The following is a 72,089-nucleotide window of genomic DNA, read 5'->3' on the forward strand; positions in this document are numbered from 1 at the left end:
TAGAGAGAAGTAATTTGCTTCCTCCTTTATTTTATTTGTTCATTCCTTGATTGGAACAGGACATTGGAAAACTGAGTTATCTACTAAAGCATCATTTTTAAAAAGACAAGTAGTTGTAGGATATAAAACAAAATGACTATTTTCCAATTTACCAGATGAAAATAACTTAGGAAAGCAAATTATTTAATTGATAAATTTATTTGCAATTAAACAGTTTAAACAGTTTAATTGACAAATATAAAAAAGCTTAAAGGTCTCTATTAAAGGACAAAGACTCTTAGATTGGGTCAAAATATTCAACTACATACAATCTGTAAGAGACACACGTAAAACAGAGTGATTCAGAAATGTTATAACAATGGCCAGGCAAATGCAAACAAAAGGGAAGCATGAGTGATGGCATTTATTTAAGGCACAATAGAACCCAAGGCAAAAGGCATTGATGAGTAGAGTCATTATGTTGATACAAAGTAAAATCCACAATGAAGATGTAAGTATCATAGATTTGTATGTGACTAATTACATATAATCACAATATATGAAAAAATTGTTTTAAAATATTTTTTTAATTGCCAGTTCAGCTAAACAGATGACTACTTGCCTCAATAATTCTATAAGAGTAATGTTATTACATCATTCCAATGAAATATTTTTTAAATAAAAATATCAGTTTACAAAAGAATTAATTCATTGTATGGCAGAGACTGATGAATGATTCAGCATACTCCTTTTCTTTCTTCCTGGAAAGAAAAGGATAAACTATATTTCCCAGCCTCCCCTGCACTTGGATGGGGACATGTAGATTGAGTTCTAGCCAATGGAATGTAAATGGAAGAAATCCATGCCACCTCTAGGCCTGTCCCTTAAACCCTTCCACATGCAATCACTCATGCTCTTTGTTCTTCTGTGGGAACATAGACACCTTGGAAACTGCTAGGAAGATTGCAGAGCCACAAGATGGAAGTAGTCTGGGCCCCTCATCTTGCAGATCATGAACACCTATTTTAGACATTATACAAATGAGACCTAAATATCTATGGTGTTTAAGCCATTTTACCCTTTTCAGCTGGATTTTACCGCAGCTTTCATTACCTAATTGATATAAATAATGACCATAATCTGTGTGCATGTGTGTGTGCATGTGTGAGAGAGAGAGAGAGAATATTAGTATGTGGTTATCTGTGTTTTCATACATATAATCTTTGTCACAGTTGTTTGCTTCCATGACCATATGGATGTATTTTTAATTTCATGCAAATAAAAGTTGTATTTATCTTTGGGTGATGGGATTAAAGATGAATTCTGTTTAGATATTTATTCTTATTTTCCAGATTTTTTTATAAGGAACTTGCATAATTTTATTATAAGAAAATATTAAGCTTATTAAATTTTTAAACAAGAGAAAAAGTAATCTCCTTCCTCAAAGATCTTATAAGGGCAGAGACAGGCTTCTTGCACATTAATGACTTGTGAGTAAACATACATGTCTTAAGAGCTTTTAAGAGCTTACTAATCACAGGAAGGACTAGTCATTCTTTCATTTATTCATCAAACATTTATTGAACACCAATTATTTGTCCAGTGCTAGGCCAGACACAAGAGATATGATGACACAGTAGATATGCTTTTACCTTCACAGAGAAAGCAAAGTTTCTACACTCTGCACAGTCTATTATGAGAGATGGTTATATAAACAAATAATAGTACAGTGAGATGAGTACAATAGTGGAGGCTAGTGATAGCCCAGATAAAAGAATAATTAACTCTATTTTAGTAGTCAGGGGGATTCCCATGAGAGGAGACAGTTGAGCTTGATTTTGAAGAATACATGTGTTTGCCAAGTGGGTGAGCAGGGAGAACATTCTAGAAAAGATACTAACACATGCAAAAAGCATGACATTTTTGCAGACACCATGAAAATAGCTTAGAATGACAGACATGCAGCTCCATGGAGGGAGGACGTAGGGGGATATGAAGCACGAGGTGGAGTTAGTGGGGACAGATCATGAAGACTTCAAATGGCCAGACTGTTGTTTCTGTCAGATTTTAGGTAGAAGGAAACTGTGATCAGACTGGTATGGTGGAAAGATGTCTTCATCAGAGTGAGGGATGGTTGGAAGAGGGCATGCTGGAGGTGGGGCTAATTCAAGGTGGATCACGTCTTGGGTCCCATCCAGAGCAAGAGCTGGACGAGTGGAGAGGAGGGGGTCATTCATCCCTCTGAGCATCTCCCAAAGCATCCATCATAGCACAGCTACTATATGTCTCTGCCTGACTTGATGGTGTTGTGTCACCACCAGCCCTGTGCCTTGGGCAGCCAGTCTCATTAGCGCACGGCACATACCGACATTTATTCCTTTCTCCGTTGCTACCTACATAGAGAACACCTGCAAAGTCAGGATGACCCGCAAGTGACTGAAGCTGACCTTGAGTTCCTTTTCCTGCAACTAAAATTTGAGACAGTTTTAGATATATTTAGCACACATGGCACATATTTTACAAAATTTTAACACATTTTTTAGGACAATTAAACATTAGCTTGTTGCAGCTGTGTGCTTTGAGTGCCCATTACTGATGTGCAGAATTATCACCGGGTCTCCTCCCCACCCACCAAGGCCAGTGCTGTAAAGACTTGCCATCTTGCTTCTTTCCCTCTCACCATTCAAAAAATTACAGGGAAAATCCCTTCTTCCACTTCACAGCCCTCCTAAATCCCTTACATACAAATTTGAGGGGAAACAAATTAGTAGTGAGCAATAAAGGTGCATTTTGTTATTACAGGATAGTAACTGTTCGCAGATATCATAGTCTTGGCTTGCATTGTGTATTCTCATAAAGTCAAGTATGTGGGAGGCAAGGTTAAAGCTATTCCAAGTCAGAGGAGGTATTGGTTTCCTAGGTCGGCTGTAACAAATTACCACCAGTTCGGTGGCTTCAAACAACAGAAATGTACTCCTTCACAGTCTGGAAGCCAAAGCCCAAAATCAAGGTGCTGGCAGAGCAGCATACCCCTTGGAGGCTCTGGGTCGGGGTGGGGGGAGGATTTTTTCCATGTCTCCTAGCTTCTGGTGGCTGCCGGCAATGCTTGGTGTTCCTTGGCTTGTGGCTTCATCCCTCCAATCTCTGCCTCTGTCTTCACATTACCTTCTTCTCCCTGTGGGTCTCTTACAGGGAAACTTGTCATTGGATTTAGGGCCCACCCAGGAAATCCAAGATGATCTCATCTGAATATTCTTAGTTACATCTGCAAAGACCCTTTTTCAAAATAAGGTCACATTCACAAGTTTGGAGAGTAGGGTATAGACATTTCTCAAGGGGACCACCATTCAACTCACCACAGAAGTCAAAGAGTTAGAGCCTCAGAGCCAGAAACAATGTGCAAATCCATGACTGCTTAGGGGACTTATAAACTCTTTGAGGGCAGGTGTTAAACGCCTTATGTGGCATGTAGTAACCAGGACCTTGCAGATCACATAGTGGAGGCTCATCAAAGCCAAGGCTGAAAGCTTTGTCTTGGGATCCAGCAGTATTAGAGACTGGATTCATTGAAGTAGATGGTGCAGATAAACATCCCAACTCCTGATCCTTCTGAGAATTTCATTCCAGTGCATTTATCTTCTCTCAAAAAGCAGTTCTCCACATCTTAGTGGGCAGTTTTATGTGAATTCAAGAAAATGACTTCCACAACCCTCAGATTAATTATGTTATGTAGAAAAACACCCTGGTTCATATTGTTCTTTGCTCACATTTGTCTTGTGAAATGTGATTACCTCATCCTAGGTCACTACCCTGCTGATGTGAAGGTTTCAAACATTGCAGGCACCTAAAAGAAACCTTTTCTTGAAAACTGGTTCCAGTAGAAATGTACAACTTGATGCAAGGGCCTCTGTTTCTCTCCCTCTCTCTCTCTCCCCCTCCCTCCCTCTCCCTCCGTCCCTCCCTCCCTCCCTCTCCCTCTCTCTCTCTCTCTCTCTCTCTCAAACACACACACACACACACACACACACACACACACACTTCTCTGTGTTAATAACACTCCTGGCTGATTTATTGATTGCCTGTAACACTGCTGGCTTTTCTTGAAGCACTTGTGATCTTCCCAGTTGTAAGTGCCACCCCCAGTGGAAAGTTGCCCCAAACTGGGATGTTTTTATTGCTGTTTGACTTCCCCAATTTGACTGGTCAGGTCTGAACCTTCTTGGCTTCCCCAGAATAAGCTCCTTAAGCCTTTTCCCTCCAAAGCATCTGTAAACAGTTGAAGGTCATGATTGTTCACTCTGCAGGATCGATATGCCATTAAATTGTGACAAAAAGAACTGCCAGCCCATTAAGGGCTCCCTCATACCCTCAGTAATCCTGATAAAGTGATGAGCTGTTTTAACCTCTCTGGCTCCCATTGCGAACTACGTAGCAAACTCCTAACTGCTGAGATAACCCCTTCCGCAAAGTCAGGACGACCCACAAATGACTGACACTGGTTTTGAGCTCCTTCTCCTGTACTTTTTTTTCCGGCTGTTGTAGTCACTTTTTTATTTAATCTTCTGGGTTTTTTTTGTTTTTTTTAACCACAGAGTCTAAAGTCTAGTGTTATTCTCAAAACTATTTTGTTCTGGAATGAACCCTCCCCAACAGCCTCATCCATCCTGTACATGAATAGGCCCATTGTCTACTGGTTGAGAGACAAAAGTAGAAGTATCCATGGGGACTGAAAATGACGCAGGGCTAGTTCACCCCAAACACATGGGATTTCCCTAAATTGATTGTCTTAGACATGTGGTAAGTTCACAGTAGTTAAATCTGTTGAATTTCTGCCTATTCTATTTTCTTAGCAATAAAAGGTGAGGAGAGAGGCAGAAGGTTTTAATAAAATGGAAGAAAGGCAACTTTTGTGAACTGAAAATATTTTTAATGGATCTAAGCATCCTCAAAACTATTTTTAAACTAAATCTAGACCAATCTAGTCTTGCTCAACATTACATGGTGAGCTCATTTATTATTTGAAGAATGTTGCTTTCACTCAGCTAATGCTAAAATCAACGGCTACTATGAACTGATGTCCAGTGTGTTTGAAAAATCCATGACTGTTTAGCCAGATAAAGCTGATCTCACGCTCTTCACTTATGTTGAAGTTATCCAATATCCAAAATATATTTTTACATTTTTGTTTCCAGTTTCCAAATTCTTCACCAGCCCTGCTGGCTTGTGTAAGCTAATGTAATCGTAACTCAGGGTTTAGATTTTATATCTGGTGTGTACATGCACAACTTGCACACCCACATACACATAAAGCTCTTTTCTGAACTATTCTAAAAAGAAATACATCATCTGGGTGGCAAAATCGTGTTTGAAAAGTTATATCTCCAGCGTCTCACTTCATTCAAATTTTTTTCTTACACTCTTTAGAAGATTACCAAATCTAGAAAAATCTGAAGGTCACTACACCAAATGTGCTTAGTAAAAATGCACCTTGATTTAAGTTCCTGAGGCTTTGTTACAGGTTCATCAGCTCATTGCACACAGGACTTTCTGGGCACAAATACCTGTTCATTTATTCCACTTTCTATTTTGCTGATTTGCAAGCATGAATTTTCAGGGAAACCTTCACCTCAATTCAGGTCTGGCCCTTAATAGCTTATTATGTCAACAAAACATACCTTCAAATGAAAAACCAAACACTTGAAACCAGCAGGAGTTGCAGGTAGTAAACAGAAAGAAAACAGGCTTAATATCTGCTGAGACCATTAGCTCTCATCTGCTCGTCTTTCTTCAGCATATCAGTGGAATAATCTAAGAGGACACAAGAATAAGAACAAAGCTTCAGGTCATTCACTGATCCACCAGCAAAGCTCGATAAGTGGTATATTAGCTTAAAATCTCTTACATGCTGCTTAGACATCGTTGCATAGGTTCTGAAAAGGAGCAAACAGACCCTTATTAAATGGTACCAGACACTAGAGGGTTTTTTTCTGCCCTGTCTTGTTTGTACCCCCATATTAATCCTGAATTTAGATTTTATGGCTTTGAATTTGCTCTGCACTTCCTGTGACATAAGTTAAATGGATAATGATGACTTAATGAAATAGATGTCTCTTCCCTCCTGTAAAGCTTAATCATGCCAAGCCCCATTTACGGATTTCTAGCTTATGTTACTCATTAACATATTAAATGTGTATTGTGTGCCTACTAGGTGTCCTACAGTGTGCTCAATTTCTGGGGACACAATAATGAGCAATATCAAGCAGCTTCTATGCTTCTTGGGTAAGTGTTTCCGTCACTAAGAGCTCCCATTATATTATAGCAGAGAAATTAGAGCAATAAGACTTGCAGTAGTATTGTCTTTTCCAGCAACTTTAATCCTTTGTACTGGATATTTGCATTCTGACTCAAATGGGTAACTGCTGATAACAGAAGAAGGGTGGCTCCCGATTACAAAACAGAACAGACAGAGGTCCCTGAAACCACTCTGTAGAGCACCTCACTGGCCGATGGTAAACTTTTTCTCTTTCTCCTGCTTACCTTGAGTCTGATTTCATCATCAGCTACCTACACTTTGGCCCAAACCACAGCTGATGTATATCAGCTGCACTTCGTGCATTTCATAGGAAGGCCGGTTGCCAAACACATGTTAAGAAGCAAATTTATCTATCATGCTCACTTGCAAGGTGTCACGGAGTCCTGGCCCATTCATTCAGAGGAGCTTCCAAGTAACAGACATCCTTTAGCAGAAAAACACTCTTTGAATCAATCACCCCACATTCAGATGTATTACCTGAAGCTAAAGTTTACTACAAAATTTGCCATAAAATTTACTACTATTAGAAGGAAAGATGGGAGAAAGGAAGGGAGGAAAATGTGGACAGAACAGAGAAAAGGTCTTGGCACAGATAGAGCCAGCATAGCCACTAAATCATTCCAGGGAATGCAGTGGTGCAGATTATTTATCTTACCATGCTCTCCCCTCCAGTGTTTGGAATGGAAAAACTTGAAAATTAAAAACTCTGTATTTACATTCTCCTTGGGAGGTATGGAGGACTTTAATAAATCTGTTTGGCTGACTCCAGGAAATCTGCCTCTTTAAGTTGCATCACACCCAGCTGTTTGCATTAAAGTTCATCCAATTTGATTTTCATTTGTCAAGCTGATGCCTTTGATGTCAAAATTACTCTCCCCGTTGCATTTAGCCCTTAAGGGTTTCCAGCTGCCATTGGCTCTGTAATTGCGTTGAGGTCTTCAGCCAGTCTTGGGTCATATTGTTCTGCTTTGCAGTTGTCTAAACTCTATCTAGGTGACCTCATTCAGCTTGATGACCTAACTTGAGACACTCATCCAAGATGTCTTGGGAGCTGCTGTTGCATTGTGCTCACCCTCTGGTAACCAGCTTCAGCTGTATCTACTTCTCAGGGAGAGTTCACATCTCATACCAACATCTTCTGTTCATTTGGACAAAGAATATGTTCTGTTCCCTTCGGAATCACTGATTGCCACCTGATTTACAATGTCTCTCTTTCTCCTTCAGAACAGATGACCTCTTAGTGTTGAATGAGTCACAAATTGGTTTGGGGATCGTAAGTAGACCACAGAGTGTTGAATCAACGTTTAAAGAGCTCTTCAGTGTCACAGTATTCAGTTCTATTCCTTGGGATTCTTTATGAGAGAGATGTCTATTGTTATCTTTCCTTTATAGAGGAGAAAACCAGGAGGTTAGGTGGAGTGTCCAAAAGGTTTTTTTTTTCTTTTCCTAATAACTATCTAGGCCAAACTTTGCTTTGCAAACTTTTGGCCACACTAAACTCTTACTTGTAAAATTCTGTGTGATTTGATCCACTACTCTTTTATCGGCCTGTCTATCTTTCTCTCTATTTATCTAATCTGTCCCTTGTATATTTCCTCTCTAAAGGGAATACAAATTACCAGCATTCTGATCTCTGTCCCATTAGTGAATTTTTCTGTCACCAACTTGAAATGTGTCTAGTTGTTTATTTTCTCTGAGAATCAGTTACTTCATTTGTAAATAGGACTCTATACTTCCATTTTAGAGTTTTTGTGAGGATTAATTGAAATAATAAGAAAAATATCATCACTCTGACTGGTGTGGTACGAGAAAGGATAGTTCTTTTCCTCTTTTTCTTAGTATGAAGGTGGCACTGGGCCAAAAAACTATTAGAAAAAATTAATAAAATTACTGATTCATGTGGCATAACCCTTCCCAAACTGAGAAATCATCTATTTGGAGAATCGAGTCTGATGCAGTGTGAATTTTCTTTAAAAAGTAACGCCCTCCACACCCAGATCCAACATATCAGTTTCCTATTGCTTCTGTAGCAAAGTGTCACATATTTAGGGCTTAAAACAACACAGATTTATTACCTTATAATTCTGGAGGTCAGAAGCCCAAAATGTGCTGGTGGGGCTGCATTTCTCCTGGAGGCTCTGGGGGCGGGGCGGGGGGGGATCTGCTTCCTTATCTTTTCCAGTTTCCAGAGGCTGCCCACAGTCCTCAGCTCGTGGCATTGTCACTCCCACCTCTGTTCCAGTTGTCACATCTCCTTCTCAGACTCTCCTGCCTCCCTTTTTTTTCTTGTAAGGACTCTTGTGATTACGCTGCACCCATGGAGATAACACAGTATAATTTCCCCATGTCTAGATCCTTAAACTTTATTACAGCAAAGTCCCCTTTGCCACGTAAAGTAGCATACACAGGTTCTGGGGATTAGGACATGGACATCTTTGGGAGGCCATTATTCTCCCTACCCCAGCTAATAGTTTGATTTTGAAGTTTTCCTCTTTGAGTGGAAATCCAATTTTTTTTTTTTTTTTTTTTTGGCGTTACACGGGCCTCTCACTGTTGTGGTCTCTCCCGTTGTGGAGCACAGGTTCCGGACGCACAGGCTCAGCGGCCATGGCTCACGGGCCCAGCCGCTCCGCGGCATGGGGGATCTTCCCGGACCAGGGCACGAACCCGTGTCCCCTGCATCGGCAGGTGGACTCTCAACCACTGCGCCACCAGGGAAGCCCTGAAATCCATTTTTCGTTCATTATTTCTATATCCTTTAATTGCCTTGTTGATATTTTCAGTTGAGCCTCATATTAAAATATGATTAAAGATAGGCTGTAATTCTGGAGGGAATTTTATCCTTGAGGGCGGTGCTTTTTAACGGGTACATTCTGCACCATGGTACATTTTTTGAGGACAAGCAGGATACTGAGTTAATAAAGACACTGACATTCCATTTCTGGTCAGGGTGCATCATCTCTAAGGACCTTGGATTCTAGAAACGTTGTTCAGCTAACTTTATCTGGAATGCATGAGCTTCCCTTTTTTTGCAGCCTTGGGTATATAGGTTAACTACACTAATGGATTTTATCAACCTAAACTGGTTTTCAAAAGTTGCTCTCTGGAACCTATGTGAAGGGAGTGTCTAATGGGTATCTGTGTGTATCTCATCATTTCCAATTAAATCTCACTCTACTGTAATTGGAGTTCCAGCTTATTGAAAAGATTACAGAAGCGTACCATTATCCTTAAAAGTTTGAAAACCATCAGCCTGCACTAAGTTTAACTCTAGCTTCATAAATTATTTTTAAGTAGTGTTAACATTACTCTTGATAAACTACTTTACAGGTATGTTGGGATAGCACTCTGCCTTCCTACTTTTCTTCCTTCCTCCAATTTCTTTATTTCTTTACTTCCTTCAACTTCTCTCCTTCCTTCCCTTCCTCCCCCTCTCTTTCTTTTCTTTCTTCACTTCTCTCTTTTCTTCCCCTTTCTTCTTCTCTCCCTTCTTTCTTTTTCTTTCTTTTTCTTTCTTTTCTTTCTTTGTAATAGGACAGAATATAGGAAATGATAACATCTAGCTTTCTCCTATATACACATATGATGGTAGATTCTGATTCCTTGTGCTCCACCTTTAAGTGCTGGTGTGCATGAAAGTCTAAAAACATCTATGAAGTCAAGGGGCTTATTTTTTGGCAGCCACACCAGAACTCAAGCAGTAAAGTGATTATTTTTCTTCAAAGTAGCCACATACAACAGTAAGTGTTTATTTAGTGAGTGCTTCCATTACTCAAAATATTTTGAAACTGCTCTTTTGAACCTGCCTTCTGTGACAGTTTCAGAGTGTCTTACTACATTTTAACCACCCTCTATTTGTCTCAAAATGCATTCCTTGGATTAATTATCTACCTTATGTGCCAGACTTAAGTCCAATACCTTTTACTTATTTTCAACTGACACCTCCAAGGATGAATGTTTACCAGCACAAAAGACGATCAAAAGAATGCATCCACTTAAAGATCAAAAGTCTTTAATCTTTTATCCAGTGATTTGTAATAGCTGGAATATTGAACAGAAATCTAGGTATGCTGCCCAATGCAATATGATAGCTAAAATTACGAAATTAAGTTTATAGGAAAATATACATAATAAAACTTTAAATGCAAAATCATTTATACAGCATTACATGACACACACAAAAACATACCTACATACATTTATATAAAAGGAATTACTTTACAATGTTTAGGATGGTTACCTCTGAGTGATCAAATTATGGGTGGTTTTAATTTTCTTCTTCTTTCTCTAATTTCCAGAGTATATACAATTACTTTTGTAATCAAAGAGGAAAAATACTAATTTGAGCTCTTAAAGATAATTCTAAATGCAAATTTTAAAAATGCTATGAGTAATGACACCATCACTAGAATAAATGTATAACCTTTAAGGGTTCATAAGCATTTGAATGCATTTGGGTTATTTTTGTTTAGAAATAGTCATATTGATTTAAGGCAGATTGTACAAATATATAATACATATTTGTAAATGCACTACTGACTTTCCCCTGTTACAACTGAAACAAATCGGAGGCATAGGTGATGGCTTTAAAATCACATCTGTTGAGCCATGGTCTGAGTGTCATAGAGCATTCGATCCAATAGGTGCTTAACTACTATGGTCAGGAGCTCTAGCTTCTGGAGCCAGCGGTATTATACTCTGAAAGGCAAGCACTTACATTAGCTGGGCCCACTATAAAATAAGCTTAAGATCTCTTCCATCTCTAAAATTCAGTGAATCCTTTTACTCACTGGTTTGGTAGTAATTACTAGATAGTTGACTGTTCCATTAGTAATGGTACCCACAGCAAACAAAATTCATTGGAGGCAACAAAAAAAGGATTTGATGGATTGTCTCTTAAATCATGCTGGAATTTCCCCAGATTAGTTTGGCAGTGGGTGTAGGACCTCAGAAACGATGAAGTTTAATCATGCCATCGCTTAAAGCTAAGCGACTGCATTTTCACCTTTTCCAAAAACAAAAGTGGCCCTTGTTTTTACTCTAAGTAAAATTCTCTTCAAAGTCTCCTACTTGAATGTTTCTAGACCTAATGCTGCTCTGTATGACTTGATGATTCTGGAAAATATACACTGCCAGAAAAGTAATATGCAGTGAATTTTAAGTAATCACAACTTTCTTTTCAGTTTTTTTCCTTAGTTTTCTGACTACTGCTCTTCCAGCTTTCATTTCTATATTATTCAGAGTAGTGGTAGATGCTATTATAAATAATCATAAATTTTATATGGACACACAACACACATTTTTTTGTTTTGTTTTGTTCCTGTTCTCCTCACAGTCTGACAAGTAGCTTTCTTCCTCATTCTGACTCAGGGCTCTAGGATCTCTATCTGTGGCTATGCTGAGCCTTAATAGCTTGAAGTTCTTGACTTCCAGCTGGCAGGGGAAAAGGGCTGATGGAGAGGTCCCACCCACTTCATAAAAGGAGAAGCAAGAGTGAAACACACAACACTCCCCACACTGATTGGCAGGAATTAGTCACATGGCCATGTGGATGCGGGGAGTGCTGGGAAATGTAGTTCGTGCTTGGGCAGCTGCTTCCCAGTGATAACTCCCCACTATGGAAGGGGGATCATAAATTTTAGTATAGAACCCCACATCTCTGCTCCATTTCCTTGGCCTTCTTGTTGAAAAAGTTATTTTAAAATATATAATATAAATAAATATATGAGAAATTTACCAAGATATAGCATTTATTCCTACATGCACTGATTTTCTCATTCAGTAATGTTTATTTGATAGTCTATCCTGTGTATGGCCCTATGTATTCTAACACTGGGGCTACAATCATGAAAAAGACAATTCTGGTATTTCTACCCTCAAGAGCTAACTGTCTTGTTATACTTATAGATAATAAATAAGTAGCCAGGCAAATAATCACACCTTAAGGAAACAAACAGGTCACTATGATACTGGTGGCTGGTGAGAGGCCTGCTTCGATTGGATAATCAGAGAAATACTCTCTGACAGTAGACATTTGATCCTAGACACAAAGAATGGGAAGGAGCTAACTCTACAATTAGCACAGCAGGAAAAACAATACATGCAAAGGCCTTTAGGTGGAAAAGAGTTTGAAGGGCTTGTATGCTTTTTTCTAAAGATTAGATTTATGTCTTTAAAATAATTAGATTTATCACCTTGCAGATTGAAATGGAAATATTACAAGGTATTTGGGCAATATGTCGACCAAATGATCAAACTTCACATCACCTTCAGTGGAATAAATTAGCAGTCTATATCCGTGCCATGAGGTTCTGAAGGCACACTATCACCTCCATAGTGTTCTTACAAAAATAAACATGAAAAGTTTTAACCTGAAACTAATCATGAGAAAACAATCAGCTAGCTCCAATTTGCAAGATATTCAGCAACACCGTAGACCTGGACTCTTCAAATTGAGAGTAAAGAGTTAAGACAGATAAACGCAATGCATGATCTTAGATGAAATCATGGATGAGACATACACACGGATGCCAACAGCAGAAGAAAACAACAGCTATGAAGGACTTTATTGAGACAGTTGTGGAAGTGTGACTACGCTTATATATTAGATAACAGTATTGTATCAGTGTTAAATTTCCTGAGTGTGATAAAGGTATTATGGTTACATAGGCTGCCCTTACATTAGGAAATATACGATGAAGAGTTCAGGGATAAAATGTGAACCTAGGTGACAGGTATATGGATGTTTGTTGTATTTTTCTCACAAACTTTCTTTGTGTTTCAAAATTAAAAGTTGGGGAATAATTAGATTCCTGTTTTTAAAGAATTATTCAAAGTGCTCTGTGGAGAAGAACTTGAGGAGGGGGTGAGCGGGAATGCAAAAAACAGAGGGTTATGTCAGTCGTCCGGGAGAGAAATGCTGGTGTTTTACCTTGGTTATTGCAGTGGGCATTAAGGGTAAAGTTGGAGGTGGAATAGATGGATTTAAATACATTTGGGAAGTAGAACCAACAGCTTTTTCCTAGATTGAATGTGAGAAAATGAAAGTGAAAAAAATAAAATAATGATGGGAGTGATGTAATACACAAAATACATGCTGGGGTGAATCTCAAATTTCACTGAGATATTTAACTGCTGAAACTAAGAGAAAAGCATGATTCACATACACAAGATTCACAATATCCAGAGGATACAATATAACAGCTGTGTCAGGAGAAGCTGTGACAGTCTTAGTACTGAGAGATACAAAGTTTTTCCTCTGGGTTCTCATAACAAGGGTGACCCTGGTGTAAATATCATTCCTTCTTACATCCATACACTTCCAGTGACCACAGGAACAATCGTTTAAATGACACAACTGGGCTTTGGCAAGTAGACATATGATCAGCAACAGGCATCTTCAAAATTCCTACAGAAAGAAAACCTGCTGGGCCTGAAACTCTAAGCTTAATGCAATTCGAAGAGAGTAAGCAGTTTTGTTCAGTTCAGGCCAACGTGTTACTTGGTATTTTATGCCAGAGCTGTTATTGCAATCACATGGAGGAGAAGATTCAATGTGAATGGTAAATTATAAGAAATGCCCACACTTCCTATTTCCTACATCTATTTTAGTTGGTGGCAATTACGATTTACTACGCAACACTCAAAATACAAATGGTGCTATGTTAAAGGAGATGGAAGAGACAGATTTGCAACCTCAAAGCGTGACTTCAAAATATTGGTGCCGGAAAGATTTCCAGTTCCGGAAGGCGGTAGAGACGCAGCACGCGGGGCCTCCACAGGTGAGGGTGACGGTGGGAGAGAAGAGCTCGGAACCCACTGGATGTGGAAGTGAAGCTGTGCAAGCAGGTGGGAGACGCCAGAGTGGGCAGATGGAGGAGGCCTTCGGTGCCAATCACACGAGAGGATGGCACAGACAGTGAGCAGAGAGTGAGGAAATACTGCTAAGCAGGGAAACTGAGAGCATAAGGACGGGAGGAGAAAATCCAGAAGGAAAGCCAAGAACTTGAGCAGAATGAAGAAGCAGGGTTATGTGAGGAGAATGCGTGGGCATCCTCCATGCACCCCCAGCCCGGCTCCAGGCTCCTCTGCCCTGATCTTGGCCAGGAGGCTGGATTCTGAGGACTGCACTGCACGGCGCTCCTGTGCCCTCTGCAGCCAGTTGGTTTCATCTGATGGGAGCCACTCTGAGGAAATCAGAGGACCAGCAGAAGGAGAGGTTTGTTTCTTCCCGGACTCCTGCCTACCTGGTCTCAGTACTCTCTCCATCCCCACTGACAGCCACAGCTGTCACCGGCTCCCACTGTTCTTACCCTCCAGAATGTGCTTGGTCACGGCATCCCACCTGTGCTAGCACAGAGGGAGGGCATCATTCCTCATATTTTCCCCTCAACTCATGCTCACACCTTTGTAAGCAGTCACTTGATTAATGCTCAGGAAAATGCCATCTAGTTTTGCCTGGGATCCTGACTCGCATGCGGTGTTGCAAGTACCCACGTCCAACTTCAGGGAGATTGATTAAGGACATAATGGGAACCACACTGAGTTACATGGCGAATAGTCTGGCTCTGAAGTAGGACACGTAAATGATGTCTCCACTTTCCTAAAACAAGAAGATGATGGATTCGTTAATCTTTCTGCGCTTGCATCATTCTTCAGCCCTTACGACACTCATATTCTTTCTAACCAGTGTCTCTTGTGTTCCTGTCTTGAACCTAATCCCTGTCCACATTCAGGTCTTTATAACTGGATGCATAAGAACCTAGAGCTCTAAGACAATTCAGAACAATAAGGAAATTAGCTTAAGAAGACTTCCTTTCAGGAGAGTTGCCTTTATCTGGGTGAGCATCACAACCTCAGAGGTATGCATACTTCAGAATTAAACTTCAAAGCTTCCTAATTTATGCACCCACGCTGACTGCTCTTCAGTTCATCTGCCCTGTTTTTGCATTAATAGCAGAGAGGAAAATTTGTTGAGAGTCATGTGCACATTTAACATAGCCGGGAGGATGCAGTTTGTGTTATAGGTATCACGAGGACGGTAAGAATGCAAACTGAGATTCATACACAAAAGAAAACAAAGAGATGTTACACCTTATTCTAAATCATTAGAAGAGCTTCAGCCTGTATTCTAGTCGCTAAGATTATAATAATTACGTTTTGAAAAGTTGCTTATGTGTAAAAATGGCCATGTGAAATTAAACACTCAGACACAAACATACAAAAAGATACCTACCTTGCTCTCTGCCCTCATTCACCTCCACCCACACAAGCTTTCTGCTTCGTCTACGAAGTGCCTGTGATTGTCGCATTCAGTGTGACGCTGATACACAGAGAACATCAGTGGAGTGCAGAGAATGAGAAGGATCTCAGCTACAATACCTCAAATTAGAAGTTGCTCTTGAAAGTCTGTCCCCGAAATAAAAGTAATCTGAGGACTATACTTGATTGAATTCAAGTGACACTGTTTTAAACACAAACGGCAGAAGTGGGGACGACATTGGTACACAATAGCAATGGCCAAGAATGGTTTGTTATTAAAACTACTCAAACTTCCTTTAAAAGGAAAGAAGCGCCTTTTGTTCTCTCTGCCCCTCTACTAGGAGCAATCTTTTTCCATCTGATATAAATTATGGTTCAAGTTTCATGAAACAAGGCTCTAGAAAGATATCTTTTACACTGCCGGCACTGACATTATAAGTTTGCATCAAACTACGTACAGTGAGGATGGTTGTTATAGAACATTAGAGTCACATCTTACAAAGGAAAGTTTGGAAGAAATAAATGGAAGAACAGAACTACAGAATAATATGGGGCTAATTCATGTCACTTATACATAGAGAAATATTGTTGGTGCAGTTAGAACAAGATCACAGAGAAATAAACCAGGACAAGGAAGAGAACCCTAAAGGTTAGGAAGAAAAGGTATGTCAGATGAATGATGATATTACAGAGAAGATCAGGCTTAATCATACTATCTATAAAAGCTAAGTGACTAAAATTTAACCTTAACCAAAGTCATGGTTAGCTCCTCTTTTTCCTTTGCAAAACTCTCTTCAACATCTCCCATTTGAGTGTTTCTATGCCTAATTCTACTCTGACAAATAAGCTTTGGAACATTAAAAAAAAATGATGTACAGAAAATTAAATAATTTCTGAGACAAATATACCAAAAATTGGAGGCCAAGGCATCTTCCGTTGGAAAGAAAAAATTCCCTCATGACAAAGAAGATATTATGGAATCTTGTTTTAGTGATTCTTAGAAATTACAACTGTATATGATAGAGCAAAATCTGGAAACCACAACATTTGAAGACAAAAAATTCAAAACTTTCAGGCAGAAGCGTGGGCCAGACACTTTGGTAGACAAAACGTAGCCTAATATAAATAGTCCAGTCTAACTGGGGGAGTGGGGGTGAGAATGAGAACAATCAGAGAAACACAGACTTTTAGAATTGCTTTTATGGGGAAAGATGCTGGAAGAATTCATCCTGAAAAAAAATATACATAAAATACTAAGAAATGCTTCACTTATTACCACGAATAAGGAAGGTCTAATTCACAAAAATAATCACGTTCTACCACCCTTGAAAAAAACAATTTGATTAAATATCTAAATGAGTTGACTCTAGAAACACCATGGGCGTACTTTACCTGGACTTTATAAGAAAGCTTTTGATACTGTGCTATACACAGGGGTAATCTGTCAAATAGTTATTAAACTTGGGAGGCATGCACGGGCCTTGGCCAAATAAGTACAGCCCTATAAGCTGCATCAGATAAGGCAGCCAGCAAAGTGGCACAGAGCAATCCATTTGAGGAACAATTTGGTTCTCTCAATATTTTAATGAGGTAGGGAGAAAAAAAAGAAAAGGAAGAAAAAGAACAGGCAGTCAGGTCATTCCATTTGCAGATGATGAAATCCGGGAGGCCATGTTGCAGAGGGAAAGCCACATCATTTATCTCAGCGGGAAGAACTCCGTCTTGGGAAGCATTTTTCAGTCCTGTTGCACCGTACTTGGGCTTTCCAAGTCCTCCTTGATAGATTTGCTTTTTCTTTAATAATACATCGGATCTGTGTAATACTTTTCTTCCTAAAAGCACCAAGTACTTTTCATGGATTTTATTTCATATATCCTCATGAAAACCTGTGAGTTTAAAAAGGCCAGCTGAAAGTTGCTTATTTCACATGGAAAAAGAGAGGTTCGCAAAGGCCAACTGATAGGCCCATGGTCGCAGGGAACATGCTGTATGGAGTTAACCATTCATCTTCATCAGTGGACCCACTGAATGGCCTCAGAGGGGGCTAGAGACCCTGTCATTAGGTATGCTCTTCATCCTTCTTTAAGACTTCTAACTGGCCAGGAATTAGCAACCTATGACCCAAGGGCCAAATCTGGGCTGTGGCCTTTTTATGTATGGCCCACAAGTTAAAAATGATTTTTACATTTGCATGTGGTTGGAAAAATTCAAAACGAGAGTAATATTCATGACATATGAAAACCATATGCAATTCACATTTTAGTGTTCCATAGGTAAAGTTTTATTGGAACACAGAAGTGTCCATTCATTTACTTTTGTGTCTGGCTGCTTTTGTGCTACAGAGCAGATCAGGGTAGTTGTCATAGATACCATATGGCCCATAAAGCCATACGTTTTTTTGTTTGTTTTTTTATTTTTAAAAATTTATTTATTTATTGGCTGTGTTGAGTCTTTATTGCTGCGCGTGGGCTTTCTCTAGTTGTGGCCAGCGGGGGCTACTCTTTGTTGCGGTGCGCGGGCTTCTCCTTGCGGTGGCTTCTCTTGTTGCAGATCACGGGCTCTGGGTGCACGGGCTTCAGTAGTTGTGGCACGTGGGCTCAGTAGTTGTGGATCGTGGGCTCTAGAGCTCAGGCTCAGTAGTTGTGGCACACGGGCTTTGTTGCTCCACGGCATGTGGGATCTTCCCAGACCAGGGCTCGAACCCGTGTCCCCTGCGTTGGCAGGTGTATTCTTAGCCACTGTGCCACCAGGGAAGTCCCAAGCCATATGTCTTTATCTGGCCCTTTCCAGAAAATGTTTGTGGACTCACTGAGTTTCTTTCCTTCCTTCCTTCCTTCCTCCCTCTCTTCTTCCCTGCCTCCCTCCCTTCTTTCTTCCTTCCTTCTTTCTTTTAACAATAAACATTTCCTTCAAAAAGCAGTGGAGGGTTTCCCTGGTGGTGCAGTGGTTGAGAGTCCGCCTGCCGATGCAGGGGACACGGGTTCATGCCCCGGTCTGGGAAGATCCCACATGCCGCGGAGCGGCTGGGCCCGTGAGCCATGGCCGCTGAGCCCGCGTGTCCGGAGCCTGTGCTCCGCAGTGGGAGAGGCCACAGCAGTGAGAGGCCCGCGGACCGCAAAAAAAAAAAGCAGTGGAGCCAGAATCTTGCCCTAGAGCTCATTTTCAAAACAGTGAAACCAGGGAGTCAGAACTTATCTGTCTCTCTCTTTAACCAAAATAAACAGATGTGTGAGAACGCATGGCATTTGGTGTCATCTCCCTAAAAGTGAAGAATAGTTACTTCCCCAGGTATCTCCTTCCCTATTAGATTGTGAGCCCTTGTGACATAAGCATGCCTTATCTATCTTTCCCCCCCCAGCCCCTGGCACTTAATAGGGCTTAGTTCCTATTAATTTAATAAATGTTAATGGACTGAAAGAATGAATGACTTAAGTCCAACCAACATCTAGGACAGACATAGAAGTCCCATACTGTCTGCCTCTTGTCCCATTTCCTGTCTATTGAAATGGCATCTTTGTCCTTTGCAGAGCTCCTTGAACTCACAGAGATTAATGGAAAAGAGTAAGCACACAGCATCCTCGCCCTAAAAATACAAAACAAAGCAGGTATATAATTTTTTCTACTGGCAGAAATGAGACACAAAGCCTAAAAGCGGTTGATGATATTTAGAAGCATTAGTAAATGAATTCTCATTAGTCAACATTGGATAATTCCACAGAGACTGAGGAAAGAGAAAAAAAAGTTTAAAACAAGCCAATCAATAACTCTGTTCTGGAGGAAAGTTGGGGCTGGTTTCAAACCTACCAAGTAATCATGCCCTTTTATAAATAAAGTTGGTGAGGTTTTTTATTACGAGGTATAGTTGCTCACCCTGCAATAGTTGAACAAAACCAGGCATGTTTTTGTCCACTGAATGTTACCAGGTCTATATAAAAGCACAAAGTTCTGGAGACATGCCTCATTCTGCCTATGGCATGTGTATCTCTGCTTTTACTTTACTCTGGCTTGCTCTTGAATTCTTTCCTGCAGGAAACCAAGGACCCTCACTTGGTGGCCTGTACCAGGAACTTGCCCGAGACCTGGGACATGACCATCCTCTCGTGTCCCATTTTCCTGCAACCTCTTTTACTTCTGGCCTATCCAAAAAAAAAAAAAAGGCAAAGTTCTTACATCAGTCTCCATAATTCAGGAGAAAGTGTTAGGATACATTGACATAAACCAGATATAACCTTTGCTCTAGTATCCTCCTGTCTGCTAAGGATCTTTTTCACATTTAGTGTCAACCAAACCCCAAAGGCAAAAATGCCAGTGGAGATGAGAGTCAGTCCTCTGCTCAGCTCAGGTGCATTTCTCATGGATTAGCGGATCCGTGAGATATAAAAGGAACAAGAATTGATCCTATCCTTTATGGTGATGGCTTTGCTGCTGCAGCAAATAAGATAAATTGTGACTTCAGACTATGATTAACCTCAGATGACCTGTTTCAGTCAGTGCCTGGGCAAGCAAAGAAAGCCTGCCCAGATGAAAGTGTGAGGAGACGATTTATAGAGTGTGAAGGCACTCTACAGAGCAGCAGTAAGGGAACCTCCAGGGGACATTGAGGCACCCAGAGACGAGCAACAAGCAGAAGACCTGAGGACGGAGGGGAGGGAATAGTCCTAGAGGATTCTAGTAAGCGCTGGAGCCATAGAGAAGAGTCACCTCACAGAAGCTGTCGTGGAGGGATGGAGGCATTGTCAGAACCACAGAATAAAGCAGAGAGAAAAGCAGCGGGGGAAATGCTCTCTCCTCTCTCTTCTCCTGCCCTTTGATCTCCTGCCAGAGCTTCCCATTGGCTGATTCCAACCAGAAGCCAGAGGTCAAGGGAGTCTGGCCAGTGCCATTAGTACAGGTCATAGAAGTCTTCCCTCTCTCCCCAGCCTGGGCAAATATCAATGCAGGTAAACGGGTGGACCAGGGTGGGCTTATGGAAAATGACCAGCAGATGAGCCACAGTATGAACCCGTTGTCCATATCCTCCCTGTCTCCTATACCCAACCAACCACATACCTCTCTCTAACTGTCTTCTGCAGGCTTCTGTGCTTTCCAAGTAAAAGAGAACAAATTAATAAGCAACTGAATTTGCTAAGCCATCAGACAAGTACAGGAGAATAATTAGCCAACCATCAGAAACCAACTTGCCTGAAATGTTGGAAACAACATTAATTCCCTACCTTCTCCCAAGGGTGCCACAAGAATGTCTCTTGGGTGATAGAAATAATATTTTAAATCTTTTAAGATTTCACTAGCATTTAGACATTTTAAATAACTTATTTTCCTCTAATATATAACATTCTTTTCTCGATTGCCTCTTTAGTATGCTTTGTCACAGCCAAGCCCATAGGGTGACAGGTTCACTTCATTAGGAGGCCTCAGGGTTCTGGAAGATAAACACTGCGTGAGGTAGTGAAGTACATGCTGGACTTGCAAACAGAACCCAGAGGTTTGGGTCCTTGATCCTTCACTTTTAGTGCTTGAGTAATCTTGATCTTACGCCAGGCTCTTAACCTCTCTAGGCTTCAGTTTTATCATTTGTAAAATGGTGGAGTTGAACTGCATGAAGTGTAAGGTTCCTTTTATCTCTGAGATTCTGTGACTCTGCTTCTCCTTACACTCAACCAACTGAAAGTGTTGCACTGCAGAAAGAATATATTCCAGACTTAATAGTGCCCAGTATGGGACGTGGAGGGAGAGAATCAATACCACTAACATAGGACAGGAGATGAAAAGTGCAGAGGGCGGTCCATCAAGGGCTAATGCGTGCCAGACTTGTTGGCCAAGGCCAAAGACCAAAAGAAAAATGAGGAATGTGGAGGGGAGGGCTAGGCGTCGGTATCAAGATTAGGCTCCCTTTAGGAATAGCTGCTGGTGGAATAATTTATAAATCATGGCATCTTTTAGTTTTTATTGTTTGGAAGATGACAGGTTTGTCTGTTACCGCTAGCTGTTAACTAGACATTGGCTTATTGTTCCCTAGGCCCTGAGTGTGCTTCTGATACTATCTAAGTAAAACAGGTTTGGCCCATCACACAGCCCAGCCACAGCCAAGAATTCTGAACTGTGGAGTGTGAACATAGTTATGTGGTTTGTTCGGTTCTGGTTTCTCCTGCATCCCCCTGCAGCAGCTATGAGGACTGTTAACAGGAATTATGTACTAGGGAAGGCCTAGTGAATTTACTAACAGGGAAACCACCTCTGTGTGACTCAGGAATGATACTGTCTACTGCTGATGCCGTTATGTATTGCATACATGCCGAGCTGGTACTGGACAATGTATTAGAAAAGAATTATTATCCTGATTGCCCTAGTAATTTATTCTTTCTCCTTCTGTGATTGGGTACTACACAGATATTTGAATGCAATGATAAGGAGCCTCTCCAACCATTTGAAATAGAATAAAAATAAAGATATCAATTGTTCATACTATCTGAATGCCATCTGTCCCTGTGGATACAGGTAAAAGATTTTTCCTCTCTCTGTTAAGTGGCACAATTCAGGGGGACATCCTGGTACCCAGGCAGGTGACTGAGTTCTCTGGCTTGATGTGTAGAGAGCAGTGGGCAGCTAGGAGTTAGTGGGTTAACAGCAGACTTGGATAGTAAGCTCTGACAGTCTCTACTCCTAGACATTATTCTCTTAACAAACCTCTGCACTAGGGACAACATTGCTATATATTCTGTTTCTTTACCTGCATTGTAAATGAAGATACTACTCAGTAAAGAATCCAGTAGCAATCCTCGAAAGAGGGAAAAGTAAGTAGCTAGTATTTTTCACGGCTGCAGAAAAGAACAGAGAACATTTCCCAGATCACAGAACGCAGTTTAACCCCAAGCACTTGGCCTTCTGCAGGCCATCCCCCAAGAGTGTGGCCTTGAGTTTTTATCAACAACAGATACATCAATGCCTGATTTTCTTCTGAGGCTTCCCCCATGCTTCATGAAGGGCCATTCAAATTTCTTTGAAGATGCATAAGGAAACATTGCTTAGTTCTAGCCCCTTTTCCTCAGTGGTGATTTTTCCTCCCTTTGAATTTGTTCACTGAGAAATCAGGTCAGAAACAGCACACAAACCTCATAATACTCTTTGTTATAAGATGTACGTGATATTGTTTTATTTAGTTCTGAAATCTTTGCCCAGGGCTGAAAGTACCTTCTTGATAATTTAGTCTTCCAGATGACTCAGATTCATTATAACACCAGCTTGGCCTTAAACCTGAGCTGGTTGTGCTTTGAACTTAGAATTGTGGCTTTTCAATTCATAACCTTGGGAACAGACATCATTTACAAAAGCCCACAGCAAGGTATTATTTTGTTTTGTTTCAAAGGCTAAGCATCAGCTTTTACCTACCAGACTTTCAGATTTTTCTAGAGATCCCAAATAATAAAACAATCTCTACAGCCGAATGAGTTCAGAGAAGTTTTGTTTTTTAAAAATTGGAATAAAATATCTCTTCTCTCTTTGGGGAGCGTAAGAGAAGTCTTCTGATAGCAACAGTCTTGAGCGATCAGCTGTGTGCCTGTATTCAAAGTATTTGTCATCTGATAATGAAAGCCAGTCGTATTCATTTATGTTTATACTTTATACATATTTCTCTGGTGCTTTTGTTCTGAATTTATGGAAGGCCTTTACATATTTTAGCTAATCCTAACACTATCCATATGAGATATGTGGATAAAGGTTAAGATGATGGGGAAGCGGCCTCTCTGCTTGTAACCACATAACCATAGGCAAAACCAGGAGGAAGGCATGAGAGAGAGAGAGAGGGAGAGAGAGAGAGACAGACAGAGAGAGAGACACAGAGAGAGAGAGAGAGAGAGAGAGAGAGAAGGGGAAGGGAGGGGAGGGGAGGGGAGGGGAGGGGAGGGAGTTTCCTACCAGTCTAAATCCTTACTGAAATTTTTCCCGGTCTCTATCTCCTTATTTTCCTTTCCTTTTGCTACTTATTACAATACTTAGTCTGTCAAAATTGTTTTCTTCTTTCCTGGCTTTGTCCAAAGACCCCTTCCTTCCCAAGTTTGTTCTCAATACTGCCCTCCCACTTAAGAAATGATCCCTTCTCTCCATAAAGTCCCATAGAACTTGACTTTTACCTTTGTAACAAAACCTATCGTATTCTATTTTGTGCAATGCTTATTTGTGTTTTGTTTTATCTTTACTACAGGCTGTAAGTTCCTGGGGGGCAAACTTAAATAATTCAGAGCACTTAGCGTAGGGTCTGGTCCATAACAGAAACTAAATATCTCTGTGTTAAGTGAATCAAAGGAAATTTTGATTCCCAAGTTTATGTTTCCCTGTAGGAGAATCTGCAAACCGAACCTTTCCTAATCTTCCCTTCCCTTATCCAATCAGTTGTCAATTTTCAGTCTTCTTTTCTAATACTTCTTGAATCTATCATCCATTCTTTGCCATTGACCACGTCAGTTTGGTTCACCCGGGGTAGCTTTCCACCTCTCTTTCTACCCCTCACCCTTCCCTCCACCCCTTCCTTTCTACTCACTGCTTCAGCTCTTCTTCACATACAGTCTTCTGTGTAAAATAAAAAACAAACAAGCAAGTACACTCAAAGTCAATATCCAGTGTCCATCATCACCCACTGTATTACAAAGTCCTCTGACAAATGGCAGCCTTATTTCCCAGTATTGGCTAACATAAAACCTATACACTAGCCTAAGTGAACTTTTTGCTGGTTCTGGAAGTTTCCTAATCCCTTATATCCATGTCCTTTTACTCGTGCTGTTCAGTCTACCTAGACTGACCACACCTCTAGACTGCCATCTGCCGCTATTGTAATTTCACTTGTCTTTTTAGCCTTAGCTCAAAGATATAAGCTTCCATTAAATCTTTCCTTATTTTTCTCTGTATCCCTAAATGAGATGAACTCTCCTTTGTTGGGATTTTCTCTGTCTTGACATGATTTGAATTGTTTTCTAATCAGGAATTATGTTTGATTCATTTTGGTATAACCTACAGTACCTGGCAGAATGCCTTGCACATAATAGGTTTCAATACATATTTGAATTGAGTCTCTTAAAAGTCATTCACACTTATCCATAAAGGGCAAAAGACTCTATTTGGGACTTCTCTAATTCTCAACATCATCTTTCAATTCCACTTCGTTTCTCACTCTCAGTATTTAAATGTCATTTTGCAATTCCCCAAAGAAAATGAACTTCTTCTGCTTTTGTTCCTTTGCTCTATATCATCACCTTCTTTTGCAGCCATTTAAAAATTTTCTTGCCCTTCTCTTCTACTCTTTCCTTCAGTTTTCCCCACAGCTCTGAGGAAATCAGTGTATCACTCTAGAACTTTGGGCATTGGTTCAGGTGATCTCAAAGATTTCTTTCATTTCCATTAGTCAATGATTTAACAAGTTACATAAGTTGAGAATCCAAGTTATTACAAACTTAACACTTGTGTTCCCATTAGTCTTTCTTATTTTTAACTCCATTGTACTAAAGGGGTCTAGAGGTCTTTGTAACCCTGGGAAGGGAGAATTCAGGATTCACTAGTCAGTGAAGCCTCCAACCTGGAAGGGATCCAAGCCAAGAGTGGAGATCAGGATGTGTTTCTAGCTGACAGCAGAATTGCAGACTGGGAAACTCCATTGTCTGGATGTTCAAGGGAAGGCATGCTACCCTGTCTCCTTGTTTCCAGCATGCCTTCGGGGCATGTTTCATATTTTTATCAATTTTGCAATAGCAATGTTGCCAGTTCCCAAGACACCTTGGGGGATTGTATATCAATGTAATGTCCCAGGAATATGATTAAATGAAACTTAATTTTGAAAAACTGTGTATTGCAAAATTTAACTTTTGCCTAGTCTTCAGTTCTGGAAGATGACAGAAGAATAAGCAAAGTGTGTGGCAGGGGCAAAAAAGTTAATGCTGATTCCCAAGGAAATCTTTTGAAATGAGTAAGGAAATGAGAGGAGCAACAGTGATTTGAGCCCCATTCATCCAGAGAAAATACATGGCAGAAACTAGGATAACAAAACGAAAATAAAAACAACAAAATAAAAATAGAACATGCAAGTAGAATATTTACCAGATGATAAAAATAGATAGTTGAAGAAAGAATAGGAGATGTCTCCATTGCTGTCAGTCATTATGTCTTATAAATATTTATTTTATATAATAAAATACATAGTTATATTATAGCATTATTATTAATCAAATTAACCTGCTCTCAGGAATCCCTTATGAGTCCTGAATAGTAACACTGGTAAGTAAGTCGCGTAGCAGTAATGTAGGTGACAAGCAATCTCTCTTTTCTTCATGCCTCTCTCCCAACTAATCTGTGGGATATGCAATTAGTGTATAGGAGAATGACACAGCCAGGAGACTGGAAACTGGGTTTCCTTTGATATACAGTCATGTTCCCCATGCTTCAGTTGCTCTGCCAAAGGAACTTTAGTTTCTTTCTTCCATGGGACATATCGTTACATATGTTTCATAAATCCTCTTACGATCCTTACAAAGCAAATAGGGGACACATTTGTTTCTCCTACCTGGGTAGATAGGCTGACGGAGGCACTGCAGGTTAGAGGTGGAGAGCCATTTGTGATGTCAAAAGGACCTGGTTTTGAGGCTTCCATTGTGTCAGACTAGCCATGAGACCTTGAGCAAGCTTGACTTTTTTCATTCTGGACATGAAAATATACTTAGTGTCTATCTGAAAAGATTTTTGTGAAGAATAGATATCATATATATGAGAATATATATCTACACACATAAGCATGCATACACACAGACACAAAACATCCACTGCACATGTATGCTTTGTGTAACAGCTCACACATTGTAAGCATTCATTAAGTGTGGCTAGTATTTTTATTATCATGAAGCACTTAATTGTTCTTAGTTTTTCAATAATGTAACCGTACTGTCCAATACACCCTTCTAGATGCCTGGAGTTAACTACTAGGCTCCAGCACCCTCTAGCCTGGCTCGGAAAACTGGACCATGATCTACTTCAGCCTTTCACGAATGCTAGATGTGTTTGTGTGTGTTGTGGCCAAGCTGTCATAACAAAAGATATAGGGCATCCTTGTTCTTGCCGTTATTTTTAAATACAAAGCATTTAGCAATCAGGCCATTTTCTTATCTTTTGTTTCAATGGAAGAAATCAAAACATGCAGTGCCTGGCATGTAATAAGCTCTCAATAAATATCATCACCATCTCATTTGATGGCCTGAGCTCTAAACGCCCAATCCTAAAGAAAGAGCAGACACAGAGACAGATAGACTTGATTTTTTCAATTATAGCTGCTATTACCACAAATACACTATTACCATATTTTTAACCCCTTTTTCTTGAAATAATTTAAAATTTACAGAAGAGTCGCAAGAGTAATACAAAGAATATTTCAATTTACCCTTCATCCAGATTCATCAGTTGCTATCATTTCACCTCTCTCTCTCCCTCTCCCTCTCTCTCTCTCTCTCTCTCTCTCTCTCTCTGTGTATATATATATATATATATGCTTTGGCATATTTTTCTTAAGAACAAAGACACTCTCAGTATAATCATCAAATGCAGAACCAGCATAATACTGTTTCCTATAGACTGTCTATATTAAAATTTACCACTTATCCCTAAATATATCACTATAGTATTTATATTCCCTGATTCAGTATCCAAGCTAGGCTTATGTGTCACATTTAGTTTCCTATCTCATTTACCTCCTAACTAGGGTTTACCTCCTTGTTCTAGGAGCTTCTTAAGAGAGAAGTGCAGAAATCAGTGAAGACAAAACTTTTCTTTCTAATGAGAAACAAAATATCTTTATAAAATATAATAGCTTTTTGTAAGTAATATTATTGATTCTACCAAAAATCCCCCTCCAAAAAAAAATCAGAAGGGCTTTATTCTTACCTCTGTGCTTTCTTTTACCATGAAAAAGCCACAAGGCTGATCCTGCTTTGATTTGACCTGTTTTCCAGGATAATCTGAATATAAATCAAGTCCCTACTAAGTGCCAGTATGAGTTGTGGTTCTCATCCTGAAATGGTTAAAAGATCTGGGCAGAACTACATATTGTATGATTCCATTTATAGGAAGTAAAGCAGATTAGAAGTTGCCTGAGGCTGTGATGTGGGAACTGGTACTGTTTGGAAACAGGCATGGGGGATCTTTTGGAGGATAAAAAGGTTTAAAAATTGGATTATAAAGAGGGTTGTGCAACTCTGTACATTTACTAAAAATCTTTGGATTGTATGATTAAAGTAGGTAAGTTTTATGCTATGTAATTTATACCTCTAAAAATTATTGGAAGGAATGAAGGAAGGAAGGGAGGGAGGGAGGGAGGCGAAGGAAGGACTCCGAAAAAAAAAAAACCTGCACAGAGAAATCTTAGCCATAGAACAATTTAGGCAAATATCAGGGAGTTGGGCCTTCCAGAAAGAGGCAATAGATAACATCAGTTTTCTGTGTCTGCTTCTTACCTGTGGCCTGTTTTGAGTGATGAACAAAGCTTGCGAGTTATCTAACCTGTGTGGTACCTAGAAAACGTTTCTTCTTTGGCAAGTGGAAGAGAGATCCTGTACTATTTCTTTCCCTCTGTAAAAATATCCTACCTGAATTTGTGAGTACAGGCTCATGAAACCATGATAAACATTAAAGAGAACTGGTCTCCACACGTTTTGAAACTTTTGAAGCAAAACAGAGCTAACAGAAGTTGCCAAACTTGTCTTTCTGACAAGCGTCTCTTTGTACAAAAATGGTTCAAGGAAACACGTCTGCTTCCCTATCAGTACTGAAACATGTGGTGTGCTGGGAAAAAGAGCATCACACAAATTTCATTGCAGAAAAAAAATGTAAATGTTGAGGATTTTTATGAATCAGTGACCTCAAAATTATTTTGGCTATTTAATTTTTTTTAATAAAATGAGGTAAGCTCTCCAAGCATCCCTTCTGTGGCCTCAAGACCCACCTTCTGTAAAAAGCATGAAGAAAACTTCAATGGATCAACAAGGCTGTAACACTGGGGGAAATGACTGATTTCACTTGAACACCACCACCAATAAAAAATGTTTAAAAACAGTTTCACGGCTCGACTTTCTCCTTTTTTTTTCTCTTATAGTTGGAATGTATTTTATCGTCTGTCAGTTTTGCCCTATGATATGTCCTCTTAAATTGGATCTGTAAGCCCTTCATAAAGTTTAATAAATCTTCAGCATTTCACCCTAAGGAAATTATATTAAAAACCTTCAAATGTGAAGTTGGGCCTGCAGACACACAGCGCTGGGAATTTTATCACCATAATCAGCGTGTAATGAAAGCCTCTGTCGCTGTTCCTTCCCAATCATAATCTGCCTGTCTTTATGAAAAAAGGGGGGTTTGTCTGGGTTCATCTGCAAGCTTTAATTGGAAGATGTCTTCATTTCATTCCAGCCTACCGGGATAATAACTCAGCCCCGTGTTTAAACACAGGCCCTTGCCGCTGATATTTTTTCATTTAGTAAAGCATGTCTCTTTAAATGATTTAGCAAATCATCATGAATGCCAAGCCAGGGTGATTGGCAGCTCATTGCTGGTGCACCATTTGCATGACATTTGTTCTTCAGCTAAGAAAGCTGCTGCAGGTAAACAAGCAGGCCCTGTACTGACTCCCTTTGAGTCCCTTCCTGTTTATTTTCTCATAATCAAATGACATTTATGGAGAGGCAAATGCAGCTGCACATATATGAGGGAAATGCAATCAGGCTAAGCATGATGACTTCATTGAGGTGATATTTTGATTAGAGAAAGGATATTTTTATGACATGGGGGCTTTTTTATTGAGAAATCTGGCAAATTCCCTTTTGTGTAACTAACACTTTATATTTTATCTATATTTTAATGTAAAGCCTGGCCTCAAATCGTTGGTTGACTCGGCATTCACTTATGAGCTTTTCATTAAAATATGGGAAAGCATCAAGCAGGAGACACAAGACAACTTTCTTTGTCTCATTCAGAAGAAATTAGCCTTTTCTTCCCTCAAAGGAAAAAAAGAAAGAAAACAAAGCAATGTGATATAAAGCTGTTTTATGCCATCAATGAATGTAGCTTTTCCTAAAGGAGATTTCAGCTGGGGTGTTACTTTACAGTGAAACATTTTATGCATATTTTCTAGCTCATTGTCCTACCAAGGAAGATGGACAATAACAAATTAAGTTGTTTTTCCCACTTTCCTTTTAAAAAAATTGAATAGTAACATAATATCTCTCTAGTTAATGTGGTCGAGGAGGGTAAGAGAGAGCAAGCCGCCGGTTAGCAGGCTTGCAAGAAATGCAGAAGTCCATAGGACTTGCAGAAAGAGATACCTCTTCATTTCTGGAAAATGTTTCCCCTGCAGTATGAGCAGATATAATCTTTCAAAAGTTCCTCAGCTTTGGACTTCCCTGGTGGTGCAGTGGTTAAGAATCCGCCTGCCAATGCAGGGGACACAGGTTCGAGCCCTGGTCTGGGAAGATCCCACATGCCGCAGAGCAACGAAGCCCGTGCGCCACAACTAGCGAGGCTGCGCTCTAGAGCCCGTGAGCCACAACTACTGAAGCCCACCTGTCCTAGAGACGGTGCTCCGCAACAAAGAGAAGCCACCGCAATGAGAAGCCTGCGCACCACAAAGAGAGTAACCCGGCTCCCCACAACTAGAGAAAGCCCGCATGCAGCAACAAAGACCCAGTGCAGCCAAAAAAAAAAATAAAAAGTTCCTCAGCTTCTCCTAGGGTTGGAGGCATTTCAACTCTATGATAAGGATGCATTTTCACAATCAGCTGTCAGATCCCTTCTAAGGAGTGCCTCAGACCATCAGAAACTACCTGATTCTTAATGAGCTAAAATAATCACTGTAAGAAAAGTATTGTCTTTTTCCATCACTTCTATGTGAAGAGAAGAATGGAGAAATATGCTTATTTTAAGGATGAAAAAGTAATTTCTAAGCAACCCCAATTTTTTTTTTTTTTTTTGTCACTGATTTTGCGTTCTCTTCTGGATAGATAGGATCCCTCCTGTGCTTTTTTTCTTTCATCTATGAGTCTTAAATGGCAAGGAATGATTCATCTGACCCACAAGTCCTTGATTGCCCCCCAGGCCGTCTTGACGAAAAAGACACAGTGCTTACAGCCGGAGACTCCGGGGCTGGCTGAGAGAGCAGGCCTTAAAGAGCCCAAGAAGTGAAAAGAGAAAAACTAGTGACAGGTTTGAGACGGAGATACAGCTGGAATGAAAGAAAAGGTCTAACATGCCTGTAGTCCCTACTGGTCTTTTTTGTTACACTTGAACACAGAAGAAGTACTCTTTTCAGCAACAGCTTCCAACCTGAAGGTCAATGATCTTAAGTAATAACAACACCATTCATATGGTTCTTTATACCTTCTAGAATGTTGTGTCATTTGATATAATAGTGTCTAGCATAAGCTGTATATTAAGAGGGTGCTGAGTGTTCACTGACTGAAGAAGCTTTAGCGAGAACTTAGTTCTTTCACGACAGATGAAAGAGAGAAATTATTTTTCCATCAACAGAGTACTGTAGTTCAGAATGGGGCACTGTCCCATGGAACTCTTCTTGTTCTTCTTGGACTGTATTTGTGTGTAGTCTGGGGGAGGTTCCCAGCCCTCTCCTTAATGAAGATAACTCATGATTTAAAATGTCTTTTTATTCCTTTGTTTATTTGTTTTACTCTAAAATTCAAGAAATCTAAATACTTTGCAAGAAATCGGACTCAGATTAGGTAATAGAAATAATTTAAGAATTGTTAAGATGTGGACCGCAGTCAGAGAAGGAGGAAGTGAAGTTATCGTGAGGGCTTTCTAAGCAATTTGTAGACAATGCTGTTGGAGGATAATTCTGACACAATTTGCATAGTAAAGGAAACCCCTTTGGGAGACCGTAGACTCCTGATGAGCCTGTGACCAAATGGAATCGGACTGAAGAGAGGGCTTGTGGCTCATGCATCCTCAACCATGGCAAGATTGCGTTAAGTGCCCTTGTGTCTAGCCTTGGAATTCCACCCTTAATTTGTTACAGTGTTTATCGTACCATGGAATAACTGCCTATTTCATGGTCTGTGCCCCTTAGAAATTATGAGGAATTGGCTTATGTGATTATGAAGGCTGGAAAGTCCAAAATCTAAAGGGTGGGCCGGTAGGCTGGAGACCTAGGAGAGCACATATTACAGATGAAGTCTAGGTCGTCTACTGGAGAATCCTCTCGTGCTTTTAGGAGGCTGGTCTTTTTGTTCTACTCAGGTCTTCTAAAGATTGCATGAGGCCCACCTACATCACAGAGAGCAATCTTCTTTACTCAGAGTCCACCAATTTAAATGTTAATCTCATCCAAAAGCACCCTCACAGAAACGTCCAGAATGTTTGACCAAATACCTGGGCACACCATGGCCCAGTCAAGTTGACGCATAAAATTAGCTATCACATATTTCTAAAGTTATCTTTGCTAGGAGGAAACAAATAAAAGAGACAGGGAGAGGGAGAGGGAGAGGGGCGGGGAGAGAGAGAGAGAGAGAGAGAGAAAATAGTACTATAATCATCATAATCATTATTTGGGATTTGAGCTGAGCTGCCACCACAGGAGTGACTCAGCTACAAGAAGGACCTACCCAGGACCAGGGTACCTAATATTCCAACTGAGGAGATTCCAGTCAGCTCTGTCCAAAGAAGTTTTTCTCTGTTCCCATAGGGATTGGTGATTTTCATCCGAACATAACATTCTCTTCTAATGATGCTTCAGACAGAGAAATTGGCATTCAGAAGAAGCCTATTCTCCCAGTGAAAGCGGAAATATTTTCAGATTCCTAAGATCCTGTAGCAGGGCGATAAATAATAGTTTAACTTTCCCACCTTGAAAAGAAATTAGTACTAACACTGAGTCTGTAATAGAACTGACTTCATTTTCTTCCACATTAGAAGGTGGTAAACACAACTACAGATGAGGTTTTTAGTTTCCTTAACTGATTTTTTAGGCCATATCCGCAAGAATTTGAGGCAGGGGTTGATCCTCTTTTCCCATCACTGCTAAGACACTCAGTTATATTTAACATTCTGGATTGGTCAAAGTCCAACCTAAAATGAACCATGAAGATCTCTTGCATCAAGTATGTCCAGATCATTAAAAACTTAGAGTTTTATCAAAGATAGGGACCATTTGGTCATTTTTATTTCCCTATGCTGAAAGTAAATTTTTTTTTTCTCATCCATATCCTCAAGCTGGAAGTAAAATTTTGACTTAGTTGAGTTCATTTTTTATTTTCATACTTTTTACATACAAGATGGTATGGTCTAACATGGAACTGAATTACATTTATTTTGCATATCTTTCCCACTACTTTCTGTATTTATATTGTGCCTGCCTTTTTAAAGGCAAAAATCAGAATGAGGCAAACCATGTGGCATGATGGAAAAATCAACTTCAGTTCTAAGCTCCTTTTAAATGTGTGAGTCTAGGTATAGCAACCAGAGAAGATGAAATTTCAGAAAGTATATGACACTCATGAATTGAAAGCCTAAATTTTCGGTAGTACGGCTCTGAAAGTGAAAACTTGACATTGGCTCATACATACACTTGCCAGCATAAAATCTGTGCCTGCACGCAGACAATAAACCGCCCTTTGCAACGAGCACAAACATGCAGGCTTGTGGTCCATGTACATAAATACAGAGATGAGAGGCAGAGAAGAGCTAACTGTACATCTCGTTACCTGTTCCCACCAATTTCTAAACCCACAAATACTGGATTTTACTCAGCTATTGCAGATGCATATTTTAATACAAATAAGACATTTGCCTCTTTCTCTTTCTCTGTTCTTCTCGGAAAGAGAGAGAATTTTTCTCCCGTAAATATCTCTAAATTCAATCAAACAAGTTTTTCTTTAAGAATGACAGTAAAGCAGTATAGCGCATGGAGTAAAAATCCTAATACATCATCCAAATGTCTTTCCCCCGGAAGTATTCTGAGATTCTTTTGATACAGGACAAGTAAAATTTCTTCCTGCCTCCCTAGTAAAAGAATTAAGGATCAGTTTTAGAACCTTCTAACAATTGTTTGGAAAGCAGATTTAAGGAGTTTATCCTCTAGTGACTTAATCCTATGAGATAATTGTAAAAGGGAGATTGTCATGTCAGATATGAAAGGAGTATTGGTAGGTTTACTGAAGAAGAACTCTATCTTGTTTTTATGCTTGTACTTCTTGTCCCGATTCCTTTGCAACATGGGTGAATATAGGTTTTTACATTAAAAATTAAAAAACTTTTATCATCTCTCCATTTTTCATGTCAGACAGGTTCCTTTTGAAATAAAGTAGATGGAGCTCTATGAAATGTGCCTTTGTTGCCTGTCTTCAGAGATGACATAGTTTGATGAATAATTAATATCAGTTATTCTCTTGCCCCTCTAAATTCACAAGTCAGTTTGCTAAGGAATTTAAACTATTCAATTAAAATTAACAAAGTTTTTTCAAGATTCATGTATACAGAAAAAATGAAGTTCTGGTCAAAATGATTGCAGTAAACAAGGGAATAATGAGCCAATGTCATCAATCAGTTAGAAAGTCAGCTTATCATTTTCTGAGCATCAGGGAGCAAATGACCCTACGTGGAAGAGGAGAAGGAACCTTTTCTCCATCCCTTTCCCCTTAAAAAAAAAAAAAGAGAGAGAGAATGGGAAGCCAAACTGGCAAGTACAGGATGAAAACTCATCTGCTTGGCATGTTCAGTGTTGTTTTTCATGCTTTTCTCTCTGTCCAGAGGCAAACATAAGCCAAGAACTTCATCTTGCCTTTTCTTTCAGTAGATCTGGCATGTTTCCTGGTTTTTAGGTGCCTTCCTAAATGTGAGAATCAGGTGTAAGTTGGCTTTTCATGATTTATCACATCAGCATTGACTGCATACACCAAAAAGAATCCAGAAGGATATGATGAGTAAAGGTGTTAAACTATATTGGTGGTTTTCAAACTGTGCTCCTACAAACCCACAGAATTCCATGGAAAGTCCTTGAAAGTCACTCTGAAAGGCAAAGGAGCAGCTTAGTGGGCAAGGAGCCAGGCTGCAACTTACCCTAGACCACATTCATTTCAAAAAGAAACACTGGAGTTTTATTATGTTTTACCTATTCAGAATCCACATAAGGTTTCATCTGAAGAAAAGATTGTATGGAAACACACACACACGCTAAACTTAATCTGAAAGCCTTCTAAACAATTTGTATTTCCCTTCAAACTCAAAAGGGTTTTGATTGGCTATTGACACAGGACCTGTAAAATATCCAAGATACACGTGTTAGGGAGCACTGTTGTTTAATAGCACTGTTTATTCCTTAATGTGTATCCATTTCATTCCTGTATAGTTCAGGGTAGCAAGAGTGGGAGAGGAGCTGTGTGATAATCCAGTCATTTTTCACCAGAAAAATTGTTCTCCAACTTTGACTGATTACTAGAATCACCTGGGGATTTGGCAAAACTTAAAAGTTCAGGGCTTCCCTGGTGGCGCAGTGGTTGAGAGTCCGCCTGCCGATGCAGGGGACACAGGTTCGTGCCCCAGTCCAGGAAGATCCCACATGCCATGGAGCTGCTAGGCCCGTGAGCCATGGCCGCTGAGCCTGCGCCTCCGGAGCCTGTGCTCCGCAACGGGAGAGGCCACAACAGTGAGAGGCCTGCGTACCACAAAAAAAAAAAAAAAAAAGTTCAGACCCACCTCCTTCAACCAGGCTGCTCCTCTGTGTTCTTCCTTATCGCTCGAGATAATGCTGATACACATGGAAGTTTGAGTATCACTAGTCTAGAAGAAAAGAGCTGTTGCTCATCCTTTACTTATTACTGTTACAAAATCTAATCTTCACCCTTTGGTTTGGTCTGGGGAAAGAATATCACCACTGTTAACACTCACAAATAGAAAGAAACATAGAGAACAATATTTGTTGTTCAACCATGAGACATATGTATAATACAGAAAATTTGATACAGCATGGCTTAGGCAAATATTAAATCAAAATTCTCTAAGAAGGTAACATATTCCAGCTACATTATTTCCTTGTGCTTATTCATTGATTCATTTAATACACATTTAATAATGGAGGACAGAGAAATAAAACAATAATTACAGGGCAATAAGTGATGAAAGGAAATACAGTGGGAGCGTGTAATAAACCATCTAAGTTTGCCTCTGTTTATTCAAGAAATCCTTCACAAGGAAGGAGAATTTGCATTGAGGCCCACTGCTCGTATTTACTTTGTAACTTTGCCAGAATCAGAAAATTCAAAGTATTCCTTGTCTGTTTTATCTTAAGAACTATCACAGGTAATTGGAAGTAAAACATAGCATTTCCCATTCTAACTATGCTTCTTTATCAACCATTGGACTTTGTTAAATGACTCAAAAAACTTTGAAATCTTGAATTGGAAGCCCACAGATAATCATTTCAAAATCAGTGTTGCTTTTCTACTTCCCATCTCAGAATTGGTCTACTCCCCATTGTTGGTCATGTTGTTTTTTTAATACAGCCAGGAGCCAAGCCAAGTAGATATTTGTTGTAGTGTAGAAACTGAGCTTCAGGGTTTTTTGATCATGAGAGAATTTTTAGCATCCACCTGTTGTAATTAAAACAGGTTTGTTTCAATGTAGTCCTAGATCTGAGAGGTGTTTTGACGACCCGGCACTCTTACTAGTTAACACAATGCCCCTATCAATATGCTTTAACCCCATCCCACTCTACCACCCACCTCAGGCCCCACATCTCCCAGATACTCATAGGAACTGCAGATCTGGACCAGAATCGGTCCAGACTCCAGATACATTTCAATTGAATAGAAGAAGGATTAGGTGGAAAATTTTAGAGCCAAGAGTAAAGGTATTCTAAGTGTCTTCTTTCCTCTGGTATAAAGAGTCCCTCTTACTACAACACAGAAAATGTAAAATGTAATGAATCATGTCACAATAAAATAAGTTAATTCCTACATAAAAATTAAAACACATGTTTCAGAAGAGTGAATAAACCATTGGACTTGAAGTCAAGAGACCAATATTTAGATCCGTATTTTGCTATTTATTATATGTTATGTTAAGCAAGTAACTAAGTCTGTTTAGTGTTGTTTCCTTATCCGTTTAAAGGAAATCTTTAAAAACATCTGTAAAATCATGCTCAACCGTACTTCCTTTGCAGAATTATTGAGAATATTAAATAATGTGAAAGCACCTAGGACTGTAGCTAGCACATTAGGAGCCTCGTAAATTATTATAAACATTACATTTATTTTTCCAAAATGTTTTTTTATTGTTGAGATACAATAAATTAGGTTGCTTTCAAGACTCACGTGGGAACCGAGGGGTATCCATTTTGGTTCTCTGTTATGGAGAAGAATGAAACATAAATCATTTGTTCATTCAACAAATACTTATTGAGGGTTTATTATGTGCCAAGAATTAGTCTAAGTGCTAAGGGTTCATCAGTAAATACAAAAGACAAACACCCTTTCCATCATGAAACTTGTACCTAGTGAACAGCCAGATGTTGTCTTTTTTAGTCTTCTTCAAAGCCCGTCTCTAGTCAACACAAAACACACACACACACACACACACACACACACACACACACACACACACACAAATACCATATTCTTTGTGACTATTGTAAAGAAATGTTTCTCTTGCTCTTGCCAAAAAAAAAAAACATGTACAGGGATGCCACATAAGACCATGCACATTGACTATATGATGTGAATTGTGGCCTCAGAGTTGTCCAATTTGGTGTCCATAAATATATATAAAAGGAAGACTCTTCTTTCTAGCTAACTTCTGGCCTTAATGATAGCTTCTGTCAGGATTCATGCTCTTCAGGGAATAACTAATGAAAATGAAGATTGAAAATTATTTTGTTAATGTCCTAAGCTACATAAAAAGTTGCCCTTGTACTCAAAGGGAATTGTCTTAGATCTTACAGATAGCCTCTTGGGAATATGACCTAGCCCTAGACTGAGAAAATTCTTATGATATTAGATCACTGAGGAGTGCTCAGGGGTTGATGCTTGGATAGAAGAATCACACAGCAGCTCTTCTCATATTAGGGAGTAGATGACTATTAAACAAAGCATTAAAATCTTTTGTGTTCACCCTTACAAAATCTCAAGGGACTATGTAGCTTACTTCTGCAAACTCCCCCATTTACAGGACATGGGGAGAAGGGCCATGTGGACCACAGCTTGTGGTCACCTTTTGAGGGCTACAGTGTTGTTCCCCGCCGCATAGCTCCAAGAGTTGTCTCTCTGGTGGATTAAGAAGGATAAAAATGGATGAAGTACTGAAATGTGACATGTCAGGGGTTTTAACCGTGATCTCAGTACCTGAAGTTGAGCAAAGGAGCAAGACTGCTATGGATGGTGCACACTCCCAGAGTACCTCAGGGCAGTAACTGAGGGATCATTTCCCTTGTACCAGATGTGGACCATACATGAGAGAGGACTGGCGTTGGGGCACCTTAGAGCGTGTCCAGAAGGGTTACTGCACCTCAGAGAGGGTGCTGGGGGATCCCTCTATTCTTAGCAGCTGAGGAAGGAGTAAGCCACAGTAGAGATGGACTGGTCCTCAACAAGTGAATTTTATAAAGAAATCCTCAGCAATGAGGGGAATGAGTGAGGGGGAGGACAGGGGTGATCTCTGAAGAACTCACAGGATCTCCCATTAGAGAAAGAGTCACATTTTATTTATTTTTTTAGTTTATTTTATTGAAGTATAGTTGATTTACAATGTTGTGTTAATTTTTGCTGTACAGCAATGTGATTCAGTTATATGTATATACATTCTTTTTCATATTCTTTTCCATATGGTTTATCACACGATATTGAATATAGTTCCCTGTGCTATACAGTAGGACCTTGTTGTTTATCCATTCTTTATATAATAGTTTGCATCTGCTAATCCCAAACACCCAGTCCTTCCCTCCCCCACCTCCCCTTGGCAACCACCAGTCCGTTCTCTATGTCTGTGAGTGTGTTTCTGTTTCATAGATAAGTTCATTTCTGTCATATTATAGATTCCACAGTATAAGTGATATCATATGGTATTTGTCTTTCAAGAGTCACATTTTAATATCTGTTGAGCCCAGAAAGTACTTATCCTAGATTAGAGTGACAGTACCCGTTAAGTTACAGATCTAACTTCTTACATCTTTTCCCATCTGATGAGCCATCCCTGGTTAGCAACATAGAAAAGGAAAAGTCAATACATTAGGTTGAAAGGAGGGAAGCTGACCACGTTGTTTGTGAACAAGAGGCTTCTAGTATGAAGCAGACAGGAGTGGAGGAGGGGAGAAAAGTTTTTAATTTCAAATCATGATTGAAGTGTTAACTTTAAATCAAGATGGACTTTGTGATTACTGCCATGGACTGAATGTTTTAGCCCTCCCCAAATTCATATGTTGACACCCTAATTCCCAATGTGATAATATTTGGAGGTGGGCCTTTGGAAGGTAATTAGGTTATAAAGGCGGAGGCTTCATGTTGGGATTGGTGCCCTTATAAGAAGAGACTGGAGACAGCTTACTTCCTCCCTCTGCTGTCTGCCACGTCAGGATACAAGGAGATGGCCTTCTGCAAACCAGGAAGAGTGACCTCACTAGACACTGGATCTGCCAGCATCTTGATCCTGGACTTTCCAGCTTCCAGAATTGTGAGAACTAAATGTGTGTTGTTTAAGCCACCCAGTCTATGGTATCTTTGTTAGAGCAGCTCAAACCAACCAAGACAATTACTCAACTGAGACTGTTTTTTATGACAGAAAGTGTCTGGAGAACACTCTGTTTTACCCAAGAGTGACCAGTTAGGGAGTGTCTGAATTTTTATTCAGGAACAAAAATAACTAACCCAACAGAGCAATTAGGAGGACAGTGGAAGTAAAAATAAAAGTTGCTTGAGGATTATATCACATGGTTGCACCTTATTCAAAGTCAAGGTGACAGACAGTGTTCGAATTCATTTACTATCCACAAGGTCTGCATCAGCTTTGGAAGGAAAAGAATGTGCCCAGTTTTTCCAAATCTAGCGGAGACTGTACCCCATCCCTTTTTCTGCACAGTTTTGGAAAGACTTTCATGCTGGTGAAATTTTCCATGAAGTATTTAAGAACTTTAGATAAGGGTGAGGAAGCTGAATGAATGAAGTGTAGTAGCTAGCCAATAAGAATCAGAGTTTCCATGAGTCATTGGCCACATGCCTTAAACACTTTCTGGGGTGCTCCATCACTGTCTTGGCTTCATGCGTATCCCTCCTTTCATTCAGAGCCAAGGTTTCGGGTTAAACCATGTTACTGATAAATCCAGAATGCTTCCTAAACTGAGCCAAACTACGTAAGAGTTTGACATACTGGTACTATTATTTCTTCAGCATTAAGAACTTTGCCTTGCCATCCATATAATGTGACTACGGGGGCCAAAAGACAGGATTTCTTACATGACAGATTATCTCTTTATCTCAAGCTGAAGCTTGACATTTCTATAACGAGGAAAAGTCATTTCTTCCATAGTTAGAGATCAGGCTTACTTGATACACCACCATGTTGACACAAAGACACCCTAAATTGTAAATTTCAGGACATTTCCTGAGAATAGATCTGGAAGTAAATGTGAGATAATCAAAGGTGCAGAAGGGAGTGCAGTAGGTGACAGAGAGAGAAATATTGGCCTGGGGAAGCAGAGCAAAACTTCCTCTATCTCTCACTTTTGCTTTGAACTTCATCTGTGTCTGAGGAGAATTGGGAGGGTGAAGCTTGCAGAAGCTTTTATCATTTTTGGTCACTGAATTACGAAGTACATACTTTGGCAACCAAAGATATCATGTTGTGAAGTTTAGATTCTTTGGCATCAAAAAGACGGTAGACTTCTTTATTCAGTCTAACACCCTTTGAAATATTTCCCGAGCATCTAACTTTTAAACTGCTAGACTCTGCTATCACTATCTTCTCACACTTTAGAGAGTTAATTTTGTCAAAACTGGACTTCAGGGATTTCAAGTCAGTGAAATGATTTCTGGAATAAATGGCCAGATGTGAATGCTCGGTGAAAGTTTGATTTTAGTCAGTCTCTGAAATCCAAAGTGTTCACTTTCCTCTGACGGGTTCTTTTTATTGAAACATGGTATTGTTTCCTTTGAATCACTCTGAATCCTTTTTCTTACAGTGAAAAAATACTGTTATTCTTAATTATTATATAGTATAATTAATGTACTATTAATACATGATAAAGATAACTGTAATTCTTAATTACTATACTCCTAGTAGATCTGACACATTCAGAATGTTTTTCAACTAAAACGGGAATATCAGCTTAAGAATTGCTTTTATATTGCTCTGTTTTTCATAAATGTAATATTACTATTAAAGGCTTTTTATGGAAAATATTATTCTTGGAGAATTGACTCAGAGACATTTATTTCCAAGTATGTGAGAGAGAGTGGAAGTCTTAGTACAAATGAATTAAATGTTTTGAAAATCGCTGGTTTTATAAAGATGTTTATTTCCAGTAGATTGTGCACATAATCTCTCAGGTAGATAAACCAGAAAGTGGTGCATGTGGTTGATGGATGAGGAATGATGACACATCTTCCTCCTATGAGTCTGATTTTCTCCTGGAGAGCCAGGACGTGGTGGGGACAGTCCCTGGCAATGCCATTGTAATAATGCCAACAGCTTGCTACAGATACAGCTTTTGAGCAGCCAAGATAAGGAAAAGGAATACTAGAAAGACTTCATGACGGATACACATATCAATCTAAAAAGCAATACGTTTTTCATCTCATTCCTTCTCTGAGCAACAGCTTTTCCCCATGATTTCAAGTTGCCTTGCATCCTTCCAGTGCCCTACACCACTCTTTCCTATCGGCCAGTACTCAAAAATGACCTATCCCAGATACACAGTTAGATGAAAATTTGTGTCCCCATGTTGGAGATGGTCCAACTTTTAGAAGTTCCTGAAAACTTTCAGATATCTGACCCTCACAGTCATATTCTTGACATAATGTAGGAAAGGCATTTATATACTGTATATATATATATATGTATGTATATATGTATATATATATGTATATACATATGTATATACACATACATATGTATATATGTGTATATATGTGTATATATACATGTATATACATGTATATATACATATGTGTATATATACATATATATACATATGTGTGTGTGTGTGTGTATATATATATATATATATATACAGTATTTTAAAACTGAGTGCTTCGAGATTTTAAAATATCCATATTTCTGGCTTCTTTTGAAAAAAATTCAGATTTGTCCATAATGGGCTGGTATTTTCCTCTTGCAGCAATCACCAGGAGGGGAGTAGAGCCTGCACTTTTTAAACTGAGCTCGCCAGGGTTTTTGATAGTCAGTGGTTCTCAGCCTAAGGGGACTTTGTTCTTGGGGGTATCTGGCAATGTCTGGAGCCTTTTTTGGCTGTCACAGCTGTGGGTGGGGTGTGCTACTGGCACTAGTGAATAGAGGACAAGGATACCATTAAATATCCTGCAATGTACAGGATAGCCTGCAACAACATGGAATTACCAGCTCCAAATGTCAAGGGTACCGAGCTTGAGAAACACTGCCGTAGTCCATACTTGGTCTACTTCACATGTAGGTTACCTGCCCACCACCCTTGTAGACATCTGGCTTTGTAATCTTTGGATAACCGGATACATACACTATATATATAACATTAACAACCAGAAAGAATCTTCAGGATCTTCCCATCAAATCCCTCATTATGTGTATGATATCTGAAATATAGGGAAATGAGCTGCAGTAAGTCTCGAGGAAGATTGAAGTGCAGGGACTTCCCTCGTGGCACAGTGGTTAAGAATCCACCTGCCAATGCAGGGGACACAGGTTTGATCCCTGGTCCAGGAAGATCCCACATGTCGTAGAGCAACTAGGCCCATGCACCACAACTACTGAGCCTGCACTCTAGAGCCCGGGAGCCACAACTACTGAGCCCATGTACCACAACTGCTGAAGCCTGCACGCCTAGAGCCTGTGCTTTGCAATAAGAGAAGCCACCGCAATGAGAAGCCCACGCACCGCAACGTAGAGTAGCCCCCGCTCACTGCAACTAGAGAAAGCCCGTGCGCAGCAACAGAGACCCAACGCAGCTAAAAATAAATAAATAAAATTTTAAAAAAGAAAAAGATTGAATTCCCGTCAAAGTAATTTATCTAATTTGTTTTTTTTATTCTTTATATATATATATATATATATATATATTTTATTGAAGTATAGTTGATTTACAATGCCATGTTAGTTTCAGGTGTATAGCACACACACACATACACACACACACACACACACACACACACACACACACACACACACTACTTTTTCAGAGTCTTTTCCCTTATAGGTTATTACAAAATATTGAGTATAGTTCCCTGTACTATACAGTAGGTACTTGTTGTTTATCTATTTTATATATTGTAGTGTGTCTGTGTTAATCCCAACCTCCTAATTTATCCCTTCCCCACACCTTTCCCCTTTGGTAAACATAAGTTTGTTTTCTATATTTGTGAATCTCTTTCTGTTTTGTAAATAAGTTCATTGTATCCTGTTTTTTTCTTTAGATTCCACATATAAGCAATATCATATAATATTTGTGTTTCTCTGTCTGGCATTCTTCACTTTGTATGATACTCTCTAGGTCCATACATGTTGCTGCAAATGGTATTATTCTTTTTTATACCTAAGTAATATTCCATTATATATACCAGATCTTCTTTATCCATTCCTCTGTTGATGGACATTTAGGTTGCTTCTGTATCTTGGCTATTGTAAATAGTACTGTTACGAACATTGGGGAGTATGTATCTTTTCAAGTTATAGTTTTCTCTGGATATATGCCCAGGAGTGGGATTGCAGTATGATATGGTAGCTGTTTTTAGTTTTTTAAGGAAACTCCATACTGTTCTCCATAATGGCTGTACCAATTTACATTCCCACCAACATCACAGGAGGGTTCCTTTTTCTCCACAACCTCTCCAGCACTTATTATTTGTAGACTTTCTGAAGATGGCCATTCTGACCAGAGTGAGGTGATACCTCATTGTAGTTTTGATTTACATTTCTCTAATAATTGGCGATGTTGAGCATTTTTTCATGTGCCTGTTGGCCACCTGTATGTCTTCTTTGGAGAAATGACCCTGTTACTAATTGGATTACTAATTATTAAGTCATAGGAGGCAGACATTTGGAGGCAGGGCAGGGGGGAGTCTTTCCTACTGTGGTCATCATCTTGCCCATCGTTTACACGTGAAAGAACTGTTGAGCAGGCCCAGCTGACAAGTTGCCAAATTTCTAATCTTGGCTCTCCCTAGGAATTCATTACTGATCCAAGTTCAGAATATTTTAATATTTTATCTGTATTCCATGTACTTTTTCTTTGCTTGAAATCTGTATATTATTACTTCTTATTGTTAGTGGAGAAAAATAAATGAGTCAGAAGTGCACACATATACTATACACATAACACACAGAGATCTAACAAACTAAGTTCTCTCATGACTTAACTTTAAAATTTTTCTAAACAAAAGAATATTCTTTGAGGGAATTTTTAAAAAAGAAAAGAAAAAAATAATTTATGCTCAATTTTCTCTTACTTTCTATCAGTGACCATTGTATAGTCTAGTAGTTTCCTTGACAAATTTTGCAACTTGAGCTGGTATGGAGGACACAGTTTTCTTGTCAGAGGTTTCTACTAAGAAGCAAGATGTTTTTAATCTTCTAAAAACTTCATATGCATTTGAGTAAACAGAGCAGTCTTAAAATGCATATTCAGTGTTTTCTTTCAGTAATTGTTTTATTGAATATATGATGCTTTTCTGGGGATTATGCTACTTCCTGGAGTAAGAATCCAGAGTTTATTTTAGTTTAATTTAGTTTTTGGGTGGACAACTTACAAGTAGAGAAAATTAAGAATGGTCTATGATACTGTTCTCGTTACATGTTGTATCAAACGTGAGGCTTCATCATATCATATTTGATGAGCTGCTGTCAGAAGTCAGATATAAGACACTGGAATCAGAGGGCTCTGTGAATGTCTTAACATCGAGTTCTCAGTTGTGTTCATACAGCTCTGTTTGATGAAAACATCTTATTGATAATATTAATTTCCTCATCCCACTCTTATCCATAATCAGGTAATGAATTAGTTATTAACATAACCAGCAAAAAAAAAATCATGAACAAATACACAGCAAAATAGTCTAATTCGTTGTGTCTTAAGCTCAGACTCTGTATGTTTGGTTGGAATATGGACTTTGGAGTAAGAAAAAACTGAGTTCAAAAGCTGACTCTCTTGCTTACACTTATTTTGGACAGTTTTTAAATTTATTTGAGCCTTAATTTCTCCATCTATAAATACCTCTATTTTACTGTAAGATTCAAGTAGAACAATGTAGGAAAAGCATTTAGTACAGTTCCTGGTGCAACACAGATATTCAATAAATTCCAGCCATTTAATTGTTATTGGTTAGTGGGGCAACAAGTACAAAAGTATGGCAAATAATTCCGAAAATTATTCATTGCTTTTTGCTTTCAAGAGACTCTAGGCATCCTAATTTTTGCCTTGAAGAACCATTTTATCTGTTAGCAATAACAGGCATCGACAAAAGACAAACCGAAAGTTTATTTCCAGCTTTCCTCCTAAGGCCACCCCATTGAAAGGTGCTGCAGCTGAATCTTGGCTACTGTGGTCACCACATATCCTGTGAAACCTGGTGGTGTTGCTTTGAAAGCTCCTAACCTTCATTAGTAGGATTTCGCTTTAGTTTCTTCCTGGTCTTTTTCTTCTTAAGTCTTTCCTGGACCTCCTGACCAAGGTCACCTTTAGGGTATCACTGCTGCCCCAAGTGAGGCACATTAGGAGATGCTGCCACTCTTCTGTAAAGTAAGGATTCTTGGATATTCTGTGAACAGCCTTTATTTAGTTCATTTGTATAGAATAAATTATATTTTTTATCCTAAATTTTAGTCTTTTAAAATTATTTGCTTTTTTAACATTCAAAATGTCTGAGAACCCTGTACATTTTCATATATTTCACCATATTTGAATATTTATAACAAATAAGATGTATCTCATCTACAGTTTAATGTGTTCAATTCTGCTTCTTTTTAAACACTCAAGAAACAAATCCTATATATCATCAATTTACTGATACAAGGCAACTAATAACTTCTTTAAAACCTTCAAAATCTAGTAATCTCTTTGGGCTTTATTTTCTTCCTATTTAAAATAAGGAAATTGAACTCAGTTTCTCCAAGATCTTTTCCGATTCAAAGACTACCACATACAGTTACGTTTTATAGCTACATTATATAATCAAGCATTCAGAGCAGAACCTGTCCCATAAGAGGTAATAAATATTTGTTGAATGTTGAATGATTAAATAATATAGGTACTCTAATATAGAAATTACTTCCTAAAAACTAACTTGGATTAATGATCAAAACAAGTGAGCAGTTATTATTAAATGCCTTTATCACTGCTTGTTAAGATTAAGGTTTTTGTTTAAATATTTTTAATAATAATTTATTAACTTAGTGAGGACTTTGATCCTTACAGAAAGTATAAATCTATTTAAAAAAATCAATGGAATAAAGGGGAAATGATTTTGTAAGAAATATAAAACTAAAATTCAGAGTTCCTATTAAATATTATAGATATAAGACAAGTGCTTATCTCAACTTTCTCCCAAAACAATAGTCAACAAGAGAAAATAGATTTGCAAAAAGAAGACAGAAGCCCATAAGGACAAATAGAATAAGAGAGAACATATGAAAGATGTCAACACAGTTTTGCAAACTCAAAGTCAGAAGGATGACTGAAGCAACATGAAGATCAAGTGCTGTGGAGAGGGAGTCTTTGGGGAGGAGAGGAAAACCAACAAGCTCATTTGTGCCACAGAAGAATGAGAACTCAGGCATCAGAAGAAATGAGTGCCTTGGAAGAATGGGGGTGCAAGTAGGACGGTAAATAGAAAAATTAGTTTGAAATGTATGTAACAAGTAGACACATAAATCCAGGGATAGCTTCATGGCCTGCAACCTGTGCCCTTCCACAGGGCTCCACACTCAGGAAGCTCCCACGCAGTTTAATGCTCTTCTGTTGCCATCTTGAAATTCTTAATAATTTTTGAACAAGTGGCCCAACATTTTCATCTTGCACTCGGCCCTGCAAATTATGTAGCAGTTCAGCCTAAATACCCTTTCCTAACCCCACTCATCTGGGCATCTCTCCCTCCTTCACCCCAGCAGAAGACTGAATGTTGAACCAGAGGTACTATTTGGGGACATCAGACACAGCTGAAAACAGAAGACTAAGTGAGTGTTACATAGAAAACAGTAACATTGGAACTTCCCTGGTGGTGCAGCAGTTAAGAATCCGCCTGCCAATGCAGGGAACATGGGTTCAATCCCTGTTCTGGGAAGATTCCACATGCCGCGGAGCAACTCAGACTGTGTGCCACAGCTACTGAGCCCGCATGCCACAACTACTGAAGCTCACAGGCCTAGATCCCATGCTCCACAACAAGAGAAGCCACTGCAATGAGAAGCATGCGCACTGTAACAAAGAGTAGCCCCTGCTTGCCACAGCTAGAGAAAGCCCATGTGCAGCAACGAAGACCCAATGCAGCCAAAAAAATTAAATAAATAAATAAATAAATTTTATTTAAAAAAAAAAGATAACAGTGACATTACCAGCCCATTTCCTCCACCAGGCACAGAGAATATTGGCAGCCAAGGTTATGCCCCCGAGCAGCAGATTGCCAGATTCTTCTCAGAGGAAACTGAAGGAACAGTTTAGAATCTCTCAATTAAATAAACAGTTCTTGTTGGCTCACCTGATAAGTCCTGATTATGGACATAGAGCTTCTAATCAACCCTTTAGTGCCTTAAATATAAATGGGAGAGCTAATAGGAGTTCCCTGGTGGCATGGTGGTTAGGATTGCTGTGACCCAGGTTCAATCCCTGGTTGAGGAACTGAAATCCTGCAGGCCACATTGGTGCCGCCAAAAAATAAAACATATAAATAAATAAATAAATAAATAAGAGAGCTAAGGATCACCAGAGATTTGAGGAAAGCCTCTATCAGAAACACAAGGACTACAAGTAACAAAGAGGGCTTCCCTGGTGGCACAGTGGTTGAGAATCTGCCTGCCAGTGCAGGGGCACAGGTTTGGGCCCTGGTCTGGGAAGATCCCACATGCCACAGAGCAGCTAAGCCCGTGAGCCACAACTCCTGAGGCTGCGCATCTGGAGCTTGTGCTCCGTGACAAGAGAGGCCACAACAGTGAGAGGCCCGCACACCGCGATGAAGAGTGGCTCCCACTTGCCGCAACTAGAGAAAGCCCTCACACAGAAACGAAGACCCAACACAGCGAAAAATAAAATAAATAAATAAATATTTTTTTAAAATAAAAAAATAAAAGTAACAAAGAGTAAGAGAGAATTCTGAGGAATCACAACACTAATAGTAGAAGAGGAAATTATGTTATAAAATGTTGTTACTATCTTTAGAGATATAAGAGATTACAATAATAAAAAAGAGTACTAGGTTTTTTTTTTAAGGAACACTCAGAAAATAAAAAAAGAACTACTGAAATTAAATACATATAAGGTAAATAAAAAATTTATCAAGACTTATGGAAGATAAGGTATTTCTGGATTATTTCTTCAAACAGACTGCAAAACAAAACAAACAAACAAAAGAGATGGGAAAGGAAGGATAAAATATAAATAAATGAAAGGATCTGTGCAGAAGGTTCAAAATCTAAATAATAGCATTTCCAGGAAAAGAAAATGAAACAACAAAAGCAGAAGGAAAGAAATAATTAAATAAAAAATAACTCATACTAAAAAATTCCAGAATCGAAAGCCATAAATTCTCAGCTTGAAAATGGCCATTCATTCAGTATATCATTGTAAATTTTCAGAATACCGTGGCTAAAGAGAAGATGCTAAATCTGTCCAAAGAGGAGAAAAATGAAACATGTCACAGAAGATTAGGAATCAATAGGACACTGGATTTCTCAAAAACAAAATTGAAAGAATACAATGACTAAATGCCTTTGAAATTCTGAGGGAAAATGGTTTTCAGCCTAGAAACCTCATGGAGCCAAACTGTCAACCAAATTTAAGGATATAAAGACGAGAGCAAAATGATCAAATTGGAGCAAGAGTATGAATATGTCCCAAGGAAAAATAATAAAATGTATTAAAAAAATAGATTACCTGCTGTTTGGGGTGATATTAAGTGAAGAATTATGCTTCTAAAGAGAGTTTGTGAATAAAAAGTTTTAATAACAGAGAAAATGAAAGAGCAAGGCAATTACTAACTCCAGGAAAAACAAAAAGTAGTGCGCCTAGAAATATAATCATTGTGCTTTACACGGTTCAACTATAAGTAACATTCATAGAACCATAACCATGTAAGCATGGACTATTGATTTATGTAAAGAAACTGCGTTAGGAGTTTGGTAAGAATGGATGTGTTCTTTTCAAGGTGGTGGGTGTGGAGGGATTATCAATGGTCAATAGGTAACATCTAAAACAAAATAAAACAAATAAAAATCTTATGCAAATGCTAGAAGAAAATGCTAAGGGATGAATGGTCACCTGCCAGAAACCGGAATCAAGAATAGAAAGAAGTGGAGTTAGAAGTGCTGTTTTTTGTTATCAGCCTTGTTAAGCCAAAGACATTTCAAATTATTCTTGTTTATTCTCTGATTCAAAAAAAATAAATGAAAAACATAAATCTGTGATTCACTTATACTTGCAAAATGCAATTATAATTCTGTTTATCCCTAACTGGTAGTGATGACTGAAATAATGGCAACCTCAAGGGAAACAAATAGATTGTTCTAGTTGGCAGCATAAGCAAAAATACTATGACTAAATGAATTCATCATGAATTATTTCATTCATAAACAAACCTTTAGCATAAGTACATATAAAGCATTTGACATTTTAAAACATAAGCATATGCTCAGAATGGTGGAGCCTGAACATTTTAGGATATTGAAGTGACAGGTGGATCTAAATTGGGGAGGGAAGGTTTCCTCCTGGCTGTGGAACTGTAATCCTAATCTCAAGATTCCCTGAGAGAGGAGGTAAGCACAAGGGGAGCAGATGTGTTAATGGGGCATAAAGAACAGTTTTAATAGTGATTGGGGACAGGCAATGACAAGAGAAACAAAAGGGGAAGGAAACCACAATAATTATAAATGGCAGGTCCCCTAATCAGATCACCTTAAACTAATAATTTCAGTCTGATTTGGAAGGGAAAATAAGCACACCAAGGACTCTAGGAAAGTGCAGCACTATTTACAATAACCAGGACATGGAAGCAACCTAAGTGTCCGTCAACAGATGAATGGATAAAGAAGATGTGGCACATATACAATGGAATATTACTCAGCCATAGAAAGAAATGAAATTGAGTTATTTGTAGTGAGGTGGATGGACCTAGAGTCTGTCATACAGAGTGAAGTAAGTCAGAAAGAGAAAAACAAATATTGTATGCTAACACATACATATGGAATCTAAAAAAAAAATGGTTCTGATGAACAAAGGGTCAGGACAGGAATAAAGACGCAGACGTAGAGAATGGACTTGAGGACACGAGGAGGGGGAAGGGTAAGCTGGGACGAAGTGAGAGAGTTGCATTGACATATACACACTACCAAATGTAAAATAGCTAGCTAGTGGGAAGCAGCCGCACAGCACAGGGAGATCAGCTTGGTGCTTTGTGACCACCTAGAGGGGTGGGATAGGGAGGGTGGGAGGGAGGGAGACACAAGAGGGAGGGGATGTGGAGGTATATGTATATGTATAGCTGATTCAGTTTGTTATAAAGGAGAAACTAACACAACATTGTAAAGCAATTATACTCCAATAAGGATATATAAAAAAAAAAGAAATATCCAATGTCCTTAGGGTAAAAAAACAGCCTCTGGAGGGGTGTTAACTTTCCATTGCACTTGCACTGGCTGCCCACTCTGTCTGAGATCAGGTATGGCCAGGGCAGGGAAGGCTCTCATCCCCACCTCAGCTTCAAGCAGAGCACCTCTAGATTTGCACACTGGGTTTCCAGATAAGTGTTCTGCTTGAACAAATTGTTTCATGGCTGAAAACCAAGTTTGAAAAACACTCATCTACCCAAATTCTTTATTTTACAGATATAGAAATAAGGAGCTTGTAAGTAATCACTTACCCAAGGTGAAAAAAATTCTGATGGAAAAATTAGAACCAGGAGCCAGGCTTCCTGAAAGCTAATTAATGTGCTTTCTCTCACACCAGTGATCCTAGCAAAGTTGCCTTCCTGTTAAAGTAAGCATATTTTATTAAATGATATGTTAATTACTACTTTGTTTAACAAGTCTTAAGAAAATATATAATGCAGAACATAATTAAGGGCTTCCCTGGTGGCGCAGTGGTTAAGAATCCGCCTGCCAATGCAGGGGACATGGGTTCAAGCCTTGGTCTGGGAAGACCCCACATGCTGCGGAGCAAATAAGCCTGTGCACCACAACTACTGAGCCTGTGCGCCGTAACTACTGAGCCTGCGCTCTAGAGCCCGTGAGCCACAACTACTGAGCCCATGTGCCACAACTACTGAAGCTGGCACGCCTAGAGCCCATGCTCCGCAACAAGAGAAGCCACCGCAGTGAGAAGGCTGCGTACCTCAACAGAGTAGCCCCCGCTCGCCACAACTAGAGAAAGCCCGCAAGCAGCAATGAACACCCAACACAGCCAAAAATAAATAAATAAACAAAATACATTAAAAAAAATTTTTTTAAAAAGAACATAATTGAAAGAAATATGAACACCTACAGATGAGCACCCCAAATTGAACTCTATTCAAACACTCTGCAACATCTAATTTTGTTTTTAACTTTTGTTTTATTGGTAGGTCTTACTCCGTTTTATACAATATTGCCAGTTCCGCCTGTTCCATCTACTCTGTGAGCTGCTTTGTTGAATAAAGTAATTAATTACTTGGTTGCAAATACTATAGTTTGATGATTCATACAAGTAAAGCACTGTCTCTTTCATACTTGTTGGTTTACTGGTATTTGAATCCTTCTCAGGCTGCTTGCTTTTTTTTTTGGCCACGCCACGAAGGGCAGAGATCTTAGTTCCCCTACCAGGGATAGAACCCGTGCCCCCTGCAGTGGAACCATGGAGTCCTAACCACTGGACCACCAGGGAATTCCTTCTCAGGCTGCTTCTATTCCTTCTCTCTTCTTCTCTCCTCCCTCCTCCCCGTTGGAATGAACCAAATGACTTTACTCCCAGCAGCTCTCTGATTGATGTATTCCATTCTTCCTTTCATGGACAGAGCAACAGGACAAAAGGATGTAGAGATCATTTCCTGCTCACTTTCTCTGCAAAACTGTCTGTGATTCTTTAAACCAGAAGCGTTTTATTCTTAACAACCGTAGTTATGTCACCTCCCTGCAGCTAACTTTAAGCTCTCTATTTTGACTATCTAAGCAAATAAGTTAATTTGCATAATGGAGTTAAAATAATCCAATAACTAATACTCCGTCAAAGATCTTTGGTAGAAATTGCTTCTATTACTCCCCCCCCACACCATTTTTAATATTTTAAAAAGACAGCTGAAACAGCAGGCCACTTTAAAAAGCCACCTTTTACATAGGTTCCTCTTGACAAGAGAGTTGTCATGTGCTTAAATGGATGTACTAAGTAATTATATTGATTGTACCATGCAGAACAGGGTAAAGAATTTGACAAAATGATGAATATTCTATATGAAAGTTCTTCATACTAATATAAACAAGTTATATGGTATCAAGTGAAGAAGCAACATCAGAACCAAGCTTAAAGCCATTAGGTACCTTGAGCTTGCGCTGATTAGATTTGTTCTCGTGTTCTATCTTGGAAAAGATATTAAATCACAAATCTACTTGGAGATGGGCTGGTATACTTCTAATAGTTTATAGCTGAACTGATGACCTGATTAAAGCAGTTGAAAGGATGACCACTAAATCTTAGTTTTGGCAGGCCTATTTACAAAATGCATTTCACATGGCTGAGTATCAGGTAGCTTTCCAAATAGATGATTAAAGTCTTTAAAACAGAACATTAAGCAGAAGTAAATAACTTACAGGATGATACCTTATATAAAAATATCATCCTAATAATTCAAAGGCAAAGTTTGAAATATTAAAATGCTTTTCTTCACAGAAAAAAATTAACTTGAACACATTTCCTTTTTGTTAGCTTGTATGGTTTTGGAACAAATAAGTTTTTCTCCACGTAGAGCCAAAACAATTTGGAATCTTAAAGAAAAATAATTATTTTAATAATTGTAATAAAAAAAATCCCAAGAAATCACAACTTCAAGAGAAATCTGCTATTTCCGTGAGGAAATAACACATTAGCCTAGAGATCTGAAGAACCACCAGGGCGCTAGTCCTAGTTTTCCGGCTGAATGGCTGCTGTACCCAGATTGTGCTAAAAGCAGTGATAGTTAATTGTGCTCTTAACTCAGAAGGACATGGGCAGGGTTTTAATAAAGTAGTATCTTCCAAGTATTGAGTTTTTTTCAAAGAAAGTTGCAATATTAATAAGTGATAATTATGTAATATATGGCAATATATGGGACAGTTTTCCCTGAAATTGTATTCAACTTCTTTTAATAGAATAAATTGTTCAGGGCTTGTTCAGTGACTTGGCAAAAATAAAAATTATTGCCTTAAACAGTGAAAATACATGCAGTTGTCACTAATGTGTTTAGTGATGTCAATAAACTAACAAATTTAATAACACAGCCTGTGTTAGAGGAAAAGAAGAACTTTTGTTAAAGGTTGTAAACTTTTCACTGATTAAGATTCAGGTTTATTCTGTTCATTAACATCACAGGGGCATTCCTCTTGTTATCTCTAAATTACCTACTGTGCAACTGTGCTTGGAGCTTTGTGGTCCTTTTTAAACTAATTTCTTTTCTGCCTATCAGCTAGGGTTCAATCAGAGAAGCAGAACCACTAGGGATTTGTTGCTGGGATTAGATCTTATACAATTGTGGGAGCTGATTAAGCCATCTCTCTCAGGCAGTTGTCCTTGCTTCTGATAAGAGAGCTTGAGGTCCACAGGGCTGCCTTAACGAAATATCACAAACTGAGTGACTTAAAAATAAAATTTATTGTCCCACAGTTCTAGAGGCTAGAAGTCTGAAATCAAGCTGTCGGCACGGTTGGTGCCACAGTCGGTGCCAGGAGTTTCTGGGAGTTAGCATCGCGATCTTTGGCATCCCTTGACTTGCAGATGCATCACTTCAATCCTCCACCTTCGCATGGTGTTCTCCCCGAGTGTCTTTACACAGTCTTCCCTCTGAGCATATCTGTGTCCAAAAATGCCCCTTTGTATAAGGACACCAGTCATATTAGGTTAGGGTTTACCATAATGACTTCCTTTTAACTTATCTCTGCAAAGACCCCTCTTCCAAATAAGGTCACGATCTGAGGTATTGAGGATAAGGACTTTAACATATCTTTCTTGGGGGGCACACAATTCAACCCATAACCATGGGAAGAGCAAGAACAAACTGGGACCCACAAGCATGAGCTGGAACCCACAGGGATGGTCTAAAGCCATGCCATTTCTCACTGCCTCTGACTTTCATGGTGTGGGAATCCTGCAGGAAAAGACGTTATACTTTATCATGGAGCTAAACCGTCACCTGGTATAGCCTGTCTGCTGCCCCACACCAATAAAGTGAGTTTATTCAACTAAACAGGAATGTGTAAAGCTCCAAAACGGCTGCTTTGCTTCTGCCCATGAAATCTCATACAAGCATCTCTCTGGTGGCCCACCCTAGCCAGAAACCTACAGGATAGGGAATTCGGGAAGTTGTAGTTCATTCTAGCCAAGTTGACACATAACAAAGCCGCCACACTAAAGACTTTACATGCTCACTATTGGATATTTGATAATCTGACTGAAGAAATTAAGAAACCAAGTTATTCTCAAGCTTATATGCCATACCCACCCATCCCCAAATCAGACATGGGAAAGACATTTTACCTCCTCATGATGTTTTGATCGTTACTACTAATGAAAATACATGTGTATCAATCACCCAAAAAGTTTCAGCTGGATAGCCGCTTAATTTGCTTTTGTGCCATTAACCGTATGGCAATAAGGAAAAGATCTGAAGCCCCTCAGGCCTTAGGGCTGACGTTCTTAAGGTTGTGTTCAGTGATATTAGGTGAATTTGGAAACAAACAACTGAAAATCAATTGCTCTTCTTGATAGTCTTATTAGCAAGGGAGTAAATGCAGTGGATAATCCCACAGGCTTTGGAACACATGGACTCAAGTTTCAAACACAATCCTGCCTCTTAGCACGTCTTAATCTCTCTCTCTGTTGGATTCCTGGTCCATAACTATAGGGATAACCTTAATAGTTGCCTCGAAGGGTCACAGTGTGGTTGAATTGAAGAAATGTATGAGAGGAACTTGGCACAGAGCTGGGCATGTAGTATGTGCTAAAGCAATGTTGACTTGTCTCCTTTCCTCCTCCTCTTCTGTCCGCTTCTCCTCTTCCTCCCGTTCTGTTCTTTTCCCTTAACTTTGAGAGCAACAAAATGGGTGTTTTCAGTTCCCCGCAGCACTGAACTCTGCTTTTCTACTATGCGTGCCCAACCTGAGCGTTATGAACCATAAGCCATGGGACTCTTTAAATAGCAATCTATTTAGACCCAGAGGGGGCGGTTTTTCCAGCAGCATCTTTGAGAGCAGTTGTGAGTGGAAATGCTTATTTCTAAGGCATCGAAAGGGGGAAAAAGTTCCATTTGAAAATCCTCTGTGATAAGTAAATATGCTGAACTTTCTCTAGAGAGGTTCTTGAAGTTTCTTTGGGCAGAATTTAAAGAGCAAAATGAAGCAGTAATAAACTTCCTTCCTCCCAGAAAGTGGAAAGTATGTTGCCAGGCCGTTCTTCCCTCCGTCTGTAGTCTCCACAAACGCAAAACCAAACCCTCTTCCCAGTCCCCACTCAAACCCACCACTCAGTTCAATGCTGTCTCTCTCCTTTCATCAGTCACAGTCAACACTCATGTGAGCGTGAACCAGGACCTTCCATCATCAAGGACCCCTTCTGTGCTATCCCTGTCTCATCTCCTCGTCTCATAAGCCCCATGAAAGTAGAGACTTCATCCAGCATTTCAACTTAGCAAATGCTTAAAGCAATTAAGGCACATAGGACCTACTCTAATAATAATGAAATGGAATGGAGAAGAAAGAACTGGAAAAGGATAGAACAGATGGGAAGATATGGAACAGAGTGGAAAAGAATGAAAAAGTAGCTCATGGGGAATCTGTGAAATCTTTCCAGATGTTAGTGCTTGAGACATATAATACAATGAACTTGTCTGATGGTTGTCCCTATGGCCCAGTAGGACTCACCTTTCCAGCATCATCAGGTACCTGTGAAATGCACTCGTCTCCTACATCAGATGTCAGTTCCCCTTAGTATCAATTTTACTGTGCCCTTTCTAGTCCTTCAAACTTCCCTAACCATTCCCTCTCCACTAAGAGAACACAAGCTAATCTACTAAAGCAGTAAGACCTCACAAACATCAATTGCTGAGAAATATTTTTTAAGAAACAAAGGAAAGAAAGGATATTCTACATTTAATTTATTTTTTTCACTTAATAACTGGTTTCTTAGAGATTCTTGAAGGAAGGGCATATACTCATAATAAGCTACAAAAACTTTTTAAAATACTTCAAACAAATACACACAGGTGCCAACTGTCTCAAATCACCACTATAAGATGTACTAATCCTTCATACTCAAACTCCATTTTATAGCTCTGTATAAATAAGCTAATAATTTGAAGTACTGGGTTGGAGGCAAGGGCCATAACATTTCAGTGAATCCATCCTGGAAATGCCATAGTGTACTGGGGGGCCTTTCTACAGAAGTCAGTGCCTTTTTGGACTGCTGTATTTTCAAACATGTTTTTGAAAAGGAAAGGCATAGATTTTCATAGCAGCTAATTCTAGACAAAGAGTGAAGCCAATGGTTATTTTAGTCCCAACTAATTTAATGTCACAGTGGTGGGTCTGGCTTTATTTATTTATTTACTAATTTAAAGAGGCTGCTACTATGTTGAAGGAGGCTGTGTGTGCTTAGAAATGGATAAAGTTGGCAAAGCATGGAAAAGTTCTCTTTTTATTTTTTTCCTGGAAAACAATAACCTACATTTAATGGTAAGAAATCACCAGCACATTCCGTTATGTTTGTGGGCTTGACGTGTGGTGCTTATTAAATGTAGGAACAAAGCCACTTTATACATCATAATGTTCACATTACAAATTCACTGCTCATAATGGTGCTGGGAGTGTATGTGCAATTTTTCTGAACTTATGAAATATATTTCTGACACCTCAGGTATTGATGTATGCACGCATGATATTGTCCCAGTGCAATAGGGAGACTTAACTGATGTCTGCAAGATTTGATTTATTACAAGTAAATATGATTGCCTTCATAATCTGATTTTATTATGTTCGGGGCTCTCGCAGGTAAACTTTCAGTAGAAGGAAGAAGGCCAATTTTATTAAACCAGTGAGTTCCTGCAAACCATAGAGTTTCTTGTCAAGGTGGGAAGGGGGACTGCTGATCCAAAAAGTATATTGAAAATTTCAAAAAAAGAATTTACTTCACCCTTCCCAATATTATATCTTCTCAATTCCCGCAACTATTTCAAATGTGCTTTGACTATTTTGAGCTCTTTATTCTTTTCTTAAAAGCCACATTAAAGTAAAATTCACATATCTGAGGTCAACGTTAAATATACCTAGGAGGATAAGTATACCATCTCAAAAACATGGGCAACAAGAATTTTTCTCGTTTGTAATGGAGAAAAAGATTTGATGAACTTGAAAAATCAGGATTGCTCTTGATATTTCCAAGCCTTTTGATTGATATGACTCCAAATGTCAGGGCCATAGTTTTGCTATAAAAACAACTCAAAGAATTAAAAATAGGTCATCCCATGATCAGAGATGGACCTGGTCCCAATGTTCTAGATGAGAGACTATACATAGAAACAAAGATAGTGAGTAGAAAAGAGCTGAAGGAGGGGACCTGTCAATTTTCCTCTCTAAAGAAGACTAGACACAATGACCTTCCCAGTCCAGCAGTATATAATCCTATTCTGGGTGTAGAAGAACAAAAAATTTTAACATGAGGGTTTGCAAACTTTCCCCTTTCCTCTGCCCAATAAAAAGGATCCTTCACTTTCTCAGTTTTGTCCCCTCCTTCCCCAACTTTCTGAGGAAGCTTCCATTACTTCATTGCTGGCGTTGCCATGGTAGTAATTCAGGCTTTTGTAATGCAGAATAAAAGATGGGAGATGAGTAGAATAAAAGAAGGGAGAGAAGAGGAATAAAAGAAAAGAGAGAGGCAGAAAAAGAAGGGATGCATTGGCTTGAGTTAGGGGAAAGCTTTCATGAGGGGAAGAGGGCAAGATTTTTTTAAGGAGTTTCCAAGTAAATCAGTCAAGAGCACCCTCAATGGTATGAAGGAAATTGCTAAAAGAGAAAAAAGGTAGAAATGTTATGTTGTGAGCTATGAATGTCCTTCACTGTTTTCAAGAAATACAAGGAAAATACCTGAATTAATTTTAAGGTTTTCTTTGATGGTCTGATTTTCTTGGATGAAACATGTTTCAAGACTGTGGATTAGAGTCTAACAACATTGCATGCGTATGATATGATCAAGATATTGTCATTTATTTTCCATGAGGTAGGCATTATTGCGTTAGGGTAACCAAGTAAACATTTCATTCATTACCAATGAAAGAGCCCTCCCATAACCTTCTCCCCAGAAGCCCCAAACCCCTTTTTTTTCTTTGTTTAGCCTAAGACAGTATATAAGCCCAAGTTCCAACCACCCCTTTTGGTTACCCATTGCTAGGTGCTCCCCTGTGTATGCACGATGCACATATTAATAAACTTGTGTTTGATTTTCTCTTGTTAATCTGCCTTTTGCGAGTCTAATTTACAGTGTCCCAGCCAGATAACCCCAGATTCATAAAAGGAAAAGAATTATTTTCCTCTTCTACAAGGGGAATGGTCTAGGAAATAGTTCCAGTAATAAAAAATAAAGATTTACATATCCAGTGGAGGTCAGGAATCAAGAGATCAAGAAATCAAGGCCAATATAGTAGTTCCAGCTATTAGAAGGTCACAATGTAGTATTTTTAAGACAAAAAATCCCCAAAACTTGTATTTTCTAAATTTTCTTCATGGATTTTTCTGTTGATATAGTCTTTGATTACATTATTACTTTTGTCTCCCTTAGTGAAGTTTCCCTTGAAAATGTCAACCATGGTGAGGGAAAACAAAAAGAAGGGTTTAGATTCATGTTAGAGTAGAATCTGAAAGAGGAGCCATGGACCCCTGGCAGCTGAACATGATGATGACAGTAGGAATCACACAGGCTTAAAAACTCCCAAAGGGACAGTTGCAATCCAGGGGCAGCAGGGGAGGACGGGGACGACCGGGGTCTAATCAAGTCCCCATTCCCTACTTGGAGAGTCTCCTTACTGAGTTCAAATCTAGAGACAGTTTTGAATGATGTTTGTCAAGAGAAGCCACGCACTTAATATGCCCATAGCATTCATTCACCACCACCACCACTCTGCTTGGGATATGACCACGGCAAAGCAGGTGAGCTATTCTCTCTCCACCTTGCCCCTCCAGTGTCTACACATTACCTCTTCAGGTTGAGTCCTTCTTTCTTTTGTTCTGACGAAGCAGCCAATTATTTTAACCCGATTTCACCCAGATTTGGAATAAAATGTTGAGGAGGAATGCAGTGTGATCTGTTCCAAGTAATTGTATGCTTAGAAAGCTACCATCTGATAATATTAGCAGGACTTTTGTCTTCACATTTTACATTCAAACACATCTTCTGCTTCTTCTTGCCCTCTATGAAGGAGCAACTCCTTTCTGCTTTAATTGAAATGTATTGGATGCTGTGTCATATCCAGTATTTCCTCCTGCAGGAGATCCAGTTGGGGACCCCTCTGTAAACACGTTGAGTATTGACAGCCCATACATCAAGGGTTTCCATGTGAGGGGCTGTGTGCTTGGGAGAGCCAGCATGCACATCTAAGACATGGAGTGCTTCAAAGCAGGGGTGTAGTGTTTTCCTCACGCTGTACTACTATAGACCCCGGGTGTGGCTTTCTGTCAGCCTAGCAGGGAATGAAACATAAGGCCGTGAACCATGGCTTCCTATGTAGGTGAAGTCTTGTATACTTACTTCATTGACATGAAACTATTTCCTGCCAAATTTTGATTACAGTGAAGAAGTAGTTATTGGGTCCTCTCTGGTGCCACCTTCCATACAGTAGTGTCTCTGTGATAAAAATAAACTGAAAAGATATTTACGGGCAAGTGAGTGTAGAATACGTGTGCGCATATACAGCATGTGTGTAGGTGTGTATCAAAACGCATATTCTTAACTGCTTCCAAAAAACAGGTACAAGTGATTTGGGATTATCTATAGTTCTGCGTTCTCAATTTTTTCTCTATCAGTGAGAATAAAACCTATAAACAGGTTGCTATCAACTTATACTATAGATGCCCGGCTGGCCTTTTATAGGTATAGGATAAATTTTCTCCCACAGGATATTATTTAAAGAGATCTTAAAGAAAATTATCCCTTAGCCATTAAAAAAACAAACAGAAAGCCCTTCCTTTGCAGATGCTTGTGAATCCACTATTATCTATACGCTCCTGTGGATTAAGCATTCCTGGGGGATAATTACTGAATATCTAGCATCCGGTTATGATGTTAGAGTATTTTCTTCCTATGGGAAAATAAGAACTCCAAAGGGTAATGGTAGGAAAAAGAGAACTGAAACTCTGTCAAGACAACTTTTCTATTCATGTTTTGCCCCGACATCTTTATACCAGCCTGTGCTTTAAATCGATCTTGGCTGTACAATCAACAGGGGTCCAGTGTAGATGCCTCGAAATATTCTGACTTTCTCCATACATATTTAAAAGAATAGATACTTTAAAGCTTATAGAGCAAGCAGGATGAGAATCTAAACATTTAACGTTTTAAATGAACACCTTCATTCTGAAGAGGCTAATTTCAACTTACTAGGGTTGCCTAAATTGGCCTGTAAAGCCCAAAAGGAAAGGACAGTGTTGTGAGTAACAAAAACGAACCTGACAGCTGCTTAAACAAATAGGGAGAGGTTTATTTACATAATAATCCTGGAGATATGGGGCTGCACAGTGATGTCCAGTACGATATGATTTGACCTCATAGTCACAAGATGGGTACCAAAGTTCCCATCCTTATTCATATCAGAAAGGAGAATGGTCATTTATTTTATCAGGAAAAGCAAAAGTCTTCTCAGAGCTCCCAACTTCTTAGGATCCTTTGGCCAGAAGTGTATCCTACTTGCAAAGGATGTTGGGAAAGTAATGATCTCTCTTAATGCTGGATGCAATGCTGTACCACACACCCCCTTCCAAAAACTAAACATTAGCTTTTTGTTAGCTAGAATGCAGGAGGAAACATATAGGGCAAATGATGATATCACAGGTGAGAATGCCACCCACATTCTCAAACAACTGAATTGCACAACACAGTCAACTCAAACTGTCATTTGAGGCTCAAAAAAATGGGAAACGGTCTGAGAAGTCATCTAGTCCACTTTCATTGTATAGATAAGAAAGCTGAGGTCTTGGGAGGTTCGTTCTCAAAAGCCAGTTTTCTACCCAAGACTAGGAACCAGCTTTCCTGGCTACCATGCTTAAACACTTCCCGTCTGGCTTAGTATTTTCTTACAGTTCTTTTCAAATGCACGTCACTATTCATGCAATAAATACACAGAAATCCATTATGCCCCTGCCCAAATCCCTTTTTTAGAACCCAATAATTGGAACTCTCACCTTTGCTATAGAAATGTCAACAAGTATTTTACATGCAGTATTCATTTATTCAAGAGAGTGATGAAATGGTATCGCCATCTCAGATAAGACACAGAAGGCAGAGATTGGCTTTTCCCTATCAGCTGCCTTCTTGCCTTAGAGAAGATTAAGGGGGGCAGGGCGCAGAAGGAGGAAAGTCAGGCTTTATAATTAAACATATCTGGTCATTCCTTTGTTAACTCTGACCTCTTAGGTAGAAGCAATTTCTCCTTCATTGCTCAGAGTATGCTCAGTGGTAATAAATACTAACATAATGTAGGTTTAACATCTCTTTGTCTCCCCAAATTTTCTATAACCAGAGTTATTAAATCTGCATAATGCTGCCAGCAAAGCAGAGTTGAAAAGCTACCCACGCTCCCAAACAGAAAAATCTCCTCAGCAAAAGTAATCACAGACTCAATCACATTTGGAATGGTTAACAGCTCAAAAGGAAAATTAAGCTCAACAGTATAACTAATCCAAGACAATCAACCTTGATTGTCACAACACAGACATGTACCAAGGTAACCTAAGAATGAAAAGAGAAAAGACTCTGCCTTTGACAAAGGTGGCATGAATATAAGTGGAGTAGGTGTGGTTGAATGGTATGTTCCCATATCTTCACCTATTTTAGCAAGCTGTTCCAAAGTATGTGGCCTTGGGGGATTTGACAGGTCATTTCTGTCTCTATTGGTCATATATAATATTGACAATGGTCCATGGTATTTTTAGCCTCCCATCCTCTTTATTACTAGTCACTTGCTGAATGCCTTCTCACTCTCTAAGATCTAGAGAATACAATTCAAATGCCACTTCCTCCAGGAAGCCTTCTGGATTTTCCCAGGAAGAGTTATTCCTACCTCTGGCTTCACTGTACACAACTCATGAACAAAACCTGTCAAATTATATCATATTATGTCAATTTTGTCTGTTTCCCATACTAAAATGTGAGGATGGATATTCACGTAACCATCTCAGGCCAAGCACAGACATAGTGGCCCCTTGATGACTTTTCTGAGTAGAATAAAATTGAATTATGAGTGAGTAACTTTGATAGTTGTCTGTGAAGTGTCGCTAATTCCTCTTACTCAAAATATCCCCATTAACCTCTAGTCACTCACAAACCCTCTTTTAGAGGTTAATAGCTTTGGGTTTTCCAGGTTTGTTTGTTTCATTTTTTCAAGATACTTCTATTAAAATTCAGATCTTCATAGGGTGAGGCAATCAACCCTTAACTTTTCACCACATTCACTCATTTATTTGCTCAACATACATTTTAGATCCCCTGCTAAGGGACCCCACCCCTTGGTCAAAGTTTTGGCCAGGAGCAAACTTCTGCAGGATGGGAACAGCACCTTCAAAGCATAATACAGGTTGTAAGGGGCTTGGAAGTTACCAGAAACTAGGAGGAGGAAACTCAAAGGAGACATTAAAATAGAGACCCCAATTACACAGAGTAGACTTTTATTCTCTGAAATTATTTTTAAAAAAAAATAACTCAACAATTATTTTACACAAAAAGACTGCTTTATACCACAGTATCACATCTCTGCCCCCCAGGTAAACACCTACGATTCTATGTTAAAAAAAAAAAAAATCCCCTTTGCCTCACTCTAAAAATATAAAGTGATCCTTCCATTAGTTTATGCCAGAAACACCTCAGAAATTAACCATTAGGGAGAAAAGAAGAAGGAAGCAGCTATTGACTGTTAAATGTGAGACTAGAGCACTAAATTTAGAATACTTGAATTCCCATTTTCAAAATAGAAAGTCTTCAGGGGAAAAAAAATCCTTAGAGTAAAAAGTACACACAACAAACTATCACAGTGTCGATGAATGGCATGTATAATCTCACTAAATTAATATAGTTTTTAACAGAATCGTGGGTAGTAAAAACCAGATGGCAAAGTTCTTTTTTTTCTTCAGCCATATTAATAACTAAGCAGCTAGGTAAAACTTAAAGTGTATTTACTCTGCAAACAAGCCCCTTGAACAAGGCATGAATATTACACGTGATGATGTGCAATGTAATAGACTTCAGTTTTTCATTCAACAAAGGCACTTGTACATAATCCATTGGCAACTTGGATTCTTCTTGAAACTCTTGCTGAGCTTGTCATTTCTTCTTTTTTTAATATAAATTTATTTATTTACTTATTTATTTTTGGCTGCGTTGGGTCTTCGTTGTTGCACACGGGCTTTCTCTAGTTGTGGTGAGCGGGGGCTACTCTTCCTTGCTATGCACGCGCTTCTCATTGCGGTGGCTTCTCTTGTCACGGAGCATGGGCTCTAGGCACACAGGCTTCAGTAGTTGTGGCTCGCAGACTCTAGAGCACAGGCTCGGTAGTTGTGGCTCACAGGCTTAGTTGCTCTGTGGCATGTGGGATCTTCCCGGACCAGGGCTCAAACCCACGTCCCCTGCATTTGCAGGCGGATTCTTAACTACTGCACCACCAGGGAAGTCCCTGTTGTTTCTAATTAATGAGAATTCAGTACATACTTTCCTGTTACCATGATAAAGCCTTTTTCTATAAAATCGATGCTAAAATGTACAAAACTCTGTATGCCATTCCTGGGCACTTTTACCACCCGAGATTTTGAGTAACTTGGGTCTGCCTTCTTAGAGAACAGTTAGCATTTATCTTCTTGCCATGGAACAAATAGGAATTGGAAAAATATGAAAGGATGAGCTGTGTGGTGAGAGAAGAGGAATTGCTGAGAGCTTGTTACCCCATCCCAGAGTGTGAGGCATTCCAGAGGGAATGGATTCACCTAATGGTCACAAGGACACCTTGTCCATAGAGAAGAAAGACCTTAAAGGGCCATGAATGTGCAGTTTAGGGAAGAGGGATCTCAAAAGTTTAACAAGTTTAACTTAGTAATCAGAGAAATGTAAATTAAGAAAGCAATGAGATATCTTTTTATACCCATCAGAATTATGCATCACAGCTGGCCAGTGCAAGTACTGGTGAAGCTGTATGGGTCTTGAAAGCTGAGTTTGAAAGTTCTCTATTCTGGAGAGTAAGCTGATATTACCTAGTTAACTTAAGCATATATCCAGGTATACATTCTGCTCCCAAATATATATATATATGAGACAAATAAATTCTTACACAGGGCTGTAAGGGTGGATGATCATGGCAACTCATTCATGGTGACAGAGACTTGGAAGCAAGATGGATGCCCATCAGTGGAAAAAGAGAATAATGAAATATGGTGGGCACACCCAGGAGAGCACAATGGAGCATCAGATAGCCACATTTATGTCTGTACAATAACAACATAGATAGACCTTAAAAATACAAGGTCCACACAAAAACCTCCACGTAAACCATGAACTTTATTCATAATTGCCAAAACTTTGAAGCAACTGACATCCTCTAATAGGAGAATAGTTAAACAAATGGTGGTACACGCACACAATGAAATACTCTTCAGTGCTCAAAAGAAATGAGCTCTCAAGTGAGGAAAAGACATGGAGGAGACTTCAGTGCACATGACTAAGTGAAAGAAGCCAGTGTGAAAAGGCTGCATGATTCCAAGTATATGACATTCTGCAAGGGTAAAACTATGAAGACAGTAAAAAGATCCGTGGCTGCCAGGGGCCGAGGGGTACATGGAGGGGAGGGATGACGGGACGAGCACAGGGGATTTTTAGGGCACTATATGATAACTATGTATAATGATGAATACATGTCATTATACATTTGTCAAAACCCATAGAATGTACAATTCCAAGAGTGAACCTTAATGTAAACTATTGGCTTTAGTTAATAATAATGCATTGATATTGACTTACCAATTATAAAAAGTGTACCACACTGATGTGAGTTAATAATAGGGAAGTCTGTAAGCACAGGGGGAAGGGGATGGAGCAGGAGAATACCAGAACTCTCTCTACTTCCCACTCAATTTTTCTGTGACCTGAAATTGCTAGAAAAAATAATTATTAAAAATATTCATTAAAGAACATGGTGCCGAGTTAAAAAGTAAAATTGGTTGTGATACACCAGACATTACATAAATTAAAAAGGTGTGCAGAAAATAATACATCTCTTACAAAAACAAACAAAATTTGCATTAATCTGATGAAAATGGTTGCCTAATGAGGAGGGGGAAGAGAAGGGGTATGGGCTGTGGGTAAGAGGAAAGGAAGAAAGAAAGACAACAAGGAGGCTATAGGCACAAGTCATGAGAATACACTCTGAACTGGGGAATGGGATGAAGCCAGCCTTCTGCACCTGCGGTGAAATAAAACAAACATGCTGCTGAGGAATTGCAGGGAAGGGAAAAGGTGAAGGCTGACTGTGTGCCTTGGGGACTATTGGCTTAAACGGTGGCTGAAGTTGTAGAGTGTAAGAATAGGCGAAGGCAGAGGTTTGCAAATCTAGGAATGCGCTCTCCTGATCAATTTCTTCCTGATCAATATCTCAGGAAGGCTGAGATCGTGGAGATGCAAAGCTTTAAACAGCAAGCATCTGTGAAGCAAGTTACAGTCGGTCTTCTTAGGATAATTTTTTTAAACAAACGAGTTCTTTAAAATTAGATACTGTAAAGCCAACAATTTTGCAAGCTTCTGCAAGCCAAAAAAAGTCCCTGGGTGATAGGACAACAACATATCTGTGTGTCCTCCAAGATGAAAACCTACAGATTATATTTCAAGACTCCCGTACAATAATAGTAAATGGAGCACAGCATCTGAAACTATCATTTCTTGGTGGACATATATGGGCTCATTGCTATTGGCAAGCGTGATTTTCCAAGCAAATATTTACAAATATTGATTCTAACTTTAATGTTAGATGTTTAAGGTGGAGCATAACCTTTAAAGAAAACCATAAGGGTATCTCTATAGTTCTGTTAATTGAAAAGAGAAAGTTAACCCATAATCCAACTACATCTTTGCAACTTTGCAGTCATCCCACAAGCTCTGCATTTCCTAACTTTTTGGTTTAGCATTTTGGCTTAAATTGTGGCTGAGGTTGGGGAGTTAAAAAATAGAGTAGGGCAATCACTCCTGAAACAAGGAGGCTTCCCTAATGGAGACGGCAGTTTGTGGGCAGTGGGAACTGGCCCAAAAGCGTTGTGAAACTTTCTGTATTTCCAGTGCTATTTAGATGACATTTCCATGACTCTTCAAATGGCAGAGCCCAGATCTTGGCAGTGACCAAGTCTTGGCTGTGAAGTAAGACTCTCTGTGGCTTTTGAACCCCTGTATTGGCTCTGTAGCAAACCAATCTCCCCATGAGAAAAGCTCATAAAAGGAAGCAAAATCTTCTGGTTTTATAGTGAGCTGCATGTTACTAGGGGCAGAGAAGAAAGGCAGGTGGGAGCAAAATGGCTCCTTTCCCTACTGAGCCATGGCCATTCCAGGACATGTGAGTTATCTTTCACCATCCTTTTTCCTTCCCAGGAAACCTTCATGAGTAGGGGGAGGGGGCGTGCATTTCTCTGTCTTTCCTGTTAGGAGATCTGCTTATATGCTTGCATTATGGGCACAGATTAAGACGATAAGGAGAAACCATGTGCCAGGATATACAGCATATCCATAGTGACTGTACCGAATAACTGAAAGAATATAGGACTTGGATTAAGAAACTTAATGTGAAACCCCCCCAAGCAGACAAGCACCATCATGCCTCAGGGATTTTGCACTTACTGATCCTTCTGCCTAAAAGGCTATTGTCTCAGCTACCTCCTTCACTCCAATCAAGTCTGTTCAGATGCCACCCCGTCAGAAAGGACATCCTAACCATCCCGTATGAAGTAGCCTCTTTCATCATCTTCTGTCTCCAGACCCTCCTTAGTTGTCTTCAGAGTACTTTTGACCCTTCACATATTATGCATTTGTTAGTTATTGCCTTATTATCTGTCTTTTCTCCTATAAAAGGGAGTTCCAGGAGAGTGGATTTCCCGGGATTGGGAACATTGCTTGGCATATAGTAAGCACTCAGTAAATGTTCGGTAACGAACGTGTCCCATCTATAATCCATGATGTGTTTTAGCTCTGTGGTTGGGTATCACATCTCTTCTATTTCATTAATACTGAAATATGAATTTAAAATATGTATTCTGCCCACCTCCTAGAATCTGTATGATGTGTACTGTACTCTGAGGTATCAGCCCTCAGACATCTGATGTTCTTCTACTGCTATTTCTCAGGGCAGGATCAATTCTGCATAATAACACTGGGGGGTGTGTAGTGCTGACCAGGTAAGAACTGTGTTTATCACGCTGTGAAAGAAGAGGCAGCAAAGAAATTTCCCCAGGTGGCAGCTTGACATGGAAATCGGGGTGCTCCCCACTTTTGCTCCCAGCCTCTCCCGTGCTGGGTGCCCTGCCCATCACCACGTGTACAGCACCACCTACATGTGGTAGATGTGAGGGCCTGTCACTCAGAGGGTAGACCCTGATGCTTTGTGCTATAGTCTCATGTTATCCAGGTTAAGAGGACAAGCAAGATTGTCTTCTGCACTGAGCAGTACCTAAGGAGGGCAGGCATTTGTAGGGAAGACTATAGTCATCCTGCTGTTTTGCTGTTTAAGGACTCAGTTATGCAAGCAGTCACAGAAATCTTCACTTCCTTTGCTTGTAAGCTCTATGTGTCTTTTTGTTTTGTTTTGTTTTGTTTTGTTTTTTGCGGTACGTGGGCCTCTCACTGTTGTGGCCTCTCCCGTTGCGGAGCACAGGCTCCGGACGCGCAGGCTCAGCGGCCATGGCTCACGGGCCCAGCCGCTCCGTGGCATGTGGGATCTTCCCGGACCGGGGCATGAACCCGTGTCCCCTGCATCGGCAGGCGGACCCTCAACCACTGTGCCACCAGAAGAAGCCCTGCCTGTGTGTCTTAATCATGCAGAACAACACACAAAGTTTGGAAGGAGCAGTGGGACACTCATTCTAATTCTTTCTCTCTTGATAGGCTAACCCAGTATGTCTCACCCTGGGCCTAATGTACAACTCTCAAATCAAAAACTCTGGGGTGGGGCTTCCCTGGTGGCGCAGTGGTTGAGAGTCCGCCTGCCGATGCAGGGGACACGGGTTCGTGCCCCGGTCTGGGAAGATCCCACATGCCCCGGAGCGGCTGGGCCCGTGAGCCATGGCCGCTGAGCCTGCGCGTCCGGAGCCTGTGCTCCGCAACGGGAGAGGCCACAACAGTGAGAGGCCCGCATACCGCAAAAAAAAAAAACAAAACAAAACTCTGGGGTGGGCCCTGAACAGCATTATTAAAAGCAAATAAACAAACAAGTAAATGTATTTGTGACCTTAGTGTGCATTCAGTGTTGTACACTGAGCACAAACATTTGGGTAAAGAAATAGGGTTGCAATTCTGATGTAGAAGAATTAAATTCAAATTCTGTTTCCGCTATTGATTATTAATAGCAGAGAGCAGTGACCCAAATTTTCTGAACTTACATATCTTCACGTATAAAATGAAGGGTAGTAATATTTGCTTCACATGGTTGCATGAGGAGTAAATGAGATTGTATATTCGAGAGACCCTATCACCGTGTCCCAAACACGCCGAGCACCCAATAAAGAGTGCATGAGTCTATGCAACCTTCCCTTATGATTTAGTGTAGTTATAAGTTGCTGCCTTGTTAGTAAACCTAATAATGGTACTGTGACTACTACTAATAAATCTTACATATATTTAATGTTTTGTAGATTACCAAGTACTTTTCTGTACACGCTCTCATTTGATTCCAGCAACTCTCTGTAAGGAAGGCAGAACAAGTACCCACCCCCCTTTTTAATGAGGACACAAATTCAGATTAAGGTCCTTGCTTGTGACCGCGCAACTGATAAATGACAGAGATGGATCAGAACCTGGAGCTCCTGAGCCCTAACCCCTAGTCCTGCTGTCAGATCCTTTCCCCTTCCTACTGGCTTCTGAGAGGTTGGACTCAGAGTGTGCCCATAAAGTAATTAAACTTCTTCCATCGGCCATCTGTGAACACGCGTGGCATTCTTTTACTGCCATCCTTCAAATACGCGTAAATGCTGAAGTCCCCACAATTCCATGGCTCCTTGGTTCAAGCTCTCTCTGGTCTGTTTAGGAAGCATCTCTTCCCTTTGAACAGATGGCAGCAATGTGCTCAGGTTTAAACACTGATTCAGACTCAGGGATGAAAATGGCAGCTGCATTCCTGATTCCCCAATCCAGATCCCACTCACTGTACCACCTTGATGTAAACTGACTCTGAACCAAACGTGGACGTGACAGGTCTCGAGAGCCAATGCTGAAGTACACGCACATATACACCTTCAAAATTATTTTTGTCTTTTTGGGCCAGGAGGTCTAGGCAGAACATCTAAAGAAGAAAAATGCCTCCTTAGTGATATGGTAGGGAGGAAGAGAAGAAGGATACTGAGGGCATTTCCCACAGGAGCACTGCTTATTGTTATTAATATAATTAACCTTTCAGTGTTACGAATAACCAAGGTCATTTCCCTTAAAAACTTCAGGTCGGTTTCTCACTTGCTTTGAATGTATGTACTCACACTATTTTTTTCATATCCTGCTCTCTCTCCCCTCTCCCTCTCTCTCTCTCTCTGTCTTTTTCTCTCTGTCACGTCTTGCGTCAGGAGCCTTCCAGGGTCCTGGCTGTAATCTGTAATTCCTGTTTGTATGATTGTGGGTGTTTCAGGACATCCCCTGGCTGTTATGAAACTACTGACCAGTGGAGCCTTTTCTGCAGATGGATTTCATTCAGGACTTGTGCTATTATATTAATGGGTTTAATTTAAACAGGACTAGCCTCACTGGCCAAATTACTGCCATTTAAATCAATTGGTTTTAGGGGCAAAGACAGCCTGACCAGAGCTATTAGACTTCAATTTATTACTGTATCAGCTTTTAAACTGGGCGAAGCAAGTTTGCTAATGTCTGTCCTCTGTCCTTTGAGCTCGAGTACAAAATGCTGTAATGAGAATCTGGAGTTTAAGAAAAGGGAAGAAGAAGGAGAAGAAAAAATATTAATTTTGAGTCAATGTTTCATGAGACAAGGCGAGGTAGCCCTTGAAAAAACCCCCACCCTAGGATCCTGTGGGCACCTTTGATGTCCTTTCATTAAATGGAGATTCAAATGATCTAACAGATGTATTAGTTTAAAAGGGCTTTTTACTTGGATTTTCTCCCCCTTCATAAAAAATAAGCACTGCTTTTTTTCCCCACACATTTCAACCTGATTCAAATAGAAAAGCAAAAGGGAAGAGAATGCTTTAGATGTGCTCTTTTGATTTTTTTCCAATCTTGCCGAAATAAAATGGAATGGGAGATCAAGAACACTCAATTAATTGCAACACTGGGTGTCACTAGGAGAGGGAGGGAGAGATGAAGGGGGGCATTAGGGATGCACAGCCCTTAACAAATGCAGAGATTCAAAGGAGGAAGAAGAAGGGGGAATAAAAAAGCGTGTCTGTATTTTATTGCACTCGGTAAGCTTTTCGCTTGTATTTATAGCTGCAATTATATCTCAATGAGGTTTGTCTACAGTGTTGGCTTCACGCTAATTTTCCCCCTCACTGCATTCTTGGAATAGGCTCGGACTGTTTATGAACCAGACATATTGACCTCATTTACAGCTAGCAGTTTAAATCCATAATTTTTCCACCCACAATCCCTCTTTGACATTCCGGCGGTGCGGCCGGCTCAGCGAGACTGAACTAAAAGTCTCACACTTCATTGAACACCATTATGCGGCTTTATGCTTATAAGCCTGTTTCCCTCGGCTGCCTTTCAGCTTTGCTGGAGATCCGTTTGGCCACAGGCCGGCAGTGATTAACTGGAAGAATCCAATAAATCACCCTGTCAGCCAGCAGGCTCTCCTCACTCTGTCTACACATCGACATTTGGATTTGCCCCTCTCTCTCTGTCTCTCTTTCTCTCTCTCTCTCTTTTGATTTTCTGTCCCTCTTTCTCTCTCTTCCCCTCTTCCTACAGAGCATTAAAGCACCTCTTTGCCTTCACACAAGGTGAACTTGAACTGCTATTGTGAGTAAGCCTCAGTCCCACAAGCCGCCCTCCGGGGAGATCAACCTCTTTGATTTGTCTGGTTTTCCCTGCCCTGGCTTTTCCAATTAATTCACCCCTTAACTCCTGTGGCTGTGTCAGTGAACCAGCTGCTGTGCTGGGGAAAGGATGAGCAGATGGGGGTGGGAGAGAGTGGCCAGAAGGAAATCCCAGAATTCCTGGACTTTTTCTGAGAGGCCAGCAGTATGGGGAAAAGGAGGGAACTAAGAACACTGAACTCTGTTCCCCAGATGCTGAGCAGCCCGACTTCTATAGGAGAAATCTAGACCAGGATCAGTTTCTTCCCTGGGGGGCTACGCATATGGGTACAAACTGTGCCCATACATATTACTAAACAGCTGTGCCCAAGTTTAGGAACATTTAGGAGACTGCTCAAGTGTCTGCTTGTGAAGAAGGTAAGCAGTGCAGCCGATGACTCAGGAGAAAGTCAGGAGAAGAAGCGACCTCCCTTGGCATGGT

The sequence above is a fragment of the Orcinus orca genome, chromosome 6, assembly GCF_937001465.1.
Source record: "Orcinus orca chromosome 6, mOrcOrc1.1, whole genome shotgun sequence".
NCBI classification, from domain to species: Eukaryota; Metazoa; Chordata; class Mammalia; order Artiodactyla; family Delphinidae; genus Orcinus; species Orcinus orca.